This window comes from Triticum aestivum, chromosome 1D, assembly GCF_018294505.1.
Source record: "Triticum aestivum cultivar Chinese Spring chromosome 1D, IWGSC CS RefSeq v2.1, whole genome shotgun sequence".
In the NCBI taxonomy this organism is placed as follows: domain Eukaryota; kingdom Viridiplantae; phylum Streptophyta; class Magnoliopsida; order Poales; family Poaceae; genus Triticum; species Triticum aestivum.
Window position 1 is genome coordinate 51,426,197 of NC_057796.1, and position 72,089 is coordinate 51,498,285.

Here is a 72,089-nt window from a genome sequence, read left to right on the forward strand (position 1 = left end):
CTGTTCCGACCCAGCCATGTACACGAGCCCTGGCCGTACGTATGCGCGAGTAGGCGTTCGAGACCCTGCCCGAATGTACGTACGTGACCGTATTTTCTTTCTTGCACACTGGCAACTGTACGTACGTGTACATGCTACGTGCGCGCCTCTACTACGACACGTGCGCGCCTCTACATCGACCAGTATGTACGTACACGTTCGCGACCAGAATGACAACACTACGTACGCTTCGACCAGGTGGGTCCCGACTGTCAGGCACTTCCTTGCGTGCGAAGATATAGCTGGTGGGTCCCAGCAGTCAGGGGGTGAATCATTTTTTTGCCCGGACGCACTTCCTTGCATGCGAAGATGTAGCTGGTGGGTCCCAGCAGTCAGGGGGAAATGTTTTTTCGCGAAATACGGTTGCCCGTTCGGTGGGTCCCCGCTGTCAGGTGGAGGAATAATTATTTTGCGCGTAATAAGGAGGCACTTCCTTGCTGCGGCCGTGGACCCAGCTGTCAGCCTCTCCGCATACAGTACTCTTTCGATGGAAGTCGTTCCTTGACCACGTTGACCACGCCGCGCCGAGAGCACCAGGGCAGTGGACGACGGCGAGGCCTAGGAAGGGGACGACGCGGAGCCGGGGAAGACGCGACAGTGGAAGCCCACGCGGAGAGGAGTATGAGGGTTCACTGGTTCAGCTGCGGTGTGAGGCTGCCGTCGCCGCAGGGCCTGGCCAGCGGTGGGAATAGTAGGGGGCGGTGAGACCTCCGCGGCAGCACAGCCGGCCATGGGAGGCAGGAGCATGCAGCACGACCGGCGCTGCTTTGGGCGGCTGGAGCAACAAGACCAGAGGTTGAAGAAGCACTACGGCCGTTGGATGGACATCGTACGGTCACTGGAGCTAGAATCGTTCATATTGACTAAGTTGACAAAGCACTCCGTCCCCGTCAACTTAGTAGGCCCACAGGTCAGCTTCTGAAACGGTGCGCCCCAGATGTCAGGGGGAGGAATCATTTTTTGGGCGGGTGAAGCTAGAATATCCGAGATTGAAGAAGAAGCACGGCATCCATTGGATGGACATCCAACGGCCACTGCTGCTAGAACCGTGTGTTGACTATAAGTTGACAAAGCCTTGCATACGCGTCAACTCTTTTCTTTAGGGGACGCGTCAACTTAGTAAGGCCACAAGTGTGTGGCAGATTACTTATAGCCCATTTGTGATTTGTAAGAATGTGCAGCCAATTTTTGAATTCTAATGGAATTTACTACAACCCATTTACAGTTTGTTAAAAGTACAACCCATTTCAACCAACCGTTCAAAACAGAATTCAATAAAACTTCCCACATTTTGATGGGATCCGGAATATTTTTATCCCGAAATTTCTAGTCAGATTAAATACAATTTCAATATAAATTTATATTACGTAAAAATCCAACAAAACATTGCGCACGCAACAATTAATGAAATTAAAAATTTCAATATCCAAAAATAATATTTTATAAAGTAATTACGTGTTTAGTGCATTTTTTATAGTTACTGCCCAGTTTTTATAATTACACCCCGTTTATTATTTCTTAAAGCCCATTTTCTTGTTAAGCCTAATGCATCCCTCCTAGGAAAGATTTGCATCCCAGCGGGGCGGAGAATAACAACTTGACCTTGCCTGGGTATTCCTAAAAAAAGTATAGCTAGGCTAGCCATTTTCAGCTTGAAAAAAATTAATATCTGGGCTGGATATCTGGCCTGGGCTAGACGGGCCATAGCCCGCCCAGTTAATAGCTGCAGCGGTGTTTTCGTTTTTGTTCAGAGGAGACAAATTAATATCTAGGCTAAACATCGCTCAAGAAAAACTCTGCAGTGCTCACACCTCAAAAACACAAATACTGCTCGAGCTGCTTGGTCCCAGCTGTCGGCCGGTTCTTGTGCAATTATCTCGTTTATTGACTACTCCCTCCGTCCGGGTTTATTAGGCCTAAAAACAACTTCTCTTAGACCAAGACACACAGTAATTTGCTCACATTAATTCTTTCATTCCACTCCCAATGCACTCTTTCAAATGCATGCAGCCAATAAAAAAGCACGCATGAAGTGTATTAATTTCTCAGCCATGGCACCAATAACAATGGCTTTCAATGTAACCAATGAAATGGTTGCATGCATGCACCTTTCCAAAGCGAGACCTTATAAAAAGGGACATGCTTGTGATGCTAAGAGGCCTAATAAACCCGGACGGAGGGAGTACATAGGTTCACAATGGTGTGGGACCGTGATGTCAGGAAACCAGGAGGAAGCAAATAAATTTATAGTTTTATATATTAATAAGGAGGCACTTGGTGTCATCCTCTCCAAGTAAAGTCATCTCCTCATCCTCATGTCCGTTGAACATGTTGACAACGCGAGACGGCGGCGCCACGACGAGCGCAACAACTCGAAGGATGACGGAGAGGGCCTCGCGGGCCCTACAGATGGTCTGATACAGCGCCCGCTGCTCATTCGGGAAGTCAGGATCATAGGGACACATGTCAGGATCATAGGGACACATGTCCGCAACGGCATTGTCGTTCGCTTGTTCACCGGTGTTTGTTGAGGAGACGGAGGTTGTAGCACAGGTCCTCCTGCGCTGGTAGCTCTTCCGCCATTAGGGCATCGAAGTGCGGCCGCACCTGCTCTATGGTGAACACGGCATGAACCGGCTTGGATAGTGGCGCCGGCTCCTGGTCGGAAGCTACGTCCATCGTTTGATTGTCGTCGCTCAGCTCGGCGAGGTAGCTGGCGAGCCAGCATGTCCGACTGCTGGACCGACCCACTGCCAAGCATGAGTCTGACTGCCCTGGCCCACCCAGACCGCCTCCCTCGCCCGCGCGCGCTTTTCGCCCGAAACGGTCAGCGCCGCCCGCCCCGCTTCCCGGTGCATGCGATTGCTCCGCCTTCGAACGACACAAGTGCCGTCCGTCCATCCTTCTACTGCCCACATTAATGATACACGGTTGCCAAGGCGGCTACTCCGGCGCCACACGTCCGTCTCTCCGCCGCCCACCATTGCTATATATACTGCTGCGCCGGCCATAGCCGCAGTCATCCGCATCCGTTCCTATTCTCCTGTCCACACCACTACTGCCCACCATGGCTTCCTTGCGCTCCAGCGCTCTTCAGGACGAGCGAACGACGGACCACAAGGAGACGGCAGCCATTGCTGCCGACTGGCTGGCCGGTAGGCAGCCGGAGGACGACGACATCCCAATGGAGAACATGGTAGTCGATGATCCGGCGCCAACCCCCTCCTCCGCGCCATCCTCGCCGGTGCATTGCACCATGACCATCGGCGAGGCCCGTGTCCAATATATGGACACGGTGAGGCAGAAGCATGAGGAGCAGTTCCGGGAGGCGTAGGCCGACGCCGCCTACAACCACCATCTCCTCCAGGAGCACCTGCAGGCGGGGGAGCAGATCGCCACGAAGCGGGCGGAGCAGGAGGCGCTGCTCGACTCGTACCGCTCCACCCGCGTGGGCCGCCTCAAGCGCTGGCGGTATCGCATGCGGGTGGCGGAGGCTACGGCCGCCTACAAAGAGGGTGATGAAGCGGCCGAGGCGCTGTTTGGCGAGACCGAGGATGAGGCAAAGGACAATGCCGGCTCCGACGAGTCCCCGCTCCGCTGGCGTCGACGAGACCCTGCTCCGCCGAGGCCCCGTGGGGCCAACAACGAGGCAGAGGACACCGCCGGCTCCGCCGAGGCCCCACCCTACCGGCGACGAGGGGGAGGATTTTCCCCCGCTCCGCCGAGGCGCCGCCCGCCGGCAACGAGACAGAGGACATCACCGGCTCCACCGAGGCCCCGCCCCGCTGCCAACGAGGCCGCGCCACACAGAAAACGAGGAAGAGTAGAACACGGTAGGTCGCCGCCGCTCGGGTCCAAGTAAGGCCACCGCTGCTACCCTCCGGTTGCTGGCACTGAGCTGTACATCATGGAGCAATTCTATGATTATAGGCTGATTGAAGAGCGCTCCGTGGTTGAGCAAGCTCATGAGATACAGTCATTTGCTAGAGAACTTGAGCACTTCAGTCGTATGCTACCGGACAATGTGCGAAGTAAAAAGGAACAGAAGGAGTACAAAGAGTTTGAGCAGCTTTTTAGCGTTCCTGTACATTGCAATCACAGCGATTCACATGTCATAGAGAACATTCAAAACAATCGATGATTATGCATCTTAGTGATTCACATGTCAGAGCCAATATTTACTTCACAACTAAAGAATAAAGAAAAAATGGATCGACGCTGACAGCAAAGGGCGTCCCATTCGAAAATATGAAACGCATGTCTTCTTGCTAAAATCAATGAGCAAAATTTGACAAGGTTTTCCCATTCCAAAATATCAAATGCCTACGATTGTGGAATGGGCATGGTTTGCCATCAGTTCGGACATTGACATGGCACCTCGTGCTAAATAAACCACCTGTTCTTTTTGTGCAGCTCCACCAAAATCAACCAAATTTGCGCGTAGCTTGTATGATTTCACCCTTATATGTTGCAACGCCTTGAACTTATCGGCACCTCCTTTCTTGTGGTGGAAATGAATGATTCGATGTATTCATGAACATTTTGTGCAGTTCCCATTGAAATCAAGCTGAGCACCCCTGTTTGCACAAATACAAAAAAAGTGATTAGTATAAAGCAAACTGTACTATGAATTGACAGTTTAAACAGGCACCTACATGGTCCATGTAGAGCACACTTTTACAAAAATGGAACTCACCAGAAAGAATCGTAGAACAACAATGTACTCGCGCATCACAGCAAGAAAATGGAGATTTGTCAGTCCTTTTGAGCTGAAGTTAGTTTGGTCTTGTGGGGGGTAATGTAACCATCCTTCAACTGCTCCTTCTCATGAGAAGATAGACAGGGCTTCTTCATCCTGGCATAATAGGAAATAGTCACTTCATGTACTCCATATTCTTCTTCAGAGGAGGATGATCCTGTTGTGCAAAGACAAGAGGATAACTAAATGCTAGCATCCCTATTTGCTCGAAAAAAAGGAAAGGAAATATTTAAAACAGCACAGATGAAGCACTTCTCAAGGACAATACCACTTTTCGATGACAGCATCTAAACAGTAGCACAACACCAATAGAGATGACAAAGCTCAATCATATGGATGAAATCAGTGGGCGAGTACCAACCTTTGTCAGGAGGCTTATTGTGTAGAGCATACAGATGAAGCACTTCTCCGGAACCATCTGTTGCTATCTACTGTGGTGGCCATGCTTACTATATACTCCTCGATTAGATTAATGTTTCCAACATCTTCTTGTGCAGTTCCACTAAAATATATGGTATCTTCAAAGAAGATCCCTGTTTGCACAAGTAGAGATAATTACGTATTACATTAAGAGTGGCATCAAATCAGTGGCAAAACAATTGCTCGTTCTAGCCATAGCAATAAATTAAGATGCAAAACTATATCATTACTTGTGTCATCACAGTTCCAGTGCTTCATTACAGCACCAGGAGTTGATTTTTGTTTTTCGTCCACTTGTTCTTCCCCTTCATCACTTGGTTCAATAACAGACAAGCTTCGCCTTCAATGTAAGATTTGGCATGTCAATTAGGTTGCACAAGTATAGCACTAAACAATGACATTAATTTTCTGATGAAAGTGGCAAAATACAGGCCAACAGTTGTGAAATACCCTTATCTTACCTCAATGGGATATTACGGTGCACATACATATTGCAAGTCTTGTCTCCATTTGTGCAGATCACCAAAATCAAGCAACATTACCGTACAAGTAGCACAACGTATGAAAGCACACTGCAGAATCATGTGAAAGAAGGCTAGTACTGACCTCTCATGACGCGGAATTCAAACAACTCACAAGAAGAAGATCTGAACCAAATTTGCCAACACGGATAGGAAGTAAGATCTCCTCTTATGCAGTTCCACTAAGATCAAGCAATCAAGCAACATTGTCGGTGTGACATTTTGGTTGAACTGCACAAAACACTCTTAAAACAAAAGTGTTTTGTGCAGTGCAACAAAAGGTCACAATGGCAACGAGGTGAAGTAGATAACCCTGTTTACACAGAGGTGCAAAGGAAACAACTAGTGGTCAATAACGGTGGATGACACAGAAGCCAACAAAAAGAAGCATCTACCTTATCTAAATGGGAAAGAAAGCAAGGCAGTAGCATTTCTCAAACGGTGGCATTGATTAATATTAACAATAAAATTCGTTAAACATGTAATTTTCTTTTAACTGTGGCATTGCATCAATTTTCTAGCGGCATTATTAGAGGGTGTTTGTTTACAGGGACATTTTGGTGGAGGCACTAAAAAAATTCCGTGTCAGTCCCATCTAAACCAAACATGAGGGACTTTTAGGGACTAAAAGTGGGCATTTGGGACTAAAGAAAGAAGACCCCGAGGGAGTCTTTGTGGGACTTTTTCCAACAGTTGCCCCTGCCACGCATCGCACCTTGTCTCTATTAGTTCACTACTAGGGGTAACAAGGTCTTTTAGCATGTCATTTAATAACCTCTAGTCCATGTTTAGTCCCTGGAACCAAGCAGGTAGGGACTAGGGAGTTTTTAACCAAACAGGGCCTTAGATTAACAACAGCTAAAGAGTTGCATAGGACAGTGGATGCACCAGCACCATGTGCATCTACCGATGTACTGGGGTGATGCACAGTCTGTTGCAACAAAGAACAAACAACCAAGGAGCATATTTGTGTTGGTCCCAGTTTTGTTATCATTAGACACCTTTCCCTATGTCAGCGTAACAAATATAGTCCTGGTCAAACTCTACAGCCTTGTCCCCCAAAACAAAAGATCAGTTTGTTACAGATGTGCGTACTGCGTTTGTCATTGTTTTCCCCTTTCGACCAATGTAGGTGCTGGATAGCCAGTCTGTACTAGTACTTTCCCAACTTCCTGTCCTCTGTGAACCACGTCCTAGATTTATGCGATACAACTTTCCCCACTACTTTCCCCCATTCCTGTCCTCTTTGAACCACGTCTTAGATTCATGCGATACAACTTTCCCCACTACTTTCCCCCTTCCTTTCCTTTTTGAACTATGTCCTAGATTCATGTTATACAACTTTTCCCACTACTTTCCCCCATTCCTTTCCTCTTTGAACCACGTCCTAGATTCATGGTATACAACTTTCCCCACAACTTTCCTGTTTGATGCAACACCTAGATTCGAGTGAAGAAGCGAAAAAGCCCACATGCAGCTAGAGCAATGCATGTGGAATAAGTAAATTATACCTTAAGGTTCTTGGGGTGTGGTTCGGTGGGCAACCGGAGGCCGTTCGACCCACACTATGTACGGCGGCAAAGAAGAAGGGGTCGGAGGCCCTCCCGCATCGCCGCTGGGTGAAAGTGAACAGCTGCGCCGGTAGTGGATTCCCTCCCTCGCCGACGACGACAGCGTTTAGCCTCCTCCCCTTCTCGGTGGACGGCTCTTTGACCAACAGTGAGGGGAGAGAGAGAGGCCAGCGAAGTCTTGTTTAGATCTGGAGAGGGTGAGAGAGTGTGAAGAGAGCAACTACAAGCAGACCAGCAGTGAGGGGAGAGAGAGAGGCCAACGAAGTCTTGTTTAGATCTGGAGAGGGTGAGAGAGTGTGAAGAGAGCAACTACAAGCTCTGAGGCTCCGGCGTATATATATATACTAGAGAGAGTGTGAAGAGTGCAAACCCTAGAAAACAAGCACCGAGGCTGCAGCTTATACATGATGAGGTGATTATACGGTCACTACGAGATCGTATAGCTCCGTATCCATCCATTTTGACCTGTCAAAGAATCCTCCTGGCACGAATTATGCTCAAGTGTAGTTATCGAACCCGAGACCTCAAGTTTGATGAGCGAACAGGCTAACCAGCTACACAACCCTCCCGTTATGTTCAACGAGAGGAAAATAACCTTTTATACATTCCTGCATTCGTGTGACAAGCATGCCGTGTTTTTTTGTGTGTGTGGGAGTCATTGGGATTTAAATCATAATCGTGTCATGTGGCTTTGGTGGTAAGACTATCCACAGTGGTGCAGAAATAATGCAGCCTTAGTCACCTTACATCTCTCCACGTAGTACGTTCGGTCCCACCAGTCAGAGGGTGAACAAACAAATTAATAAGAAAAATTAAAAGCGCCAGCGGTGTATCTTACCTCACACATCTCGCTACTGCTCGGGAACACTGTCCAATTGATCCCTCTGTTCGCTCACATACTATTTTAAGTGAATCCTTATTATAACATGCACACAATTGTGGGCACTTGTATTCGACCTAAGTCAGTGTGCCATCGTATCCCGTACGACTCCGTCCGTCTAGGTGTAATAAGTCACGTTAGAAGGTGCAGCGGGACCAAGGTGCAAGCAGATTGGAGGAGAAGGAGAAACTTGACCGGTCATTCCTCCAATCAAAGCCCTGATTTCTGTCTCTAAACACAAAAATTAATCCAAACAACTAAGAGATGCCTCTTCTCTTCTTGTACGTACTCCATTTGTATCTCACTTCCTGTGGCTTCGCACTCGCACGATTTTCCTATTCTATGAACCTGTGTGTGCGTGTGTGTGTTTAACAGCATGTGTGTGTTAGAGAGAGCGACAGATCGACCTACTCCTACAGAGAGATGGTGTGTAGTGTACGATTTTAGCCGTGAGAGGCGGTGCATCCTCTCGTTTCTGGGCGTCCGGTAGGGATAGGCGGACAGCTGCCACACCCGCTCCTGACCAGCCTGGCCCACCCAAAGCCCCTCCATCGCCTGCGCGCGCTTCCCGCCCGAAACGGTCAGTGCCGCTCCAAAGAATCGGTGCCGCATTCATGCCCGGGCAGAGTGGATGCGACCTCTCACTGGCGCCTGCGTTGAAGGGAGAAGCGGATTCAAGAGTGATGGTTGCTTCGTCCGTCCAACTTACTGCTGGATCTATGTGATTTGACGGCTCATTGGTCATTATTACTGAGGTGGTAGGACTGCTGGTTGTCCCACGCTTTCGGCGAAAGGAGGTACTACTAGATTACAATTTTCTCCATTCTTACGGTGGAGGAGTGCAAGAGCAGTGAAAACACGCAGGCTCAGTGATCGCATGGCCCACCTCACACTATCACCATATATTCTGGACACCGTGCGACACCTAACTCTTTACATGTATCTTGCGTCCAAGGTTGCCCATTGCAACATTTCATCAAATACAAAGGAGGCTAACATGCATGCTATTGCATCTCACTGATTGACAGATCATAGCAAATATGTACTCCCTCCGTTCCAAAATAAGTGTTTCAACTTTATGCTACATACGGAGCAAAATGAGTGAATCTACACTCTAAAATACGTCTATATACATCAATGTTTGGAGTATGTACTAGTAGTTCATATTGAAATCTACTAAAGGACATATATATTCCAAACAATATGATAATCTCTCTAACCAAGGTAGTAGGGACGAGGAGTAAACAGAGTGAGTAGTAAAATTTTCTCCTCGTCCTGCGAGCCACCGCGCGCGTGGACGAGGGAGCGGGCGTAAGGCGTACAGTACTACTACTACTCATGCAGTCCCTAGCCATTGAAACAGAGACAGCTAAAGAAAAAAAGATCCATGCAGTCCCTAGCCCTTGAACCGTAAACCCTAACCAGGCTTTAATTTGCTGGCAACGTCAGCGCTTCCTAAGAAATGAAGTTTGCAACCCTTTGACCATCGGATCATTCTGTGCAGCTTCACCAAAATCGAGATGAGCATCCTTGTGGCAAAGAAATTGAAGAAGCGTGATTAGAATAAGATTACTGGGACTACTTGATGAGACATAAACTCATCACAAATACAGTACGTAGAAGCCAGTAGAGGTATGTGCGGGGCAAAGAAGTAGAGAAATATCCACATGGAGTGATGTGGGCAGCTGGAGCAGTGGTGCAAGCCGACTGTAAAGGGAGTTGTACCTGAGGGATGTCGGGACGTAGCTCAACCTAGAGGAGGGCGGTGGGAGGAGGCAACTACCCACGTCGCGGCAGTGAGCAATGGACGAAGGCAACCTCACCGGCTTTGTGAGAGAGAATGGCGGGGACCCCTGATCGGGACGTGCCGACAGTGGGTTTTCGCCGTCGGCTACGGCGACCGCATCTACACTAAGCATCCACCCCTTCCCCCGGCGGACGTGATCCGCCGGGATGTTAGAGATGTGGCCACAGTGGTTTTGTGCGAGAGAGTGTGAAAACTGAAGAGAGCAACCCCAGCAAGCAACCGTGTAGGCTCGTCCTGCCTATGTATATAGTGGAGCGGTTCCCTTTTCTCTCCATATGAACCTATTTATATTGCGTACGTGCCACTGAAGAAAAAAAACTTTATTTATAAATGAAGCGGCACCTACTACTCGTTCTCCTATAAACCTTGCGCTTGGCATCTCCAAACTATTAACCTTGCGATTGGCTCTTCGCCTCTTCGAGAAGTCGAGCAATAATGGTACTGCAGTATATATCGTTCTGGCTATATGAGACCGAATGAATTGCTGCACGTCCACCACGTGCCGAGGGTCGAGGGGCGACGGAGAGTGCATACTATTACGTCTGTTTCAATATGGACTACATACGGAGCAAAATGAGTGAATCTACACTCTAAAATACATCTATATACATCAGTGTTTGGAGTATGTACTAGTAGTTCATACTGAAATCTACTAAAGGACATATATTCGAAACAATATGATAATCTCTCTAACCAAGGTATTAGGGACGAGGAGTAAACGGAGGGAGTACTAGTAAAATTTTCTCCTCGTCCCGCGAGCCACCGCACGCGTGGGCGAGGGAGCGGGCGTAAGGCATAGTAAGCAAGCTTCACCTCATCCTGCGAGCCACCGCGCCAGTGGGCGGGGTTGACGACATACTAAGCAAGCTTCTCCTCATTCTTGACGGGACACATAAAAAGTACTCCAGTGTATAGAGCCTTGCCTCGAAGGTAGGCCCCACATGGTTTGCCTCTTTTTTAACATAACGCGTCAAGTCGCAATTTGTTTGTTCACCCATGGTAGATGATCCTCCCTCCATCTAGTGGACAACTAGTACACGTGTCAAGTTACCACGTGGGCTGCCTTTTCGTACAGAAATGAGCTCCACCGTGTACCCGCGTGGGTGTGGTTGGGAAAGAGACGGGAGTACGTGCGCCGTGCGTGCACCTCTTCTCTTCGTGCACGTCCCCCACCTACGTGGGTGTGTGTGAGAGATACAAACCTAGACAAATGGCTTGTGCGTTCGTGAGTGTTTTTTGTTTTTTTTGGGGGGGGGAGGTTGATTCCGTGAATGTATTTGTGGGAATATGTGTCGATGACATCTCAAACAAAATTTTGCATGCAATGTGTGTGAAATGGAGGCCTATCCATATCATATATAGAGGGTCAGGCGATCCACGAGAAGAGAGGGAGGGGTCATAGATATCGATAGAGTCGAAGAGAGGATCAAGTGGGTGGGTGCGAGATCGATGAAGAGAGCCATCGAAATTGTGTGTGTGCAAGTCAAAGATATAGGGCAACTGACCTAGCTACCGGAATGTCAGAGGGCACAGGTCAAGTTTGTGTGTGGCAGGGAGACATGACTAGAGTGCTCGATGTATCGGTGTGTGTGTGTGCGAGGGGGTGGGGGGAGGGGTAGGCAGAGGCCTAACTATAGAGGTAGAACGACTCGTATATGTGTTGAGAAGGAGAGACCCAGCTATGTCTTGAGGGAGATCGGTCGACATCCATACATAACTGAAGGACGGGAAATAGGATGGGACAGAGAGAGAGTAGAGAGAGAGGGAGGGAGAGGGGTAGAGTGCTGGATGGGTGATGGAGTTGCTTCTCGAAGATGGTGGGAGAGGCCTACTAGACAAACTGAGGGTGGAACTGCAATATTATCAATAAGAGTGGGGATGTGTTTTTGTGTGTGCCTATGCGTGATAGATCTGTCGAGACACATCCATGGATGATGAAGGGGAACCATGTGTTTGGTAAGCAAACCTAACTAGATCGGTAGATCAATTGTTGTTTGTCGGAGGAAGGGAGAGACATAACCAATGAGGTAGATCGATCGACGCGTGGGGAAAAATGAGTTATAAGGACCTAGCTAGCTATATGTATAGCGGGAGATCGGTCGGTGTACGTCCATTTGTTAGAGGCAAATAAGGCCCGACGAGACGGATAGACAGAGAGAATGGAGCTAGGAGGTGCTGCGAGAGGCCCAGCTACTAGCTAGATAGGGGGAGGAGTGTGCGGTTGTGAGATCGATGAAAAGAGGGGCGAGAGTTTACGCGTGAGTGGGACCGTATGAGAGACACGAGGCAATGACACATAAAGGAGGAGATTGAAGGTGCGTGTGTATGTTGTAGGCAGACATCGCTGGAGAGGTTTATCGATCGGAGTGTGTCGGAAAGGAGTTGTGGAGACTGTGGGAGAACGAGCTAAAGAAGAAAAAATGAATGTGCGCGATGGATAGAATGCTGAGGGAGGGGGCGAGGAGGGCGTGTGCATGCACGAGAGAAAGTTAGTGGTAGCTACAAAGGTTAGAGGATTGTGTGGGTGTAAGAGACTAACAAAGATCATAATTTGATATGAAAGTGGATTCATATAGTTGAATAGGAGATCATAGTGTTTTAAACATATGCATGCATGAATATAGTAGTGATACGCATGTTGTGGTTTTGCACATGTTATACCATAATGTGATAATGCATGGCGTTTGCAACTCACAGCTAAATGTCGAACAATCTAAACCATACTATACATCGAACAATCTCACATTTTATTTGAATTTGTGATAATGTGTGGCGTTTGCAGCTTACAACTAAATATCGAACAATCTAAACAATACTATATATCGAACATTCTCACATTTTATTTGAATTTGTGGTAATGTGTGGTGTTTGCAACTCACATCTAAATACTTGTAGGCGTAGGGGGCGGGGCACCATACATAATGTGATAAACACATTATACATATGAGACATGGTTTAGTTTGTGAAGATCTAGCTAGAGCTTGAAATGTACTATGATTTGAAATCAACATAAAGTGGATTCAAAAAATCGAGTTCGAGTTCATATAGTACACATAGTTCATATGTAACTCGAGACTAATCATGTGGTGTGCTGTGAAGATAATACACAAACGATGGTTTAACTTGACAATAATGACGATTGTAGATCTTATTAAAACAGAGAAACGAATTCAAACGCTTTGACTTCACAACAATCATTATTGTAGATCTTATTCAAATAGAGAAACGAATTCAAATTTAGTTCATATTGACGCGGTAGTATATACGTTTGGAATGCACTAAAACGTTCATTTGAGTACTAGGTTGCATGCATTATACACGTAGCGAAATATTTTAATTGAACATAACATGAATTCAAAGTTTTGAATGACATTTGTAGTGCGAATTGATTTGGTACAGTACACGTTAGGCTTGTCCGGAAATTTCAACCCGCGCCTTGTTAGCCCGAAATATTTAAGATATATCTTTGTCTCGTTGTGCTCCGACAACTCCCTCCATCTCAACCCGGCCTTGCTATTCCAAAATTACAACGCGCGCGAAAACTCCCACCTCCTGTGAAATCCCGACACGCGAAATGCCCGTGATACCCCTGAACCGAAAGAACCGCCTCAAATCGGTGGGGGTACTTTCGTAACTTACCCCACATTTCGGACAAGCGTGTCCCTAAGCCATGGTTCCCCACTCCCATCCCATCCGCCCACCCATTCGTACACCGAGGCTGGGAACACCCGCGAAGCCCCACACCCTCCTCCGTCCGCCACCCAGCCGGAGCCTCTTCCCCGACGACGTCGTCCACAGCAACACATCGATGTCCCTCATCCACCTTACCGGATGAGATCCGTCGTCGATCTGGTCGTCCCGCCGGTTCAGCCACCCCGTCCTCCACCTCCAAGGAGCTGCCCCGACGTTCCCCTCGTCTTTCGTGGCACCTCCATTCCCACACCACCGTCTTAACCTACACCACCGGAAGAGCATCAGCATCACCGTTTCCTCGGATGAAGCTGCGGCCTAATCGGCGCCACCAAAGAGGTTGTACACTAATCACCGCATTTTCTTCTTGATTCGATCTCACGGTGCTGCCGGCGCTCGGTCCCGAGCCGACACGGCGCGGCTCCATCCACCGCGGCGTCGCCGGCCACTTCCTCCATGGCGTCGCTCCCTCGGCGGCGACGTCCACATCAGTAGGAGCTGCTGCTGCTTTAGCTCTCGCGCTGCTGCTCTGCTCTTGCTCTCGGTCCCCTGCCTGGTCTGCTCTTGCTCTTCCTCTTGCTCGTGCTGCTGCTCTCGCTCTTGCTCTTGCTTGCGATGCTGCTCCGATTTAGATACACTTCAGTCGACTGAATCGACTTTTGGGTCAGTCGATTTTCAGGGGGTGGGGGGGCTCGCCGGAGTTAAGGAAGAACCAACCGCAGCAGGGAGGGGGCTCGCCGGAGAAGTACCCCACTATCTATCTTAGGGTTCAGGGTGGGGGCGGTGGTCGCCGGCGGTGGCTGGGGCGGTGGCGTGGCGATCGCCGGAGAAAAAGCTCGGCATGGGGGGGCCTAGAGGGATGGCCGGGGCGGCGGCGGACCGGCGGTGGGGAGTGTTTTCAGGGCGGGCGGGGCGGCTGTTTGGCCGGTGGTGGCTGGCAGCTCAGGGGGGTGGAGGTTGAAGATGAACTGCAGGCCCTTGATTTCGTATCCAACGGCTGCAAAATCGACTGACCAGAGATGAAAAAGTCAGTCGACTGACGTGTAGCCTCACCTCTAGTGCGTTCAGTTTCGATAGTAAAATTCAGTTTCGACAGCAAAATTCAGTTTCGACAGTTAAGTTCAGTTTCGACAGTTAAATTCAGTTTCGACAGTTAAGTTCAGAGATGAGCGGCTGATGTATACATCTAGCACTTTGTGGTTATGTATTTTACGTCATCTATTGGAGATGCTATTAGAATTCCACTCAAGTTAACGTTGTCTCTCTTGTCCTGCTTCAGCCTCGGCGTCGTACAACTCACCGGAGCTGCTCCAACGACGAAACCCTCCATCACAGCGGAGCAGTACCTCGGGCTCCATCTCCAGACGCCTAAGATCTTCTTCCCCTCCTCCGACAGCCAAGTCAGCCGGAGCATCCTCACCGGCCAACCCAATCACGCTGAGATCGACATGGCTTCGCCAAAGAGGTTGTACACTTCTTGTGGTTTGACTTAATCTCACCATACTTCTTTGCATCCTGTGATCTTCCAATTCTTGTGAACCAAACACCCAGATTGGCAGAAATCCTGTGTTTTTAAATTCTCTGTTTTGCACGTGCATTCCTATCCTATTCCTGTCTATTTCCTATCCCTGCATTGTTAGAATCCTCAATTCAAACAAGCCCTTACACAATTACTTCTGTTACAGATATGTGTCAAAGAAAACCTTGTGTGGTTTGTCCTGCTCCTGCGGTGCTGTGTTCCACCCCAGCTCAGCTGCTCCAACGATGGAAGGGTTCACCACAGCAGGGATCCGCTCTCCAGACTGTCTTTCGCCGCCTCAGATCTTCTTCCCCGCCGCCGGCAGCCACGACAACTGCATTACCATCATCAACTGAGCAGATGACCTTGAGGACTACACGGGTCCGCAAGAGAGGTCGCACTCTTCCGTGTCTGCTTACGTTATGCATCGCTTAATATGATGACATGCTACTTTATCGTCGTGTTCACCTATTAGACTCCGACTCAGGTCCAAACTTATGCTGAAACTTGAGTTTTTAAATGGTTGTGGGGTACATATTGGGGAAGCAATCAGTACTATCTGTCTACTATCTGGTTAATCTCGGGTGTCTACTATGAGTTTCATGTTGGGTGCAAACAAACATTAAAGGAGCCATTATCTGTATTTTTTAACTAAAGCTATTATTTGCCTGCTATCATTGGTTTTGGGTCTATCCACAGTTTGCTACCATCACTCTGGATTTGTGCATGCACTCCTTACATAATCTCACTATGTTTTATTCCTATGCATGTCAGTTATTGTACACAATGGAACTGAACATGTAGAGCAAAAGAGACAAGCCTTGCGTGGCAATAAAATTTCATGCAGACGTCGCTCCATGGTGGGCGCAAAGGCAGCCCCCCTCCACCCATTTCGGATCGTAATCAAGAGGAAGATAACTGTTCTGAGGGGGATTCAGAAGCAGAAGACCACTCCTATTTACCCCATGAGGTCTTCGCTCTAACTTGGCATGCTGATGTTGGTTATATCATGCATATGGTGCCTTGCATTGCTTACTTTATACATCAAATATGTCAACTGCTTAGTTTTGACATGCTTTGTGTGAATGCCATCTGTTTAGTTTATTCATCGTTTATGTGAATTATGCAATGCCATCTTGTTTAGCCAGGCATCATATATGTGAATTTTGCAATGCCATCCTGCTTAGCCAGTCATCTTATATGTGAATTATATCAGGCCATCCTTTTTGTCGTTACGTATTACATTTTTCAACAATGTTAGTACATTCAACAACTCTTCGTGTGCATCAGCCATTTGACACGGTGATGGAAAACTCTGGAGTGAAAACAAGGTCTTCAGAGCAGACTATGCTATCTGACAAAGCGCATATCTCGCTGGTTACGGATAGCTCCTTAGAGGAGGATTCAGAGACAGATGACCAGTCCTATTCCCCCCCCCACCCGAGGTGCATGCTCTAACTTGGCAGGGTTATGTTGCTCATATCGTGCGTATGGTATCTTGCATTGCTATGTCATTTGCTTAGTTTAGACATGATTTGTGTGAATGCCACCTGTTTAGTGTCTAATTACCATATATGTGAATTATGCAATGCTATCTTTTTGCAAGACATTACATATGTGAATTATGCAATGCCATGCTGTTTAGCCAAGCATCATATATGTGAATTATATCATGCCGTCCTTTTTTTGTATTTCTCATTGCTTTTGTCGACAATGTTTGTATATTCAACTGCTCTTCCTGTGCATCAGCAATTTGGATTGGTGATGGAGAAATCTGGAGTGAAAACAAGGTCTTCATAGCAGACAATGCTACCTGGTGAAGCAGATATGTTGCTGGTTACAGATAGCTCTTCAGAGGAGGATTCAGAGGCAGATGACCAGCCCTATTATCCCCCTGAGGTGTATTCTCAAACTAGGCAGGGTTATATTACTCATATCATGCATATGTTGTATTGCAATGCTTAGTTTTTACATCATATACACGATGTTGAATGCCATCTCCTTAGTTGACACATCATATATGTGATTGCCTCTGCTCACTTCCTTAGTATATAAATCATATATTTGAATTATATAATGCCATGATGTTTACATAGACAGCATGTATCCGAATTATGGCATGCCAACCCATTTTCTAAAGACATAATATAGTTATATCATCTCATCCTGTTCACATAGTCATCATATTTTGAATTATGTCATTCTATCCGTGAATTATATCATGCCATCATGTTTCCACCGATGTCATGTTTGTCATTTATGGCATGCCAACCACTTTAATAGACACATCGTATAGTTATATCATGTCATCCTGTTTACATAGTCATCATATTTTGAAGTATGTCATTCTATCATGTTTAGTTAGCCATCATACATGTGAAATTGTGTCATGCTATCCTGTTTAATTAGCCATCATATATTTGAAATTATGCCCTGCTATTTTGTTTGGTTAGACAACATAAATGTGAATTATTTCATGCCATGTTTTCTTCCCTACTATCCATTGCACCTGTCTATCTTACAATGTATGTACATTCAATTACTTTTCTTGTTTATCAGCCATTTCAATTGGAGGGGGTGATGGCAGTATCTGTGGGAGTACAAACACGGTCTTCAGAAAAGATCGTGCTACCTGTCGATGGAGATAGAACCACGGTTGTACTTGCCCAAGAACCAGCCCCACCACAGATAACCCAGACTGACGCAGATTGTACCCCTACCCAGTTGGACAGAAAACCAGCTACACCCCTTCTAACCCCAACCCCAGCAGATAGTAACCCAGTTCCCGTTGACACAGCACCGTCTCCACCACACAACACCCAAACACGAGCAGTTAGTAAGGCAACTGCAGTGCCCAAAGCACGAGGACCACCACTCCGAACCCCAAGTCAACGCATAAAGCATAAGAAGAATTGTTCTCAGGTCAGGTTCCGTAGCTATGGTTCATACTACTTTGCTCTTGCATCACTGTATTTACTCATACCAGCTAATTTCAAATTTGAAGGATACAATTGAAACTCCAATGGTGCAACAGGTATGTTTTAAACCTGTTTCTTTAACGTGTTTGCTGTTGTAACTTGCTCTATGTTGATTTCAGTTTCAATTGAATAAACAGTTATGTTCTCATGCCATGCACATTACAAGTGTTGTTATTGCTGTGTAGTTTCCCACACTTATATTCTGTCTATGCTGCTTTGTCTTAAATAGATATGATTCGAACTGTATCTATCTTGATTTTGCAACATAAACTAGAATGATATAGACCACACAGTGACCATACTACATAGATATATGTTTGTTTCATGCGGTTATCCTGTCCACCTTACTACTAAACTGGTTTACCAAAATGAGTTCCATATACTACATTGTAAACCTGTGATGTGTTTGTTTGTTTCTCCTTTAGAACGCGGATAAAATATTGGAGAAGAGTACCCCGTTATGCAATGGTAAAGGAAGTAATGCAGATCAGGCTCAAGATAGTGAGACATCCCTATTGTTCTCCAAGAAAGCTGATAAAAACTATATTGAAGACACTGAGACAACCCCAAAGTCCTGTCTTGATGTAGTGTTCGAGTTACTGGCTACTACTGCTGGCACCAGCTCTTCGTACTCACTGCCTAAATCAATTCGGCTTCTTGAGTCTCAACTTCAAGTTGAAAGACATCGATCAAATGTTATGCGACAGGAAGCCGAAGGACTGAGGAAGTCCCTGCAAAATTCAGATGCATACTTTCTGGTGCAACAGCAAGTGCTGGAGGATTTAAGCGCCAAACAAGAGAAGGTTAATAAGCTTGCTAAGCATCTTGCCAGCATTATGGGTACCCAAGATATTGTTTCTTGAGCTCTTCTGAAGTGGTTTCAATTCTGGACTTGTTTTGCTACGACGTTTATATGCTGCTTTTTTCCCTATATTTGCACTGGTGGCGAACTTTGATGCCCAGTGGATGTAATATGTGTAATAGTCGTGATAGCCTAGCCTAAGTTACTTCCTTATTTATTTCCATTGTCTTGTTTATTTGTTTTCTTGTAGTCAGTGCAGTTCTCTTTCCGCGGTTTGCTAGTGGCCGGAATAACCTATTTTTTAAACTAGTCCACATTAACAATGGGCTACATATTTACTGTAGGCCTCCTACAGGCCGTAGAAATAATGGGCCTTCCAAGGGCCATAGACACAATGGACCTTCTACGGGGCGTAGACACAATGGGCCTTCTACCGGGCGTAGACACAATGGGCCTTCTACGGGCCGTATCATCAATGGGCCTTCTACGGGTCGTATGATCGGTTGGCCAAACATGGGCCAATAACAGACCACATTATGGCCGTAAATGGGCTAGAGTTGAAATCGTCCGTTCATGGGCCGACCATAACGGGCCGTCGTTAATAGGCCATATTTGATGACGCTATGAAAACGGCCCAACGTATTAACGGGCCACAGATGGGCCGACTGTAACCACGGGCTGTATTTGGCCCACAAGCTGAAAATGACAGTAACGGGCCGAAAGTAAATGAATGCTGGAAATGAGCCCAAGAATAAATGGGCCCTAAGAAGGCCGAAAGATTACATGGGCTGGAAATGGCCCAACGGAATAATGGGCTGTTAATGGGTATAAAGTGATACACTGTTCATTACGGGCCAGTTTTACCACGGGGCGTTAATGGGCCGAGGGTTACTAAGGGCCTCATATGGGCCAAAAGACGTCATGGGCCATACATGGGCCGGAAGTTAAAACGGGCTGGAATTATATTGGACGGCCCAGATGACGCTACTCGGCCTAATTCGGACAGGCCGTAAACAGGCCCTGGGTTAGCGGGCTGTAAATGGGCTATATGCGAACATGCCATTAACAGGCTTGCCGTGGGCTGGCCCGCTACCTTTTGACCAAGTCAAATGGGCCGGCCTTTTCACAGGAATGGGCCTCTATTGGGCCATGCCACGTGTTGACGTATCATAGGCACTTTGGGTCCAATGAGTGGATGATGTTTGTCCCAACGGTGAGCTGACACGTGTTTCCTCCAGCCAATGATGATTTTACACGTTAAAAATCCCCATTGGTCGGGGCTGTTAACGGGTTATTGGATCCAAAACTGGACCCGATAGCTTAACGATGTTCCATTTCCACGTGTCGGTCACCCTTGATGAAAGCACTTCTATGACGCGTGATTTATCGTCATGGAAGTGGACACTTCCGTGATGATAATTTTGGTAATGTCATGGAACACTTCTACGACAGCACAGGTATGACTATCTTGATTCTGTCATAAATTTGTCAGGGATGTACATGACCTACTGTGACAAACACGTATCATCACGGAAGTGTATTTTTTTGTAGTGCATCCCGTCCACCTTGCATACACCCTACCTAACACTGATTCGTGCTTCATATGGTTCATGTTTCGTGGAGTACTGTAGCACCGTACTCTCCGTGCGCTGTAGACCTAGTTCTGTTAACATTGATCTCACCATTCATTCTCGACCGGACAGTCGAAAAAGCAGTACTATGTTACTACATTATTGTTCATATAGTTGACATGCACACAACATCATTTGTTATTGTCATATCTTACTACACTAGCAACAAGATTATGTAGTACTGACGTATGAACCATTGCACATGCCTAGTAGTAGGAGCACTGTGTATGTTCAAGTGGCTGCCGTTTTTCGCACTCCTCCGTCGTAAGAGGGGAAACGCTTGCTGTAATCATTTTTTTTCTTCAGACAAACAGTGGACACACTCTACCGTGCGGATCCTCCTCCACGGTCATCGGGAACCTTGCTACTCACTTTCGCCAACGTGTGCGACAGCCAGCATCGGGGTCCACTAGCCATGCACTAAATTATTCCGTAGTAGAGTGCCCAACTGCACGGTAGACTACCCTGATGAAAGCGCCGCAGTAATGTCCAATGAGCCGTCAAATCACAAAACCCCCTCCTTTCCAGCAGTAAGTCAGACGGACGAAGCAACCATCATTTCACTCTTGTCTCTCAGCTTCCTCTCTTGAAGAAAACCCCACTTGCTTCTCCCTCATCTTGTTCCTCATTTCTTCAAGAAAACCCCGACCTGCTTCTGCCATTGTTCTTCTCTCCCAAAGAAGGAAAGGTGAGCGCATCAATGGTGTTGATTCTAGCCAAGGCCAGGTCTTGCAACCCCGAGACTGATCCTATACCTCCCTCTCTGTTCTTCTTTTGGGTTTGTGATTATGGTTTCTTTTCTTTTATTTCTATTTGACAGTTTCTTGATGGACGCTGGAGCACCGGCCAAAGTGATGTCTATGGCTCTAGCCAAAACCGTCGAGGCTCATGGTACGAAGAGCGCCAGCACCCCGCCGAGACTACTGCAGACAAGCTCAAAGCCATCGCCCTGTCCAAGCCCCCCTCTCCGAGATTCCTCATTAAGGAAGTCCAGGTAATATCTCTTCTTAACGATCTTTTTCTCGATCTTGATCGTGTTTTTTCATCTAACACGCAGTACTAGTACTAGTAGTACAACTTTCTGGGTGATCTTGCATGTGATTTTTGTGTACCAAGTGACGGTTCTAAATTCCTCTTTTGACCAAAACATGCGAGAGGTTGACACTGATTTCTTATAGATTACTTTCAACTACTTTATGAACATCAATGCTACCTTTGAAGAGGGTATATTTGCCTCAGTAACTTGTGTTATGGATATTGCAAGTAATCCCTCTGCTCTCATGCCTTTGAAGACATGTTCTAGTGTCTTTGTTCACTCATTTCTGTGCGTATATGTAGTAATATATGGAGTATAATATCGAAAATCATCTTATATTTCTGAACGGAGGTAGTAATAAAATATTTGGTTTCTGTTTGAACTAGAACCAGGTCCGCGGTAGAGATGAAGTTCTCAAAGTCATGCCGTGTGAACTGGAAGACCTCAGGATGAGTTGTACTACTAAACTATCCAGCTGTTGTGTCCTTGTCGCCACGTGTCCTGAACTAGTGTTTTCCTGTAGCATTGTTGTCAGGCGTGTTCTCAAGGTTGTACTTGACCACAACAATTTCCTGGTTGTGCCTTCGATTAAAAGGGTGTGGTTCTTGTAAAGCTTCTCGACAAATCTGATGCGGCATGTCTTCATCGTCATGTTTATGAGTGGAAAGACCACTCTGTTAGGTTCTCCAAGGTTGACGAGATTGTGATGGTGCTGGTAGAGTTCTCTCGCGAAGTCCATATCCTAGTCAGTTATGCAGGGTTCATCCCGTTGGTCGGTGGCAAGAAATAGTCTGTAGAGTTTAATTAGTGCAACTTTGCTTGTCTATAGTAAGTACTATTGTTCAGTACTTGATTTGTGTTTGTGAACCCTGTATTTTTTAGTACTGCCGCTTTTGGTGTGTGGTGAGTCCTGAGAACAGAATATGTTAATGTCTGTCCACTCAATTTAGTCTGTATATTTTGAAGTATCCAGATCATCTTTTTTGTGAGGACGGTTTATCAATTATGGTTACACACCAATATCTGTATGCATTGCAGGGTTTATCGCACCCACCAGGATTTCTAGTCCCTTGGATGTTTGGTATATACGATTTGTCAGGACCTTTGGACTGTCCTGCTTGTGGGAGTAGGCGGGGGCCCTGCATGCCACGTGTAGTTCGACTATCAATCTTCTCTTTAGTACTTCAACATAGTGATTTCCTGGTAAGGATTCACTCATGTCACATCAAGTAAATCTTATTGATTTACTGTCTAAATCTTATTGATTTACTGTCTAAATCTTATTGATTTAATGTCAAGTTTTCTTTCTTTTGCTGCAATTTTACGATGCAAGTTTTGCCATGTGACCTTCATCACAGAATAAACCGTTTGGTTTGCTCTACGATGGCTATTTTTGCAGGTTTCACTTCTTATGTCGTGTCAGTAACGAAGGCACTGTCCATCACTTATATTACTGGAAAAAATTGGATCAGTCTATTGTCTGAGTACAAGCTGAATCCCTATGATGAACAGAAGTTTGGTTTAACAAACACGCCACAATTAGTCCTTCTCGCGTTTAAAAGAAATGAAGAAAAAAACTGGATCACGGTCACGGAGCCTAGTCAAGTTAGAAAGTTGATCATGGAAGACCAAACACGATCGCCGCTGTCTCGCACATCGGTACCACCTTCAGCAACGGATCGAGCACCGGCAGTTGCTCTAGCACTGACAGCGGCAGCAGCTTAGTTTGATCCAGCCGAGTATTGGGCACCGACCGCGTCAGCGGATCAGGCTTATCTACCGGAGGATCGGGCATCGACACCGGCACCTGCTCTGACACCGGCACCAGCTCTACAAGGAGCACCCTCTCCGGTAGCAGCGGCGGCACTACCAGTCGCACCGGCACGGGCACCAGCAATGGCTTTGGCACCTGCACCAGAATGGCTTTGGCACCTGCACCAACACTTGCACTTGCATCTACTCTGGCCCGTGCAGCGGCAACCAAACGAGCAGTTGCACTGGCAACAGACTGGGCTGTAGTTCGTACTTCATATACCAAAGTCCTTACAAAAACGGACATGTCCACCTTCTTGGTAAGCATTGGCCGCCCAAGTGCTTCGTTCTTTTTTCTTTCCATGTTGTTTCACACGATTCACTGTGTTGATCTAACTGTTTGTGTATGTCTTCTTGTTTGCACACAGAGAATTCCTAGAGCAACGAGGGAGTCGTTCAACAATCCGGGCGACCGTGGCCAAGTTTCTCTTACCATGCGCAGCCTTGGTGTGAATGAACCTGCTCAATATACCGTAAGTACAAAGGATGGTCGCATGATGATTGATGCTAAAGGATGGTCAAGGTTCAAATCTAAATCATATCTTGCGGTAGGGGATGATGTCAAAATTGAACTTTCTCGGCAAGGAGAGCTGGTCCAAATCAACTTTGAAATTCTTCAGTAGCAGCACGCAACTGCCGAACTGATCTATCCTCCGAGTGATTTTGATGTAATAATATGTCATGGTGAAACAAGTGTCTTGTGTGTATAAGTAGTACGACAGTATTATTTATCACATGGTATATCGTTGATAGAATTGCAACTCTGATTGCTGGTTAGGAACTGTCGTTCGATTTCATTCCGATAGCTGTCGTGCTTTATTCAATTTTGTGTATTTGCCTTGCGACAGCATCTAAAACCAGTGCCATGCTGATCACTTGCAATATGAAAAGCACTGAGGTAGAACACATGGGCCCCCAAACATGCAGGCACACCGGACTGTGGCCCAAAGTCCAGAACTGTGAGCCTGTCTAAGTATTATATTCTCAGCTGAACCCCCATAATGCCCGTGCATTGCACGTCATCAAGATGCATATGTATGAGTATTTTATCTTGTGAGAGAAAAGGATGAACGAGGGAAGGCCTTATTTGCAAATGTGGAGAGGTGTGTGGGTACCTTTTTGCAAAATTGCCATAGTTTCCTTCCTATACGTCAGATATAAATCGGACGGCCTATATTGCAAGATGGCAGGCACACCATCATCACCAACTCGTCTATATTGTGTTAAAAATACTCTATTTTTTATAATTATATATGTTATATGTATTCCCCTTGATTTTTCCTATGTATAAAGTTGTGATATAAAAGATTTTTATATTTCTTTACAGAGGGAGTATCTCTCTGTCAAAAATATATTTATGTGTAACTAGTTACTCCTGTCTTTCTACTTCCTTTCGCTGATACGTGGGGCATCCGGCAACGGGGTCCACGTGCCATATGCACCAAATTAGAGTGCACAACTGCACGGTAGACACACCCCGATCGTAGCGCCGCAGTAATGCCCAATGAGCCGTCAAATCACAAAAAACCCCACCTTTCTAGCTTTAGCAGTAAGCTGGACGGACGAAGCAACAATATTTCACTGGGCCTGAATCCCCTTCTCCCTCATCTGCTTTTTTAGAGAAAACCCCCTCTCGGCGATTGCATAGGGTTGTCTCATGGAGAACCAGGTATGAATTCTTCATCCATCCCTGATAAATCCAAGTCCCTTGGTCGCGGGTAATCCTAGGATGGCAGCCGCCGCCGTTGATGCATTTTTCTTCCTACTGAATCTAGTGTGTTTGATTTGCAGTGCCCAAAGTGTGAGGACCCTACAGGTTTTTGCGCCCTAGGCGAGACACCACACTTGTTCCTTCTCATCCTAACACAGGATTTTAAAATGCGCATAGTATGTTCCTAGAATCCTCTTTTCTATCCGGGAGGGTGGGGTTTTTTGAACATGCTGTCGACTAATTTGGAAATTTGGATTGCTATATTTGGATAAAAGGTACTAGTACGATGATCAACCCTGACGTGAAGGAGGAAATTATTTCTAGATTTGGATAGGGAATACATTGTGTTCTCATATTATTTTTCCTACAATGCATTACTTGCTCTGCCAGAACACATGTACTCAAGATGCTCGGCCTTGCTATAACTGAATACACCGGTTTAATGGTCACAGTGAAGACAAGCCATGGATATAAGTTCCGAGTTGGGTTGATGAACCAAGAAGATCGCTGATTTTTTTATGGCCGAACTTGGATAAACTTTCTCAAGTGTTACGAACTGAAAGTTGGTGCACGAATGTTGATGGAAATAGCAGAACCTGGTCTCATCTTCACTGCAATCTTCCACCCCGATGTCGTTCCAATTGTTCATCCATATTAGTTTTGTATCTGGTTCTTGCTTGTTGCCTCGATTACTTCTTAATCCACCTATTCTGTCTAACTAATTGATATGTCCATTTTGCATCATGCTTTTATATCGATATTTACTACATTATGGGCTGTTATTACGCATTATGTCAAAATACTTATGCCTATTCTCTCTTATATTACAAGGTTTACATAAGGAGGGAGAATGCCGGCAGCTGGAATTCTGGGCTGGAAAAGGAGCAAATATTAGAGACCTATTCTGCACAACTCCAAAAGTCCTCCACGAAAGTTGTTTCCGGAAATAAATAAAAAGTACTGAGCAGAAGAAATACCAGAGGGGGCCCACACCCTGGCCATGAGGGTGGGGGCGCGCCCCCTGCCTCGTGGGCCCCCTGTTGGCCCCCCAGTGCCCATCTTCTGCTATATGAAGTCTTTCGTCTAAATAAAAATAATAAGCAAGCTTTCGGGACGAGACTCCGCTGCCACGAGGCGGAACCTTGGCGGAACCAATCTAGGGCTCCGGTAGAGCTGTTCTGCCGGGGACACTTCCCTCCGGGAGGGGGAAATCATCGCCATCGTCATCACCAATGCTCCTCTCATTGGGAGAGGGCAATCTCCATCAATATCTTCACCAGCACCATCTCCTCTCAAACCCTAGTTCATCTCCTGTATCCAATTCTTGTCTCTAAGTCTGGGATTGGTACATGTAGGTTGCTAGTAGTGTTGATTATTCCTTGTAGTTGATGCTAGTTGGTTTATTTGGTGGAAGATCATATGTTCAGATCCTATATGCATATTAATACCCCTCTGATTATGAACATGAATATGCTTTGTGAGTAGTTACGTTTGTTCCTGAGGACATGGGAGAAGTCTTGCTATTAGTAGTCATGTGAATTTGGTATTCGTTCGATATTTTGATGAGATGTATGTTGTCTCTCCTCTAGTGGTGTTATGTGGACGTCGACTACATGAAACTTCACCATTATTTGGGCCTGGAGGAAGGCATTGGGAAGTAATAAGTAGATGATGGGTTGCTAGAGTGACAGAAGCTTAAACCCTAGTTTATGCGTTGCTTCGTAAGTGGCTAATTTGGATCCACATGTTTCATGCTATGGTTAGGTTTACCTTAATACTTCTTTTGTAGTTGCGGATGCTTGCAGTAGGGGTTAATCATAAGTGGGATGCTTGTTCAAGTAAGAACAGCACCCAAGCACCGGTCCACCCACATATCAAATTATCAAAGTACCGAACGCGAATCATATGAACGTGATGAAAACTAGCTTGACGATAATTCCCATGTGTCCTCGGGAGCGCTTTTCTCTATATAAGAAATTGTCTAGGCTTGTCCTTTGCTAAAAAAGGATTGGGCCACCTTGCTGCACTTTATTTACTTTTGTTACTTGTTGCTCGTTACAGTTTATCTTATCACAAAACTATCTGTTACCTATAATTTCAGTGCTTGCAAAGAATACCTTGCTGAAAACCGCTTATCATTTCCTTCTGCTCCTCGTTGGGTTTGACACTCTTACTTATCGAAAGGACTACGATAGATCCCCCATACTTGTGGGTCATCACTAATCACAATTTAACTTTAGAAGTAGCAATGAATCTCTCACGAAGATGCTACTTCTAACTAATATTTTCTTATAATTGGTGGCACGTGTAGGTTTTTTTAGAGTTAAGCAGGCTGCTCGTTTGTTATTCTATAAGAACTCGGCTATTACTGATGGCACTGAAGTTGACTGGGACGACATCCACAAGTTCCTACACTTTATTGATCGTCTTGAGGTCCTTGTGGGGCGTTTCAATGGTGGAAGGCCACGTGGGATATGTGTGCCACTGCTGCACTCGTTGAACAGGTCCAACTATGTCGAGAAACTTATGGTACGAGCTATTTTCTGTTATATATGTTATTCATAAACTATTGCTTATACACAGTTTTACAACTGTGATCTTCTTGAAACAGTAACTGCCCAGTTCTATTGTTCCTATACAGATGCCTGACCATGGTCGGGTCAGACTTGCGCTTGGTCACAACATGATGTTTATGTCGACCTACTCCATTCCCCTTGGAGGTGAAAAGATACTTATTCATGGGTGGTCTCAAATAATGAAGGCCCGTCCATCTTGGAGAATAGGACAAAAGATTATGTTCCTACTTTTCCATGGCTCTAAAGCGAATATCCTGTTTATTGACCACATTGCGAGATGAAGCCGCTTTCAGAAGGTTGTGGATGCGCGGGGTGGCGCCTGGGCCTTGTCCTGGGGCTTGGCGGCCTCACCCTTGGTTAACTATAGGCAAAGTAGCACTGTTTGAGGCGTGCTTTGTACGGTTGATCCTGTATAAGTACTCATACTGCTTTCAGCTATGGTTGTTAAGTGCCCCTGCTGGTTTCAGTTAAGGTTGTTAAGTACTCCTGCTGCTTTTACAGTCTGTCGTGTTTCTTCAGTCCTGTCTTCCTCCAGCCGCCAAAACCAAACCAGCGCCGGCGGGGCTGCCGGCTCCATCCTCCCACGGCTGGCTACGCCTCGATGCACGCATCGCCGCCCCACCGTCTCCCAAATCATTAACGTCGACGTCTGAGGCCTCGCCGTCGTCCTCCGCGCGCTTTGGTGCGCTCGCCGCGGTGCCGCCCTCTCGCGTTGTCAACATGGTCAACAAACAACAGGAATCGACAGAAGTACGTGGAGAGGATGACAGTAGGGGCCCACCATGTCAGTGTATGGAAAAAGAAAATGCTTCCTCCTAGTGGTTTCCTGACATCTGGGACCCACGACATTGTGAGCGTGTATAGTCAATAGACAAGAGAAGCACAAGACCGGTTAACACCTGGGACGTAGCTGCTCGAGCAGTATTTTTTCTTTTTGTTATTGTTGAGACGAAGCAGGGTTTCAACTGGGCTGTGGCCTGTCTAGCCCAGGCTTATACTTTATGTTCACCATATGACCAGCCCAGCTATTTTTTCTTTGTGAAAATGAGCCCAGTTTATTTTTTCTGAAGAATACCCAATCCAGTTTATTTCACTGGGCTTTAACCTAATTTAAATATATCTTCAAAGTACTTTAAATATGGCTCGACATTTCGGTATTAAAAATAGTTTGGAACCCACATAAATATGCGAAATTTCGTTTAAATTTTTAACCCTGGCCCTGGCCAACAAAAAAACGGACTGCAATAAATTGCATAAGAAGTTGCAATGAGCTATATATAAATTATTAAAAAAATAGGGAATGGTCTGACTTGTGGGCCTATTAAGTTGATCCGTATGCAAGATTTTTTTACTTATTATATACGTCAACAAACGATTCTAGCTGCAGTGACCGTACGATGTTCATCCAATGGTCGTAGTGCTTCTTCAACCTCTGGTCCTCTTGCTCCAGCCACCCAAAGCAGCGTCGGTCATGCCGCGTGCTCCTGCCTCCCGTGGCCGGCTGTCATGCCGCGGAAGCCTCACCGCCCCCTACTACTCCCACCGCTGGCCAGGCCATCCGCCTCTACTCACCCACACCCCCTGTTATTCTACGGCGACGACAGCCTCACACCGCAGCCGAACCAGTGAACCCTCGTACTCCTCTTCGCGTGGGCTTCCACTGCCATGTCTTCCCCGGCTCCGCGTCGTCCCCTTCCTAGGCCTCGCCGTCTTCCACCGCCGTGGTGCTCTCGGCGCGGCGTGGTCAACGTAGTCAAGGAACGACTTCCATCGGAAGAGTACTGTACATGGAGAGGTTGGCAGCTGGGTCCACGGCCACAGCAAGGAAGTGCCTCCTTATTACGCGGAAAATAATGATTCCTCCACCTAATAGCAGGGACCCACCGGACGGGCCACCGTATTTTGCAAAAAAAATGTTTCCCCCTGACTGCTGGGACCCACCAGCTACTTCTTCGCACGCAAGGAAGTGCCTGACAGTCGGGACCCACTTGGTCGAAGCGTACGTAGCGTTGTCATTCTGGTCGCGAACGTGTACGTACATACTGGTCGATGTAGAGGCGCACACGTGTTGTAGTAGAGGCGCGCACGTGTCGTAGTAGAGGCGCGCACATGTCGTAGTAGAGGCGCGCATGTAGCATGTACACGTACGTACAGTGGCCAGGGTGCAAGAAAGTAAATACGGTGACGTACGTACATACGGGCGGGGTCTCGAATGCCTACTCGCGCATACGTATGGCCAGGGCTCGTGTACATGGCTGGGTCGGAACGGAGAAGCTGCTTCATCGTCATGTTCATGGGGAGCCAACCTGCTGGGTCGGAACGGAATGCGCCATCATGTTCATCGGGAGCCAACTGGCTTGCACGGAACACCCGATGGAAACGAGGCCTGGCGTACCGCAAAACGGAGGAAACGACCTTGTGTTCGACCGGCGACGGTGGAAACGGGATCCTGTTCATCGGGAGGGGTCTGGCATACCGCAAAACGGAGGAAACGGGCCTCCTATGGTCGAAACGGGGTCCTGTTGATCGGGAGGGGTGTGGCATACCGCAAAACGGAGGAAACGGACTTGTGTTGGAGCGCTATGGTCGAAACGGGGGTCCTGTTCATCGGGAGGGGTGTGGCGTACTGCAAAACGGGACTCCAAGGGATACTGTTCATCTCCACCGTCGACTGCCTCCATGGGCTACTGTTCATCCACCGTCGACTGCCTCCACGGGCTCCTGTTCATCCGCTGTCGACCTCCTCCAGCCTCCACCTACGACTGTTCATCCACGGGCTCCTGTTCATCCAGCCTCCACCGCTCCACCACCGGCTACTGTTCAACCAGCCCTCTCCACGGGGTCCTGTTCAACCACCCCTCCACGAGCTACTGTTCATCCAGCCCTCCACCGGCTACTGTTGAACCAGCCCTCCACGGAGTCCTGTTCATCCAGCCCTCCACGGGGTCCTGTTCATCCACCCCCCAACCGGCTCGATCGATCGGGGTCCTATTCATCTAGCGGCAACACCACGGGGTCCTGTTCATCCAACCCCCCACCGGGAACTGTTCATCCAAACCCCCCAACGACGCTCGCTGTTCATCAAGGGAAGGAGGCAGCAGGTTCGATCGGCTTCAGTTAGCAGCAGTAGCGAATGAAGGAATCGCTCGATCGGGTTCAGTTAACAGCCATCGATCGATCGCTCGGGTTCAGTAACGCGTAGCCTGCAGTGCAATCGCTCGGGTTCAGTTAGAGCCCAACGCCTCGCACCCACGCGCGTACGTGTATGAGAGAAACGTGCATCGCTCGGCCCCCGACCACCCACCGTACCGGGAACTCCCCGATATTTTCCGCGCCCTCGCTTCTACCACGGTTTTTCCGTCATGGACGGCCCAAAGAATTTCATGCAGCTACGTCTCCGGCCTGCCCAGGACAAAAAGCCCATTTTCTGTCATGATTTTTTTGTCATAGAAGTAGGAGCCCACCACATCTATGATGATACAGGGTTTTGTCACAATTATCGTCATAGAAGTGTCATAAGTATGACAGAAAAAAATTCATTCGGCCCAAAATGTCACGGATGTGTCTTTTTTTGTAGTGGTGGCGCGCAGTATCAATTGCCTCAGGCCAGAAGCGAGGAGGCGTCTTGTATTCATCAAGCATAGTGCGAGCCATCTCAACAAGAGTCCCGTTCTTGCGCTCCACGACGCCATTCTGCTGAGGAGTATAACGAGTAGATAACTCGTGAGTAATACCAAGTTCATCAAGAGAGTCATCAAGACCAGTATTCTTGAACTCAGTCCCATTGTCACTCCTAATGTGCTTGATCTTCACACCGAAGATGGTTGAAGCCCCCGAGGAAAATCGTTTGAAGACTTCCTGCACTTCAGTTTTGTAAGTGATGATATGCACCCATCTGTAACGAGAATAGTCATCAACAATAACAAAGCCATATAAAGATGCAACATTAGTGAATGTGGCATAATGAGTAGGGCTGAAGAGATCCATGTGAAGCAATTCAAATGGACAAGTGGTAGTAATGATAGTCTTTGAGGGATGCTTGGCCTTGGTCATCTTTCCAGCTTCACAAGCTCCACACAGGTGATCCTTGAGGAATTTGACACCCTCGATGCCAATGGCATGCTTCTTATTCACGAGCGTGTGCAAGTTCCTCATGCCAGCATGACCAAGTCGTCGATGCCATAGCCAGCCTTCTGAAGCTTTATCAAGTAGACATGTTGTAGCGACCAGACCTCAAATGGCCTGTGCTGCTGTGCACCAGTGTCATCCCTGGATCAGTAATGCTGACACGCACAGTACAAATGGAGGATTTATAACAGATTAGCAATCACACACTTATTACATCGAATATCTCCGAAGAGATTAAGTATGATAAACATGGCTTAAGGCCATCTAAAACGATAACAGCGGAAGACTTGGAAGATAAGTGAGTCCATCAACTCCAGCGGCATCACTGAGTATAAGACCACGACCTAAGGCACCTTACTCGTCGTCTGAAAAGTCTGCAACATGAAACGTTGCAGCCCGAAAACGGGTCAGCACATAGAATATGCTGGCAATGTAACACATAGAGAGCAATGAACAACAATAATGCTATACTACATGCATATTTGGCTGGTGGAAAGCTCTATGGTTACATTTTTGCGAAAAGCCAATTTTATCCTACTGCAAAGGAATAAATTTTATTTAACTATCATGGTGGTTGTGAAACATTGAGATGGTTGACAGCATCTCAATCCCAATTAAAAATCATCAATAACCCAACAAAATTAATTAGAAGTAACATAGTGTTGAGATTCACATGATAATCCAAGTACTAGATACTCAAGTTGTCCATAACCGGGGACACGGCTAATCATGATCAGTTTGTACACTCTGCAGAGGTTTGTGCACTTTTCCCACAAGACTTGATCTCCTCCGTTGGATTACTCGCACTACATGGTGTTTGAGTAACGGATGACCAAGACACAGTCTTTCAGAAGTGTTTGCACCTTACGTATGGGTAGACAGTTACACCTACTTTCCCCTACATCTGCTAGTCTACCACTGTAAGAGTTCACACAACTTAGTCAACTATGCTAGAGCCCATAATAGCTTGCGGCTGCACACGGAAGTTTCTAGCATGAAAAATCTCATGATCCCTTTGAACCTGGGTGGCGGTCCAAAGAAAAACAGGCAATCCTGGAATACCCAGGTACCTCAATCCACCCAGATGTGAGTTTAAGTTGCCACCTTAAGTAAACCATTAATTAACAATCTGACATCTGTCATGAATTTCACTCAAACCCAATCCACGTCTACGAGCATAGCATGGCAACAATAAAGCAACGTAGAAGTAACTCCCAAGGGTTTGAATAGAAAACAGATAATAGGTACTACCTCAACTACTTCCCAATACCCACAATTTATTAGATCCTAATCATGCAATGTGTGAGGAAAACAGATCTAATGCAATAAAACTGGGTATGAACGGGGTATGATCAAAGTGTTACTTGCCTTGCTGATGATCCGCAAAACCTAGCGATTCGAAGTAACAAGCGGCACACTCCGGGTACTCTATCGCAAACAAACAAGCATACAATAAGTACTCATCTAATGCACAGGTAAAACTCGAATGAAAGATCCAACCAGAAAGTTCAACTTAAGAACTCCGGTTTGCAAAAAGAATCAACTCGAAAGAAGCAACGAAAGTCAAACGGCGGAAGAAAGAAACTTCGTTTGCTAATCTGGATCTAGGTCAATTTTTACTGCAGCAAAAACTTGTTTGAGTAGGTTAAACGGAAAGAGAATTTTGAGATGAAACTCTAGGCGCTTGAATCGCCTGATTCCGATAAACGAGCGAGAAGTTAAACAGAAACGAAGATTCGATCAGAAATCGAATCTGGGAAAAATAGCGGAAAAATCCGACGAAAAAGAAAAACGGACGAACAGTTAAAGAACGGACGTTCGTTAACAGAGAAAAACCGACGAACGCGTTCGTTAAAACGAACGGTTCGGTGAACGCTCGTAAAATAAGAAAACCGAAAAAAACCGATCTAGGTTTTTTTTTAAAACGAAGGTTTTTTTTTTAAAAAAACCGGCAAACGAGGCGAGGTCTACCTCGTCGGGGTAGAGCTGCGGCGGGGCTCCCGTGCTCCGGCGAGGGGTGGTGAGGGCGGCGGGGCTTGGGCTCGATGGGGGGGTGCGAGGGGGCGGCGGGGCGGCGACTCCGGCGGCGGCGGCGCGGGCAAACGGCGGCGGCGGCGACGGCGCGTGCGGGCGGCGGCGAGTGCGGGGGCGGGCGGCGGCGGCGAGATGAGAGGTGAGGGGGGGGTGGCGGCCTATTTATGGAAGGGGGGGCGGCGGCTTGGGGAAGGGGTCGGGCGAGGGGAGGCGTGCGGCGGCCGGACTCGGCAAGGGCGGCGGCGGCGCTCCCGTGCGGAAGAAGGAGAGGGCGCGGGCGGGCCGGAGGCTGGGCTCGGCCCAGTCGGCGCGGCGCGTTTGTTTTTTTCTTAAATACGTTTCGCAGAAAATAATACGTAGAAAAATAAATAAAAATCAGAAAAATATGAAATAAATTTTCCCCGTCTAGTTAGAAAATCTAGAATAGGGTGAACATTTTTAAAATCAAAAATAAATATTTTGAAAATATGCAATATTTTTAATGCAATAAAAATTGCAAATAAAATCCAAATAAATTCCAAATAATGTTTTTAACATTATTCCTCCAGTATTTCAATTGTTTTGGATAAGTCATATTTTCTCCTCTCGTTTATTTAAAAATGAAATATTTTTCCGGAGAGAAAATAATTAAACCAACAATCCTCGTTTTTTCATTGATGAAAATCAAATATGAAAATTCGGGAAAATCTCCAACTCTCTCCGAGGGTCCTTGAGTTGCTTAGGATTTATCGAGGATTTGTCAAAATGCAATAAAACATGATATGCAATGATGATCTATGTATAACATTCCAAATTGAAAATTTGGGATGTTACAAACCTACCCCCCTTAAGATGAATCTCGCCCTCGAGATTCGGGTTGGCTAGAAAACAGGTGGGAGTGGTTTTTCCGTAGATCTTCCTCTCGCTCCCAGGTGGCTTCATCTTCTGTGTGGTGACTCCACTGAACCTTGCAAAACTTGATAACCTTGCTGCGGGTAACTCGGCTGGCATACTCGAGAATCTTAACTGGTTTCTCCTCATAGGTCAAATCACTTTCCAACTGAATCGCTTCGAGTGGCACAGTATCTCTCAGTGGTATCTCAGCCATCTCTGCGTGGCACTTCTTCAACTGTCAAACATGAAATACATCATGTACTTCAGACAATCCTTCGGGCAATTCCAGCTTGTAAGCAACTTCTCCCATACGTTCCATTACTCTGTATGGTCCGATAAAACGGGGCGCTAACTTTCCTTTAACTACAAAGCGCTTCACTCCTCGAAGTGGTGATACTCGAAGATACACTCTGTCTCCGACTTCGTGAACGGTCTCCTTTCGTTTAGAATCAGCATAACTCTTCTGCCTGGACTGGGCTACCTTGAGCCTATCGCGAATCAACCTTACTTTCTGTTCAGACTCCTTAATCAAATCTGGTCCAAACAACTGACGGTCTCCAACTTCGTCCCATAACAACGGTGTTCTACACCTCCTTACGTACAAAGCTTCGAAAGGGGCCATCTTCAAACTGGTTTGATAACTGTTGTTATATGAAAACTCCGCATATGGCAAATTGTCGTCCCAACTAGATCCATAATCTAGTGCGCATGCTCTCAACATGTCCTCCAAAATCTGGTTGACTCTCTCGGTCTGTCCATCTGTCTGTGGGTGAAATGTTGTACTGAATTCCAGCCTGGTTCCCAATGTTTCATGTAGCTGCTTCCAAAACTTTGAGGTAAATTGGGTTCCTCTGTCTGATACAATGTTCCTCGGAACTCCATGCAAACATACTATCCTGGTCATGTATATCTTGGCCAACTTAGCACTGGTGTAAGTGGTCTTCACTGGAATAAAATGAGCTACTTTCGTCAATCGATCAACTACAACCCATATCGAGTCATAGCCTGAACGAGTCCTGGGTAATCCTGTGATAAAATCCATGCCTATTTTATCCCACTTCCATTCGGGTATCGGCAATGGTTGCAGCAATCCTGCTGGCTTCTGATGCTCTGCCTTCACTCTCTGACATACATCACAAACTGCTACATACTCCGCAATATCCTTCTTCATTCCGGTCCACCAGAAAGTATTCTTCAAATCCAAATACATCTTGGTATTCCCTGGGTGAATCGAGTACGGTGAATCATGGGCTTCTTGCAAAATCAACTTTCTGATCTCTGGATCATTTGGCACATATACGCAGTCCTCAAACCACAAGGTATCGTGCTCATCCTCCCGAAATCCCTTGGCTTTTTCTTTGCTCATCTTCTCCTTTATCACTTTAATCTCCTTGTCTGACTTCTGGGCTTCTCTGATCCTTTCCATCAAGGTAGACTGAATCTCCAATGTCGCTAAATAGCCTCTTGGGACTATCTCCAAACATAGCTCGCGAAGGTCCTCGGCTAACTCCTGAGGTAACTCTCCTGTCATGAGGGCGTTGACATGACTCTTGCGGCTTAATGCGTCCGCTACTACGTTAGCCTTTCCAGGGTGATAATGCAATCTCATATCATAATCCTTGATGAGCTCCAACCATCTCCTCTGTCTGAGATTTAACTCCTTCTGCGTGAAAATATACTTCAAACTCTTGTGATCCGTGTACACCTCACAATGGTTTCCGATGAGAAAATGTCTCCATGTCTTCAATGCATGCACCACGGCTGCTAATTCCAAATCATGCATAGCATAATTCTTCTCATGGGGTTTAAGTTGTCGTGAAGCATACGAAACAACTCTTCCTTCCTGCATAAGCACTGCTCCCAGTCCTCGACGAGAAGCGTCGCAATAAACTTCATAATCCTTGCGTTGATCTGGCAGAATCAACACTGGTGATGTAACCAATCGTTTCTTCAACTCTTGGAAACTAGCTTCACATTCCTCAGTCCACTTGAATTTGGTGTCCTTCTTCAATAGCTCAGTCATGGGTTTAGCAATCTTCGAGAAATTCTCGATAAATCTCCGGTAGTATCCTGCAAGTCCAAGAAAACTCCGGATTTCTCCAACTGTCGTGGGTGATTCCCAACTTGTCACTGTGTCAACCTTGGCAGGGTCTACTGCTATTCCTTCTCCAGAAATAACATGTCCAAGGAATCCAACTTCCTTCAACCAAAACTCACATTTGCTGAACTTGGCATATAACTGATGTTCTCTGAGCTTCTCAAGTACCAATCGTAAATGCTCCTCATGCTCTTCTTCATCCTTGGAAAAGATTAAAATATCATCAATGAACACCACGACGAACTTATCCAGAAACTCCATAAATACTTTGTTCATCAGGTTCATGAAATAGGCAGGCGCGTTAGTCAGTCCAAATGACATAACGGTATACTCATACAATCCATATCTGGTGGTAAATGCCGTCTTGGGTATATCCTGCTCTCGAATCTTTAACTGATGGTATCCTAATCGTAGATCGATCTTGGAAAAATACTTTAGCTCCTTGTAATCGGTCAAACAAATCATTGATCATTGGCAGTGGGTACTTGTTTTTGATGGTCACTTCATTCAATCCTCGGTAATCAACAACCATCCTTAGTGATCCATCTTTCTTCTCTACTAGAAGTACTGGTGATCCCCAAGGTGACGAACTTGGGCGAATATAGCCTTTATCCAGTAACTCCTTGATCTGCTTCTTAATTTCCTCCAAATCCTTAGCGGGCATCCTGTACGGTCTCTTAGATATTGGCCCGGTGCCTGGCAAAAGTTCAATCAAGAACTCAATGTCTCTATCCGGTGGCATGCCTGGCAACTCTTCTGGAAATACATCCGGATAGTCTTTCACCACTGGTACTTCCTCCTGTACAACTCCTGATAAGGAATTCACTTGAGTCCTCTTCGGCATATGCCTGGATACATACTTGATCCTTTTTCCTTCTGGGGTGGTAAGCAGAATCGTCTTGCTGGCACAATCGATGTTTCCTCCATACAACGATAGCCAATCCATTCCCAGAATCACATCCAAACCTTGCGATTCCAAAACAATGAGGTCTGAGGGGAAAACATGCCTACCAATGGCCAATGGTATCTGAAAACATCCTTTGGTGGCCATATACTCTGCTCCTGGCGAGGTTACTAACATAGGGTTTCTCAGAACTTTGGTGGACATCTTAAACTTATTCACGAATCCCCTTGATATGTATGAATGCGATGCACCAGTATCGAAAAGAACAGTTGTAGTAAATGACTTAACCAAAAACTTACCTATTACTGCATCAGGCCGAGCTTCAACCTCCTCCACACTCACGTGGTTCACATGTCCTTTGTTGAACGGGTTCGGCTTCTTCCCAGAGCTTCCATTGCCACTTCCATTTTGGGCTTCAGGACATTCGTTGGCATAATGTCCATTCTTCTGGCATTTAAAACAAGTGACTTGGCTCAGGTCCCTCTTGGCTGGGGTAGATGGGTTGGTGCGGTTCTGTCCGTTGCTTCCTCCATTCCCATTTCCATTTTTAGAGCCATTATGGTTGTGCGAACTACCTCCTCCATGGGTATGCTGAAACTGTCCTCCCGGCTTCGGGGTAAATCGTGGCTTCTGCTGAGCTCCTGAGTTATACTTCCCTTGTCCATACTTCCTCTTACGGTTTTCAATCTGCTGTTGCTTCCCTTCAATCATGAGAGCTCTATCTACCAGTTCCTGGTAGTTGTTGAAAGTTGCTACCATCAACTGCATACTCAGCTCATCATTCAATCCTTCCAGAAATTTCTCCTGCTTGGCTGCATCCGTAGCAACGTCATCTGGTGCATAACGTGCTAACTTACTGAAATCCTCCACATACTGGCCTACGGTGCGTCCTCCTTGGCGTAGGTTGCGAAACTCACGCTTCTTCATAGCCATAGCTCCTGCTGAAACATGAGTTGTACGGAAAGCTTGCTGAAACTGGTCCCATGTGACAGTGTCAATAGGGTGCGTGGCTGTATAATTCTCCCACCATGATGCTGCGGGTCCATCAAGCTGATGTGCGGCAAAACGCACTCTTTCCGCATCTGTGCATCCTGCAGTGGTCAACTCCCTTCCAACTTTGCGGAGCCAATCATCTGCAACAATCGGCTCGGTGCTACTGGAAAACACCGGCGGGTTTAACCTTAAGAAACGGGCTAAGTGATCAACAGGTGGTGGTGGCGGTGGGTTGTTGTTGTTGTTGCCTTGGTTCTGCACTAACACTTGCATCAGGGCATTCTGTTGCTGAATCAGCTGGGTGATCTCTGGCGGGAAAACAAATCCGGTGTCGCGTCTCGGAGGCATCTGATGGGTTTAGAAAAGATGAGAATTAAGAATAGAATGAGGTCTAGAGAGAAAACACTACCCATATGCTCATGAGACAAAATTCAATCAATAACACTCGATCAATCCAAACAAGGCAAAACAATAGATCTAACTAGCGTTACAAAGTGCTTGAACTATACTACTGAATGGAGGTAAAACTACTACTAGTATGGTGGTCTACTAAAAATTCTGATCCGTTGAAGACTCCATGATGTCTGCTCCAGCTTCATCAATCCATTCGTCTTCACTTGGTTCCGAGTCGGTGTCGTCGATGATGATGTAGTTATCCGGACAAGTGCATTCATCGACTTCTGCTTTTGGCACTGGATTTCCCACGGATGCTCCAATCTTCTTCTCCAGGTCGTCAATCTTCCCGACAAGTGCGTTGATTTCCTCCAAGAAATCTTCGCGTGTAGTCTTGAGTTCTTCTTGGAGTTCCTTGATCTTTGTGAATGCCTTCTTCAGTTCCTCCTGGTCCGTGCACATCTGGTTCTCTTGGCGACGAATATGTTGGTTCTGTTCCTGGATGAAAGCTGCAATTGATCCATCCTTCTTGATCTTGATCATCTCCCATTGCGCGTCTCGACGTCCACAAATTTGGTAAATTGTATCCTTAAGCTCCTGGTGGTAGACTTCTCCAATGCGTCCCATGGCGATATGTGCGGCCATGCTATTCCCTAAACTCCAAGTTGGTGCTTCGAAAACCAATCTCATGGGTTCCGTAATTGGCGCGAACGTTCTTCCTGGAATGATAACTTGAATCTTCCAGCTCTCCTCTTCGGGTAATGTGGCGTTGTAGGTTCCGGTGACGCTTGGTATTCCTATGTTCAAGTACTTGGTGACTTCCTTCAAATGTCGTCCAAACGGCGCTTCATCTGGTTGCATGAACTTGCTCCTTGCATTCGCCATTCCTAAAAGAGTAGAAAGTGGAGAGGAGTCAGAAATGAGAAGAGAGAAGCTTTCTAGGGCTTAAGCTTAGTGGTCGTGTCCTATAGTCAGCGTGTGCTCTGATACCAACTTTGTAGCGACCAGACGTCAAATGGCCTGTGCTGCTGTGCACCAGTGTCATCCCTGGATCAGTAATGCTGACCCGCACAGTACAAATGGAGGATTTATAACAAAGTAGCAATCACACACTTATTACATCGAATATCTCCGAAGAGATTAAGTATGATAAACATGGCTTAAGGCCATCTAAAACGATAACAGCGGAAGACTTGGAAGATAAGTGAGTCCATCAACTCCAGCGGCATCACTGAGTATAAGACCACGACCTAAGGCACCTTACTCGTCGTCTGAAAAGTCTGCAACATGAAACGTTGCAGCCCGAAAACGGGTCAGCACATAGAATATGCTGGCAATGTAACACATAGAGAGCAATGAACAATAATAATGCTATACTACATGCATATTTGGCTGGTGGAAAGCTCTATGGTTACATTTTTGCGAAAAGCCAATTTTATCCTACTTCAAAGGAATAAATTTTATTTAACTATCATGGTGGTTGTGAAACATTGAGATGGTTGACAGCATCTCAATCCCAATTAAAAATCATCAATAACCCAACAAAATTAATTAGAAGTAACATAGTGTTGAGATTCACATGATAATCCAAGTACTAGATACTCAAGTTGTCCATAACCGGGGACACGGCTAATCATGATCAGTTTGTACACTCTGCAGAGGTTTGTGCACTTTTCCCACAAGACTTGATCTCCTCCGTTGGATTACTCGCACTACATGGTGTTTGAGTAACGGATGACCAAGACACAGTCTTTCAGAAGTGTTTGCACCTTACGTATGGGTAGACAGTTACACCTACTTTCCCCTACATCTGCTAGTCTACCACTGTAAGAGTTCACACAACTTAGTCAACTATGCTAGAGCCCATAATAGCTTGCGGCTGCACACGGAAGTTTCTAGCATGAAAAATCTCATGATCCCTTTGAACCTGGGTGGCGGTCCAAAGAAAAACAGGCAATCCTGGAATACCCAGGTACCTCAATCCACCCAGATGTGAGTTTAAGTTGCCACCTTAAGTAAACCATTAATTAACAATCTGACATCTGTCATGAATTTCACTCAAACCCAATCCACGTCTACGAGCATAGCATGGCAACAATAAAGCAACGTAGAAGTAACTCCCAAGGGTTTGAATAGAAAACAGATAATAGGTACTACCTCAACTACTTCCCAATACCCACAATTTATTAGATCCTAATCATGCAATGTGTGAGGAAAACAGATCTAATGCAATAAAACTGGGTATGAACGGGGTATGATCAAAGTGTTACTTTCCTTGCTGATGATCCGCAAAACCTAGCGATTCGAAGTAACAAGCGGCACACTCCGGGTACTCTATCGCAAACAAACAAGCATACAATAAGTACTCATCTAATGCACATGTAAAACTCGAATGAAAGATCCAACCAGAAAGTTCAACTTAAGAACTCCGGTTTACAAAAAGAATCAACTCGAAAGAAGCAACGAAAGTCAAACGGCGGAAGAAAGAAACTTCGTTTGCTAATCTGGATCTAGGTCAATTTTTACTGTAGCAAAAACTTGTTTGAGTAGGTTAAATGGAAAGAGAATTTCGAGACGAAACTCTAGGCGCTTGAATCGCCTGATTCCGATAAACGAGCGAGAAGTTAAACATAAACGAAGATTCGATCAGAAATCGAATCTGGGAAAAATAGCGGAAAAATCCGACGAAAAACGAAAAACGGCCACGAAACAGTTAAAGAACGGACGTTCAGTTCAACAGAAGAAAAACCGACGAACGCGTTTCGATTAAAACGAACGGTTCGGTGAACGCTCGTAAATAAGAAAACGAAAAAAAACCGACTCTAGGGTTTTTTTTAAACGAAGGTTTTTTTTTAAAAAAAACCGGGCAAACGCAGGCGAGAGTTCTACCTCGTCGGGGTAGAGCTCCGGCGGGGCTCCGTGCTCCGGCGAGGGGTGGCGAGGGCGCGGGGCTAGGGCTTCGAGGGGGGGTGCGAGGGGGCGGCGGGGCGGCGACTCCGGCGGCGGCGGCGCGGGCAAACGGCGGCGGGCGGCGACGGCGGCTGCCGGGCGGGCGGCGGAGTGCGGGGGCGGGCGGCAGGCGGCAGGCGAGAATGAGAGTGAGGGGGGGTGGCGCCTATTTTATGGAAGGGGGCGGCGGCTTGGGGAAGGGGGTCGGGCGAGGGGAGGCGTGCGGCGGCCGAGACCGGCAAGGGCGGCGGGCGGCAGCTTCCGTGCGGAAAAGAAGGAGAGGGCGCGGGCGGCCGTCGGCTGGGGCTCGGCCCAGTCGGCGCGGCGCGTTTGTTTTTTTTTAAATACGTTTCGCGGAAAATAATAGGTAGAAAAATAAATGAAAATCAGAAAAATATGAAATAAATTTTCCCCGTCTAGTTAGAAAATCTAGAATAGGGTGAACATTTTTAAAATCAAAAATAAATAATTTGAAAATATGCAATATTTTTAATGCAATAAAAATTGCAAATAAAATCCAAATAAATTCCAAATAATGTTTTTAACATTATTCCTCCAGTATTTCAATTGTTTTGGAGAAGTCATATTTTCTCCTCTCGTTTCTTAAAAATGAAATATTTTTCCGGAGAGAAAAATAATTAAACCAACAATCCTCGTTTTTTTCATTTGATGAAAATCAAATATGAAAATTCGAGAAAATCCCCAACTCTCTCCGAGGGTCCTTGAGTTGCTTAGGATTTATCGAGGATTTGTCAAAATGCAATAAAACATGATATGCAATGATGATCTATGTATAACATTCCAAATTGAAAATTTGGGATGTTACACAGGTAGCAGGTTGTGGTCCTGTAGACAAATCAACAATATACAAGTCTCCTCTCTTAAAGACTTCGAAGACTTTGGAATGGTCAGCTTCCATGATCACAACACAACGATACTTGCCAAAGACAACAACCATATCAAGATCACAAAGCATTGAGACAGACATGAGGTTGAATCCTAAGGACTCGACAAGCATGACTTTGTCCATGTGTCGATCCTTTGAGATAGCAACCCAACCTAGACCCAAGACCTTGCTTTTGCCTTTGTCAGCGTAGGTGATATGCTTCAGATGCGATGGAGATAGAGCAGTGTCCATCAATAAGTTCCTATCACAAGTCATGTGATTTGTACATCCACTGTCAAGGACCCACTCAGTAGCTTTGGGTTGATCATCCTGCAGATGAATTAGTGCATCTTACGAACTCATATACTTCATCAGTGAAGAATATGACATCAAATTCATCAGATCAATTCCATCAAGCAATAGAACAGATATAACAGTATGAGGACGTGAGAAATGAAAATTTATTTCTTCATGATTTGCTTGCGTCCTTTCAAGCATATTCAGGTCTCCAGCAAATTCTTCAGACGTTTAAGTTCGTCTGGAGACCTGACCCTGCATAAGATATTAGTTCTTTTTCTTCACCACCCATATCTGGAGGGGTGGCAAAGAGTTCATCATTCTGTGAGCTCCATATGAGAAAGGTGGCATGGAATCCAGTCCACTTCGTTTCACATAAGAGGGGTTAGGGTAAGCGTAAGTGTAAGTAGAGAAATTCTTCGATGACTTATGAACATAATGATTTGAATAATAATGCACATATTCATAGCCCTTAGTCTTTTCCTGTGAAACAGAAGTGTTAGCACAATGATGTTCATATGAGGACTTTGATCCATAAGAGGAATTTGATCCACGTGAGGAATGTGGTCCATATGAGGACTTGGATCCATATGAAGACTTTGGTCCATATGAAGAATTTGATCTGGGGTTCCTATTCTTCACAGGTGGTGTCATGATGACATTCACCTGAAGACCTTCAAGGCACCTTTTGGGAACCCACATTTTCTTCATAGGGGGACTGTTCCTGCAGTTAGTGCCAACATATCTAGCAAATACTTCACCATTCTGATTTTTGAACAGTTTATAGTCGGAGTCAAATGACTCATCAGAAGAATATGAAGATTCACAAGTAAAGCCAAATAAAGTGGATGGATCTACGGGAGGTCCCTTTGCAGCAACCCATGAGGTTCTGGGATACTGCTCAGGTTTCCAGTAGGTCCTATCAGCATTGAGTTTCCTCTCAAAGGAAATACCCTCTTTCCTAGGGTTCCTGTTGAGGATCTGCTTTTTAAGCACATCACAAAGAGCATGATGCCCATTGAGGCTTTTGTACATGCCTATCACATACAATTCGTTCAGCCCTGCATTGTCAGTGATACTAGTAGCATCCTCAGATGAGGAATTTGTGATAGCAGAGACAGTTGAAGAATTTGCAGCAATAGAAGCATTTGAACTTTTAGGTGAAGAATTAGCAGATTCACATTCAATGCATTTCAAACATGGTGGAATGAATTCTTCCCGAGCGGCACTGATCTATTGAGCAAGCAATGAATCACGCTCCTTCTGAAGATCTTCATAACTCACCCTTAGCTTTTCAAGATCTTGCTTTCTTTGAAGAAATTCATAAGAAAGCTTCTCATGATCAGAAAAGAGAGTGTTATGATGACTTTGAAGGTTGTCAAACTTAGACTGAAGTCTCTGAAGATTATCAGTCAAGGTTTGAGTTCGATCCATTTCTTCACCCAACATACCATCTCTTTCATCAAGCATGTTTTGAACTTTTTCCAAAGCTCTTTGTTGTTTAGTGGCAAGGGAAGCAAGTGTGGTATAGCTGGGTCCAAATTCATCACCAGATTCATCATCAGTAGACTCAGATAGGTAGCATTCAGTTACCTTGGCACCTTTTGCCATAAGGCATGGTGCAGAGGATGATGATTCCGGATCGAAAGTCATCTCCTTGAGCGATTCCTTGAAACCCTCAAACCAAGGATCATGACGAGTTCAATGACCTTCATAGACCTCAGAGAGTCGATCCCAGATAAGCTTCGCATGGCTGAGATGCATAATGTTCCTGAACTGATTTTGGGACAAACAAGAGCAGATGATGTCCTTCGCCGTGAGGTTAAGAAGTGTACTTGCGAATATCATCAGCCTCCGCTATCTTGCATAGATCGGTAAGACCAATCCTAGTGACGGTCCACAGTTAGCTGTTCATCTCCATGAGGCACTTCTTCATCATGACCTTCCACTTGGGATAATCATGACCGTCAAAGATGGGGCATGTCACTGTCTTCATTCCTGCGGTCGAAATAACTAAAACTCCAGGTGGTTAAACCAAAATCACACAGAACAAGGGAGTACCTTGCTCTGATACCAATTGAAAGTGCGTTATATCGACTAGAGGGGGTGAATATGCGATTTTTACAAATTCGTCACTAAGAAATTTTAGGGTGAGGAAATTCCTAAGCAATGAACTACTTAGCAGTGGAATAAGTACTCAGATGCAAGCAGAAGAGAGCAGTAGCACAGTCATCATGATGAAATGAAAACAAGCACAGAGTACAAGTAGCATAAACACAGGATAAGCACGCTGAAGACAAACTGACTGAATAAATAGGATTGAGGAAATTGAGAAAGTCTTCAGTCAAAGTCTTCAAACAATAACGATCAAGTACTTCAACATTGTAATGAGGAAATAGAAACAGTAGCTCGGTGAAGACAATGGTTTGGTAGACCAGTTCCAACTGCTGTGACAGTCGTACGTCTGGTTGGAGCGGCTAGGTATTTAAACCCGAGGACACACAGTCCTCACTGTATTCTCCTTGAGCTAAGGTCACACAAACCTCGCCCAATCACTCGCGGTAAGTCTTGGGGTGACTTCCAAACCTTCACAGACTCGGTCACTCGGCGATCCACAATTTCCTCTTGGATGCTCTAGACCATGACGCCTAACCGTCTGGAGGATACACAGTCCTCAAAGGTAACAAGCGTCGGTTCCACACAGGAACAATCTCTTCAGTGATGCTCAATCACTTTGGGTTTGTAGGTGTTTGGGTTTGGGTTTTCCTCACTTGATGATTTTCTCTCAAAGTCCTCAGAGGATGGGATGCTCTCAATGACAAGTGTCAGTTTCTCTCGGAGCAGCCAACCAGCTAGTGGTTGTAGGGGGCGGCTATTTATAGCCGGGGAGCAGCCCGACATGATAAGTCATAAATGCCCTTCAATGATATGACCGTTAGGTGGGTAGATATTTTGGGACAGCAGGCGCGTAGCACAGCAACGGTCGGAAATTTGAGTATCAAATTCCTCAAGGCTATCATGTTCCTCACTTGTAGGCAATCCGCACTGGCAAACTCCTAACTCCTTAGTCAGAACAAATTCCTCAGAGAACAGACGATCTTTGTCTCTGTCACTGAAGAAATTGAACTGAGGAAATTGAGAAAGTCTTCCGTCAAAGTCTTCAAACAGTAACGATCAAGTACAACAGTATCTGAATGAGGAAATGAAAGGGTTGAGGAAATAGAACCGGTAGCTCGGTGAAGACGGTGATTTGGTAGACCAGTTCCAACTGTTGTGACAGTCATACGTCTGGTTGGAGCGGCTGGGTATTTAAACCCGAGGACACATAGTCCCGGATACACAGTCCTCACCGTATTCTGCTTGAGCTAAGGTCACACAGACCTCGCCCAATCACTCGTGATAAGTCTTCAGGTGACTTCCAAACCTTCACAGACTTGGTCACTCGGCGATCCACAATTTCCTCTTGGATGCTCAAGACCATGACGCCTAACCGTCTGGAGGATGCATAGTCCTCAAAGGTAACAAGCGTCGGTTCCACACAGGAACAATCTCTTCAATGATGCTCAATCACTTTGGGTTTGTAGGTGTTTGGGTTTGGGTTTTCCTCACTTGATGATTTTCGCTCAAAGTCCTCGGAGGATGGGATGCTCTCAATGACAAGTGTCAGTTTCTCTCGGAGCAGCCAACCAACTAGTGGTTGTAGGGGGCGGCTATTTATAGCCTAGGGAGCATCCCGACATGTTAAGACATAAATGCCCTTCAATGATATCACCGTTAGGTGGGTAGATATTGTGGGACAGCTGGCAAGTAGCACAGCAATAGTCAGAAATTTGAGCTCTCAAATTCGTCAGGGCTATCATGTTCCTCACTTGTAGGCAATCCGCACTGGCGAATTCCTAACTCCTCAGTCAGAACAAATTCCTCAGAGACCAGAAGATCTTCATCTCTGTCACTGAAGAAATTGACTGAACTATATGAGATTTCCAATGGCTTCACTCGAAAGGATTGGTAGGTGTAGGATTTTGAGATGAGCATCACTTGGAAACTTCTCCTTAGTTTTACCTCGGCCCCGTTTAACAGTACGGTGTTTCCTATGACTCAAGAAAGAGAAAAAGAAACTAACAAAACAAAAGTCTTCACGCTTCATATTCCACACATGAATACCAAGTCTTCACGGTCACTCCAATTTCTTCACTTTCAAAGTTTTCAGAAAGCCAAAGTCTTCAGTAGAAGACATTCATTTTTAGGGATCTACTTTCTCTGTAAATATCAAACTCCTCATAGACTTATAGACCTGTGTACACTCACAAACACATTAGTCCCTTAACCTATAAGTCTTCAATACACCAAAATCACTAAGGGGCACTAGATGCACTTACACTTCTCCATATTATCTTTACCACCATACTCTATCCACTCATAGTGCTATATCCATGGCTTGCGCTCATGTATTGCATGGGGCTTGAAAAAGCTAAAGCGCGTTAAAAAGTATGAACCAATTGCTCAGCTTGTCATCGGGGTTGTGCATGATAAATACTTTGTGTTAAGAAGATGGAGCATGACAAGGCTATATGATTTTGTAGGGATAACATTCTTTAGCATTGATATTTTGAAAGACATGATTCTTTGTTGGGATGCCTGAGTATTGATGTCTTTATGTAAAATTATAGACTATTGCTTTGAATCACTCGTGTCTTAATATTCATGCCATGACTAGATTATATGATCAAGATTATGCTAGGTAGCATTCCACATCAAAAATTATCTTTTTTTATCATTTACCTACTCGAGGACGAGCATGAATTAAACTTGGGGATGCTGATACGTCTTCGTAATATCTATAATTTTTATTGTTCTATGCCAATATTATACAACTTTATGTGATTTTTGGAACATTTGATATTATTTTTTGGGACTAACATATTGATCTAGTGCCCAGTGCCAGTTCCTGTTTGTTTGTTTCGCGGAATATCCATACCAAATGAAGTCCGAACGCGATAAAAATTTGCGGGCATTTAATTTGGAATATATGTGATTTTTGGGAAGTGGAATCAATGTGAGACGATTCCCGAGGGGCCACAAGGTCAATGAGCGTGCCCCCCTACCCAGGGCGCACCTGGCAAGCTTGTGGCCACCCCGTAGGTCGGTTGGAGGTGTCCTTCGGCTGCAAGGAAGCTTATATCCGGATAAAAATCGTGTTAAATTTCAGCCCAATAGGAGTTACGGATCTTCGGGAATTTAAGAAACGGTGAAAGGCCAGAAAATAGGAATGCAAAACAGAAGAGAAACGGGGAGATAGATCTAATCTTGGAGGGGCTCCCATTCCTCCGCCGCCATGGAGGCCATGGACCAGAGGGGAAACCCTTCTCCCATCTAGGGGGGAGGTCAAGGAAGAAGAAGGCGGGGGGATCTCTCCCCCTCTCTCCAGGTGGTGCCGGAGTGCCACCAGGGCAATCATCGTGACGGCGATCTACACCAACAACTTTGCCGCCGTCATCACCAACTCTCTCGCCCTCTATGCAGCAGTGCAACACCTCTTCTCCCTGTTGTAATCTCTACTTAAACATGGTGCTCGACGCTATATATTATTATCCAATGATATGTGGCTATCCTATGACGTTTCAGTAGACCCGTTTTGTCCTATGGGTTAATTGATGATCGTGATTGGTTTGAGTTGTATGTTTTATTATTGGTGTTGTCCTATGGTACTCTCTGTGTCGCGCAAGCGTGAGGGATCCCCGCTGTAGGGTGTTGCAATATGTTCATGATTCGCTTATCGTGGGTGGCGTGAGTGACAGAAGCACAGACCCGAGTAAGTGGGTTCTTGCGTATGGGAGTAAAGAAGACTTGATACTTAATGCTATAGCTGGGTTTTACCTTAATCATCTTTGGTAGTTGTGGATGCTTCCTAGAGTTCCAGTCATAAGTGCATATGATCCAAGTAGAGAAACTATGTTAGCTCATGCCTCTCCCTCATATAAAATTGCAATAATGATTACCGGTCTAGTTATCGATTGCCTAGGGACAAATAACTTTCTTGTGAGAAAAAGCTCTCTACTAAACTAACTTAATTGTTTCTTTATCTAAACAGCCCCTAGCTTTTATTTACGTGTTCTTTATTATCTTGCAAACCTATCCCTTTACACCTACAAAGTACTTCTAGTTTCATACTCGTTCTAGGTAAAGCAAACGTAAAGTGTGCGTAGAGTTGTATCGGTGGTCGATAGAACTTGAGGGAATATTTGTTCTACCTTTAGCTCCTCGTTGGGTTCGACATCTTACTTATCGAGAAAGGCTACAATTGATCCCCTATACTTGTGGGTTATCAAGAACTTTTTCTGGCGCCGTTGCCGGGGAGCAATAGCGTGGGGTTGGTATTCTCGTGTGTGCTTGTTTGCTTTATCACTAAGTAGTTTTTATTTTGTGCTATTGTTTTCTGTCTTTAGTTATGGGTAGGAAACATGAAATACCAAAAACATAGTTGTACCTCCTAAACTAATGGTTGAAGAACCACCCAAAATCTATCATACTATCGAAGCTTTCTACTTGGATCATCTTTGATCCCTATGTGCTCGTGCTGAAAACCCAACTAGCTTAGTTGAGGGAGATGAGCATGCTTATTTCGTGGGACACCGCTTATCTCAAAAAGGGAAACTTTTACGACATCAAATTAATTGTTTGCAATGCTATGCTTGGAATTTATGCGAAATATATGGTTTTACTTGTTGTTTTGAAGACCCCAAGAAACACCTTCCCTACCAATGTGAGTTTAATGATAATCAAATCTTATCTTCTTATGCCAAATATGCTTATAATTTCTTTGATATTGAACAAATTGAATAATTTATTGCTTTTAAGGGTGCTTATGAAATTGCTTCTTTGATTAAAAAGTATGATGCTACTCTTTACGAATCTGAGAATTTTGCCATACTTAAATATTGCTATGAAAACTATGTTTCTAATTATTATGTTAAACCATATATTGAGGCACCTCCGTTGTCCAAGAGGAGACTAATATTTTGCAGGAAACTATCGAAGAAGAAATTGATGACACCGTGAGCTCATTGGATGAAAAAGATGAGGAGGAGAGTGAAGAACAAAAGGAGGAAGAGTGGATTAGCTACATGTGCCCACCTTCTAATGAGAGTAACTCTTCAACTCATACATTTTTTAATTTCCCTTCGTGCTTACGGAAGGATGAATGATGTGATGATTGCTACGATCCCTTGGATTAATTTGAAATATCCCTTTCTGATGAAATTGATGCTTGCTATGCTTGTAGCCATGATGCCAATATGAATTATGCTTATGGAGATGAAATTGCTATAGTTCCTTATGTTAAGAATGAAATTGTTGCTATTGCACCCACACATGATAGTCCTATTATCTTTTTGACTTCTCCCAACTACATTGTATCGGAGAAGTTTGCGCTTATTAAGGATTATATTGATGGGTTGCGTTTTACTACTACACATTGTGATTTTGATAGATATAATGCATGTGCTTGCTGCTCCTACTTGCAATTATTATGAGAGAGGAACCACATCTCCGCTTCTCTATGTTTCCAATACAATAAATTGCAAGAAACTATTTATGCTATGCATTGGCCTTTACTTGATGTGCATGAATTGTTCTGTTATGACACGTCGATGCATAGGAAGAGAGTTAGACTTTGTTGTTGCATGATATATATTACTTTGTGCTCAATACTAAAATAAAAATCATTGTTAATTAAAATTGGTTTTGATATACCTTGGGATCCGGGTATGTCATAAAATTAACAATGCCATTAAGCTAGGCATAAAGTGCTCATGTAATTTTAATGGCTTTAAAGAAAGCACTGCCAGGGAGACAACCCGGAAGTCTTAGAGAGTCATTTTATTCTGTTGTGTGCTTTTAAAAAGTTTAAAAACAAAAAATATAGAGGGGAACCTAAAACTTTTTCAGAAAGAAAAGTGAAAGTAAGAAAGACGAGCACCGTTGAAGTGGGGGAGCTCCTTAAACTTTGTTCATGCCCATGGAAACTTTGCAAATCTTGAATTACAGAAACTTTTCAACAAAAATAATTATCCCCTTGTACAAATCTATTGTATTATAAAAATAATGTGCCAAGATTTGCCTTTAGGATGATTAGATTGCTTGTTTGGTATGTGCGGTGCAAAAAAATAGAAACTTTGGCTGTAGTGCATGAGTTTACATTTTTTACTGGAACGTCAAAAGTTTCTGAAATTTTTACACATTACTGCTATGCAAATTGTTTATTTTGTCCTAATTTTTCAGAATTTGTGGAGTTACATATTTTGTTTGTGTTGTTGTTCTAGGAACAATTGGAGATGCATTGGATGCTCGGCTCACTCACAAGGAAGGTGTTGTCACCATGTGCTTATTGGAGTCAAGCTAGGATGATCAATGAACTACTATCTACCTTCAATTGGTATCTACTACATCCTTCTAATGTTAACTCGGTAACAAGTATCTTCATATACTTCATGCACACATTTCTTGCATCAACCTTGTATAGGTTGTATCATGCATGTTATTCATTCTTTCTTGTGGTACTTTTTTCCTTTCTCAAAGCATCCCAACAATGTTCTCTTGTTGCTAGTTGTGATGTCTTTGATGTTCGTGTGGTTGGAATTCATTTATATACAATAAGACAATATCTAGCCATGTGCTATGCTCTCAAGCAAATTTCTTATTGGTATATTTATGATTTCCTTGTGGATATCTTGTTCTTTCCTTTTTGTAACTATTTCGTGTGTATATCCTCCTTTGTGGATTGATGTCATCATGATTTTCATCTACCTAGAATCTTATACACTTGAGAGAAGTTACATTTGTAGTTGATATCCTTATTCTTTCACATCCACCTTTCCTTGGTGGTTATGTGAAAGGATTTATCATGAGTGCGGATCTTATATCGTTGCATCTTGATGCACTCTGTTCTGGTGAAGATATTTTTTCTCTTGCTTGTCTTGATGAGGCTTTTGCCATTTCGATTGGTATCCCTCCTCTTGACAAAGCTATCGTTTTCTTTCTTCACCATGGGTTGTCACAAGTGTTGGTTATTCATTTTGCATATTTAGTGTGCTTGTGAACCCATTTGCTTGGTGTGTGTGGGAAGGACATGTCATGCACCTTGTATCTCCACTATTCAAGACTATGTTGATGCTTAATGCTCACCCTTACATTAGTCTTCTCAAGTGCTTTGCCATGACTCACACACATCATTTTGGTTGAGCCTACTCTTAAGTTGCCTCTTTTATATGTTGTTCAACCATTTGTTTGTTGAAAGTGCTAGGCTTTGTTTCCTACATGATCACTTGCACTTGTTGTGAGTTTCTATTGATTTTCGGGCAGTGATGATCCTATTTTGTGCACTTGGTATCCTAATGCAAATATTCTAAGGAGTGCATAAATCATGGGGAGCTTCTCTAGTTTCTCTAGAACACTCCTTTGCTCATATCATAATATCTTTTATTCATGTGGCACGTAGGATCATTGGTCTGGTTGGTTCAATTGGTATCTTTTGATTGCTTGTTTCAATTGGTATCTTTTGATTGCTTGATTGTTTGTGTCTCTCTTTGTTATGTCTTTGTGGCATATCATCCTTTTGCAATCTTTGGATCCTCAATATAGTTTGTCTTTCTCCAAGTATTTATATTTGGGTATGTGTATGACATTCCTCTCTTCTTGAAATATACACAATTTATGGAGGGACACTTTTTATATTGGCCTTCTAAGCTTTTCGCCCATTTTGGAAATCGATGCCAATGGGGGAGAAGTTTCAGAGAGTTTTGTGGAGAAGTTTACAAAGTTATTTCTTCTTGCTTTGGTTTTGTTCCTTAACATTTGCATCCCATGTGCATGCATCATTGGTTGTTGCATTGCATGGTTGGTGGTGCATAATTCCTTGTATAAACTCTCTCGAAAGTGGTTGTCATCAATTACCAAAATGGGGGAGATTGAAAGAACATGCGGTGCCCCCATGGTTGGTTTTAATAATTGATGACAATCTCTATGGACTAATGGTTGTCTGAGTTATATTTGAAGGATTTGTCCATAAGAATTTCTTGAAGTCCATTTGTTGGTTTCAAGGAATTTATATGTTGACCAATGTGCTATTCAAGGAATTATCCAAAGATTGGTCATGTAGAAGACACGATACAAGTTGATCAAGACTAAGTCAAGAGTGAATCAAGTTGATCAACACACAAAGCGTACAAGATGTACCGAGAGGGATCAAGTGATCCCATGGTGTGGTAAGCATTGTCCATTACGCTATGTGTACTAACCCATGATCTACGTGTGAGTTCTTTGTGGGGTTAGGTTTGTTTCCTTGGGCTTGCATCAAGAGGAAGATCTCATACAACCCATGGAGGATGACATCAAGTGGTGATCGTGATCAAGATTGTGGTGTGCAAGTTCAAGTGGAGCATCACGAAGAGATCATCCTTGAAGCTTGCCGTCCATCGTGGTGCCAATGGACTTGTGAAGATGTGCCAAAGAGTGGCTCACCCATAGTGGAGTATGGGGGAGCAATCAACTAGTCTTCATCGAGCCAACGCAATCAAGAAAGGTGGTCCAACTTGAGGGAGTCAAGATCGTCATCATCTAGCTCAAGTGGACTATGTGCAAGGCAAAGGTTTGCCCTTGATAGGTTTTCTATTTTACCGGTCTCATGGTGGTAATTGGGAGACCGGGTTATAGGATCGATTGCCAAACTATCAAGGGGGGCTCTCAATGAGTAGCTTGATCGTATCGTTTGTAGAGAGCTCAAACCATTGCATCCTTGCATCATCTTTATTGGTTCTTGTTTGGTTCTTCTCCTTGTGAGATTTGGAGCTTATGGTCATTTTCATGACAAGCTCGAGTTCATCGAAAACAGAGTTCACATGCATCTTCTAGGATGTTTTCAATGTTGGGGTTTTTGCCGGTTCTCTTTGTGAGTCTTAGAGCTTATGGTCATCTTGATGACAAGCTCGAGTTCATTGAAAACGGAGTTCACATGCATCTTCTATGATGTTTTCGATGTTGGAGGTTATGTCGGTTCTTCTCTTTAGGAGGTTTCACTCCTCTATATCTTTGGCATACCTCCCCTGCCTCTTCTTACTATAAATAGTTACTGTTTGGATGCTTCTCGATGTCATCTATCCAACAAACTTGAGTTTGCTCAATTTGGAGTTCATTTGCAAAAGTTGTGGCAGTTTAGGCTTTATTGCATCATCTGTTTTCTCTGTTGTGTTCCTGAAAGCCTCAAGCGGTAGTACTGCTCTCTCGAGTGGTAGTACCGCTGCTTCTAGGGATGCGTTTTTTGTGTGTCGGGTTTCGCGGTAGTAGAGCGGTAGTACCTCTTATAAGCCGTAAGCGGTACTACCTCTCCACCCGAGCGGTACTACCTCTCTGGCAGAACTACATCTCATGTTTTTCTCTCTCGTTGGGTTGTTTTGACCGTGCTAAGCGGTAGTATCGCTCCCCCGAGCGGTAGTACTGCTTGTGCATGACCTGAGTGCATCACGGTTGGATTCGGGGGTCCCTATAAAAGGGGGTCTTCTTCCCCAATCTATACCTACTAATAAAGTAAGGTGCGTTTCTCCAATATTTTCATCCGTTCACCGTCAAAAATAATTTTTTGCTATCCAAGGTGGTACTAAATTTTTATGTGTCTCTCCACTACAAAAGACAAAACGTTTGTCCAGAATACTGCAACTGGGCCTGGCTCACTCCAGCCCAACAAAGCCAACCAAGTAATTATCCTGCCCATGCGTTGAGAGGACTTTATTTGTCGCACAAGGAGACAAATAGTTTAAGTACGCACAGGTCGCCCAAGACTGGGCCAGCCCGTTTTTTTTGAGTGTTCTATTTCTGTTTCGTCTTCATTTTCCCCTTTTCATTTTTATTTTTTTGTGAATTAAAAATATACAAAATAAATTCAGAATTTCATTTTTTGTTCAAATATTCAAAAAAATAGAATTACAAAATTTTATTTCTGTTTTGTAAAATATAAGAAACTTAAAAAAATAGGTTTCAGAATTTCCTCAACATTTAAAAAAATGGTGTAGTTTAAAAACAAATCTATTTCAGAATTGTTCGAGATTTTTAATAAAATTAATATTTTACAAAATGTTCCATATTCAAAAAATATACCTATTTTAGTGAAAAGTTCACAAAAACAAAATCATGTTTGCGTGTAAGAAATATTTTTTTAAATGTTCCGAATGCTCCCCTTTTCAAAACAATTAATAATGTTGTGCTTTATAAATGGTTCATGTTTTCAAAATATTTATTTTCATCTTCAGTTACTATTCCCGTTACTAATTTTGTTTGTGTTTTCCCTAAATGATATGGAATTTTCAAAAAAAAATGTTCACATTTTTTAGAACTGTCCAAGCTTTCAAAAAAAATTAATGTTTCCAAGAATATTTGGCTGTTCATATTTCTTTGAATGTTCAAAAAAATCAAATCTGAAGCTATCATATCTCCTTAAATATTCATGCTGGCTATTGGTTAGAGCGCGCGTTTGTTCTATCCTGGTTGGATATAAATTAAAAAACTTGTGGGCATGTACCAATAAATTGGAATATGTTGTTTGGCTCTAATTAGAAAAAACAATTATGGATACGTGAGCCCTAAAATAATCAAAGAGAATAAACCTTCATAATGAAGAGACATCCATGCCTGATTATGCTTATGAAATACGATTTATGTGTTGCAATTAATAATCCATCCGGTTAGGCCGTCGTAGGAGAGTGGTCGAAGCAACCGTATTCCAAAGGTCATCACACACCCACCAAATGAGGAGGCATGCACAACCCCGAGATGGAGGCGGACGCGAAAGAAAAAGGCACGAGTTGGGTGCTCGCCACCACGCCTACCAACCCCACTACTATCAAGATTTCACGGGCCAAACATGTCCAGTGAGAAGACCGCAACTCCTTGCTGTGTCACCTACCGTTGTGGAGATCGTTTTTTTTGACACATCGATTATCTTTCCTGTTGCTTGTCGTAAATAAAATATCTCTCCCGTTGCATCACACGGGCATTTGTGCTAGTGAACCTTATCCTTTGATCTCGTGTTCTTCCCCCATTATTGACCTTCTTCGAGCTTGCTATCTCTCAATCCCTCCATGGATTCTTGCTAGTTTTTGGGGGAAAGGAGAGAGGAGATCAAGATCCACATTTCCACCAATCACTTTCTCCTCTATGTGAGGGGAACCCCTTGGATCTAGATCTTGGAGTTCTTGGTGTTCTCTTTCTTGTTCTTCCTCTCATTTTCCTCCCTAGCATTAGTTGCTTTGGTGGGATTTGGGAGAGAAGGACTTGGGCACTCCGTGTGCCCTTGCCATTGCATTTGGTGCATCGATTTGAGTTCTCCACGGTGATACGTGGAAGTTACAAGTTGAGAAGCTTATTACTCTTGGGTGCTTGGTACCCTTGAGCTTGTTCCTCTTGGGTGCTTGGGCGCCCTAGACGGTTGGTGGTGTTCGGAGCTCAATCATTGTGGTGTTAAGCTCCGGGCAAGCGTCGGGGTCTCCAATTAGGTCGTGAAAACAGGACAGTCTGTAAAGATTTGAACATCCACCATACTTCTGTAACCCAAAAAATTCTGGGAAAATTAGGAAAAATAAACAATTTGTAAATCAAGAAAGTGAAAAATGTTTCAGAACAATTTGACGTTCCAGTAAAAAATGTAAAATCAAGCACTACAGCCAAAGTTTCTGTTTCTGCACCGCACAAACCAAGAACAATCTAATCATCCTAAAGGCAAATCTTGGCACATTATTTTTATAATACAATGGAATTGTACAAGGGGATAATTATTTTTGTTGAAAAGTTTCTGTAATCAAGATTCACAAAGTTTCCGTGAGCATGAACAAAGTTCAAGGCTAGCTCCCACTTTAACAATGCTCGTCTTTCTCACTTTCGCTTTTCTTTTTGAAAAAGTTTTAGGTTCCCCTCTTTATTTTTTTTGTTTTTAAACTTTATAAAAGCACACAACAGAAATAAATGACTCTCTAAAACTTTCGGGTTGTCTCCCTGGCAGCGCTTTCTTTAAAGCCATTAAGCTAGGCATATAGTGCTCAAGTAATGGATCCACCCGGATCCCAAGGTATATCAAAGCCAATTTTAATTAACAATGATTTGTAATTCAGTAGTGAGCACAAAGTAACATATATCAAGCAATGATGAAGCCTAACTCTCATCCTATGCATCGGCATGTCATGCAGGAACAATTCATGAACATCAAGTAAAGGCCAATACATAGCATAAGCAGTTTCTTGCAATTTTATCATGTTGGAAACATAAAGAGGCGGAGATGTAGTTCCTCTCTCATAATAATTGCAAGTAGGAGCAGCAAGCACATGCATATTATATCTATCAAAATCGTCATGTGCAACGGTAAAATGCAACCCATCAATATAATCCTTAAAAAGGGCAAACTTCTCCGATATAGTGTAGTCGGGAGAATTCAAAAAGATAATAGGACTATCATGCGTGGGTGCAATAGCAACAATTTCATGTTTAACATAAGGAACTATAGCAAGTTCATCTCCAGAAGCATAATTCATATTGGCATCTTGGCCACAAGCATAGCAAGCATCATCAAAAAGGGATATTTCAAAAGAATCAAAGGGATCATAGCAATTATCATAGCAATCATCCTTTGGTAAGCATGAAGGGAATTAAACAATGTATGAGTTGAAGAGTTACTCTCATTAGAAGGTGGGCACGGGTAGCTAATCTGCTCTTCCTCCTTTTGTTCTTCGCTCTCGTCATCACACTACTGGAATCTGGCATTTTGTCGTCCGCCACGTCTTTGTCGTCTGCCAGCTGACGGCAAAGAGGCTCTTTGCCGTCCGCTTCCACAACGCGGACGACAAAGAAAGTGCAGATGGCAAAAATGCTATTTGCCATCAGCTGCTTCTTTGTCGTCGGCTAGCTGACGACAAATAGCTAGAAGGCAGACGGCAAAGAGCTAGGTGGGCCCCACAGGGCACGGCGTGGCTAGGTCAGATTCTTTGTCGTCCGCTAGCGGACAGCAAAAGAGGTGATTACTTTGCCGTCTGCTGGCGGACGGCAATGTTAGTCCTTTGCCGTCTGCTTGCGGACGGCAAAGAGGAGACGTGGGCCATCCCTAACTGTGGCCCTCGTTGCCGTCTGCTAACAGACGGCAAAGAAAGCCCACTTAACGGGCTGAGCCGTCTCCCCTCTCTCTCTCTTTCTCTCTCTCCCTCCCATGCGCCCGCCTCTCTCCTCTGTCGCCGCCACCGGCCATCCCCGCCCCGTCGCCTCGTCGCCCCACCGCCCCGTCGTCCCGTCGCGCCTCACCGCCCCGCCGCGCCCCGTTGCCCCGCCGTGCCCCGTCGCCAGAGTGGCCTGCGCCGGGCCGCCCCGGTGCCGGACCCCTCCCCGAGGTCCATGCGCCGCCCCGCCCCGCTGCCGTCGTCCTCCCCGCGGCCCCTGCGCCGCCCCGCCCAACCGGCCGACCTCGCCGGAGCAAGAGGTAATTTTTTCTATTTTTTTCCTGTTTTTTTGTTCTCTATTTTCTTGATTTGTTTTAGGTTAGTGCTAGGTTTAATTAGGTGTAGTTTTGAGTTTTTAGGTTTAGGTTAGTGCTAGGTTTAGGTGTTGTTTTGAGTTTTTAGGTTTAGGTGTAGTTTTTTCCTGTTTTGTTTTAGGTTAGTGCTAGGTTTAAGGAGAGGAAAAAGGAGAAGAAGAAGAAGAAGAAGAAGAAGAAAAGGAAAAAAGAGAAAGAAGAAGAAGAAGAAGAAAAAGAGGGTTCCTTGGTGTCGATGGTACCCTAAATAGCAAGTATCGTCAGTGCGAGGTACATGTGGCCGTCGGTGTCGAATACTACATCCACGTCCCACAAGTGACACAGGGGTCCTGCGTCCAGCAGCAACAGTTCTCGGCATCGATGGCAGTCGAACACCATTGCAAATTTGTCTGGCAGCCTCGGAGATGACGATTGAAAGCTAAGTGTTGAAACTTGAAACACCCAAACTAACTCAAGTCGGTTTGGTTGTTTGAAATTTCGAAACTTGGCTTTAATCCTCATCGCAGAGGCTGCCAGACAAATTCGCCAAGGTGTTCGACCGTCATCGGGCACCAGAACTATTGTTGCGGGACGCCGGGCGCATGCTTCACTTGTGCGATGTGGATCTAGTGTTCAACGCCGACTGCCTCATGTACCTTGCACCGATGGTAGTTGCTATTTAGTTTACCCGGGGACGAGCGGGTTAGAGGGTTCCTCGGTGTCGATGGTACCGTAAATAGCAAGTATCGTCAGTGCGAGGTACATGTGGCCGTCGGTGTCGAACACTTACTATGTTACTCATCTTTCGATTTAAATATGCAGTTATTTCGTCGCTTCGGGGGTCTAGTGTTCGACGAGCTCCGCCTCTGAGTTCGTTGGCGAGCACAAATGACATCTCCTCCTCCCCCCTTCATTTGCTCTGTTCTGGTCTTCGTGCCGATGAAACTTTCTAGCTATAGGTGTCAATCATCAGTATGCGTAACCACTATGCGTCTCCTGTTCGAAAGGGTTACATCTATAAATATGCATGCATTTGCATATTTATAATTGTGATTCTTTTGAATTGTCCAACGTTATCCATGGACAGCCCGAGTATGTGTAGATTGGGTTCGTTTTCCCATATGCTCAGCTCCGGATCCGATGCAGAATTTCGTCAGTGCCTCCCTGTTGTTCTCCGGGTACACATTAGGAGAACAGCGGGGAGGTGCTGCCAAAATTTTGCGTCGGATCCGGAGCAGAGCAAGGGAAAACGAACCCAATCTACACATACTCGGGTGGGATTAGGACCTATCTTTACCTATTAGCGTGTAGGTTGCATGGACGTAATAAAACTAACAAACTCCATTAACTGATGGATATGATTTGCTTAATTATGTATATATATTTCTTGTGTGTCCGGTAGGAAGTCAATATGAGTGATCGTGCATGGATGTACACCGGTTACACTAGTCAGAAAGTTTGGACCGAGGAATGGTTAACAAAAACCAAGGGGTTTGTTAGAGCCGCATTTGCAAATGGCCAGGAATTTAGCTGGTGCCCCTGTGCCCATTGCGACATATAAAAAGAGGGACGAGCTTGAAATGAGTAAAGACCTGCAGAAGTTTGGTTTTACGCCTAGTTACACAGTCTGGACATTACATGGTGAGTCTGCCCAACGTGCCAGAGCCGAGGTTCGTCGTCGCACCGACGAGCATGGTACCGGGGCCGCAGACATGGTGCAAGACTTTGACGATTCTCGGGACTCGGACGAGGAGATGGAGAAATCTGCAAAGGCCTTCACTGAAATGTTGGAGTCCTCAAAACGTCCTCTCCACGAGCACACTGAGCTTTGTCAGCTGGATGCCATCTCACAAATAATGGCTTTGAAGGCTCAATTCAACTTGGGCAGAGAATGCTACGACGCGATGATGACAGTATTCGGACGATTTCTACCCAAAGGCCATGTGCTACCTCCAAACCTGTACTAGTCAGACAAAATCCTCCGTGCTCTTAAGATGCCCTATGAGAAGATACATGCCTGTGAGAAAGGATGTGTCTTATATAGGCTTCAGTATGAGGACTCGAACTATTGTCCCATTTGCAATTCTTCCAGGTATGTTGTGGTAGACAACGGTATGGGTGAGAAGACGCAGACCAATATACCCATTAATTTTCTTCGCTATATGCCAATCGTACCAAGACTTGAACGTCTTTTCATGGTCGAAGAGACGGCCAGACAGATGACATGGCACAAAATGGGCAAAAGAACCGAACTAGATGCAGATGGGAATGTGATGATGGTGCACACATCGGATGGTGAAGCATGGAAGCGCTTCGATGCATTACATAAGGAAAAAAAGGCAGATCCAAGGCATCCTCGAGTCGCCGTCAGCACAGATGGGTTCGGTGTGTTTGGTCAGATGGCAACCACATACAGCTGTTGGCCCGTGTTTGTCATTCCACTCAATCTCCCCCCTGGGCAGATTATGCAAAGAAATAATATATTCCTAATGTTGATAATTCCAGGGCCCAACTATCCGGGGAAGAATATGAATGTGTACATGCAGCCGCTTAAGGACGAATTGCAAGAAGCTTGGGATAATGGGTTCAAGACATACGACGCCTTTAGCAAACAGAACTTCATAATGTGTGCCTGGTACATGTACTCGACGCATGACTTGCCAGCGTATGCGCTATTCGTTGGCTGGTGTGTGCATGGAAGGTTCCCGTGCCCCACTTGCAAGGGAGGTCTTGAGTTTCGTTGGTTAACAACAGGGCACAAGTATAGTTGCTTCGACTTGCATAGACCGTTTCTACATCCTGGCCATAAGTTCAGGAAAGACAAGAAGAACTTCATCAAAGGTAGAGTTGTCAAACACTCTGCACCACCTGCGTTGACAGGCCAATAGACCATAGATCAGTTAAACGCTCTCAAGCCAGATCCAGAGCGTCCAGGATATTTCAAGGGCTATAATAAGGAACACGGCTGGACTCACAAGACATGCTTCTGGGATCTGCCTTACTTCAAAGACCTCCTTTGCCCACACAACATCGACGTGATGCACACTGAAAAGAATATCGCCGAAGCCATTTTTGGTACATTGTTCGGGCTAGAGGGGAAATCAAAGGATAATACTAAGGCTAGAGTCGATCAAGAGGAGCTATGTGATAGACCATTACAAAACATGAAAGAACCGAAAGGAAAGGGGATCAACTGGACGAAGCGAAAGGCATGGTTCAATCTTGGAAGGCCAGCTATGAAGGAAATTATTTTGTCGGTGAAAATGCAGTTGATGTTCCCCGACGATTATGGCTAGAATCAAAAGCAGAAGGATAAGATAGACTATGAAACCACTCCGGTTAGAATAAGATAGAAAAGGAATACGAGCGAAAGAATTGTGCAGGGATCCCAGTTGAACATAGAACGGAATAGAACTTGAACTTAACAAGATGGCATGACACTTGACGAGAGGAACAACACAATACCTCCGGAAGAATTGAAATAGTGGAATGAAAAGAACAGAGAAGAAAAATGACAACTTCTTCGACGAATGAATTTGAAAAGCATCCTTGCGAAGAAAAGATTGAGCGAAGTTGTTGAGAAAATCAACAACAAAAGAATAAGCTTCTTGTAGTGGACTTATGGAAAACATCTCAAAATTTATGAGCTGATAGCCAACCACAAGCGGAAAAGATTGAATAGCTAAGAGAACGAAGAAATGCAAAACTCCACTTCAAAAGAATGCGAAGAAATAATTGCACTTCGAGATGCAAGAAGAAAAGATACTTGAGCTCCTTGAACAAGAATCTTGATGAACACTTGAAGAATGAATTAAATCATGACGAGCCACCGTGATGAACTACTTCGGTAACAAAAGAATGACGAGATAAAATTGAAGGATGAAAGGGATAAGATTAAATCCTTGCGATGATTTATATGGAGCTTCGTGATGATATGAGCAAGAAAAACTTGGAACTCCGGAAAGAAAAGATGAAAACACTTGGGATTAGAATATATTCATCATGAACAAACTGTGAAGGAAGGGATAAATCAACTTGATGAAAGAGGAATAAGAATTATGTTATGCTAATCCTTCATCAATTAAATTGATGGGAAGCAATGGATTTGCATACTACTTATTCGTGTTGGAAAAGATAAAGGGAGGATATAGCGTCACATATGGGAAGGTCTTCAACGACCCACCGGTAGGATTCAGAAAGAACGAATTAATTGATATGCCGACAAGGAATAGGAATGTTGAACGAACCACCGTAAGAATTGAAAATGAACAAAGAGAAGATAACGAATCACCGGAAAGAATTAGAAACGAACGAAGATACTTGAGTGAAACAAGATGCAAAAGAACGAAGAGATCACAAGCTGATTAAATAATGTTTGAACGAGGCACCGACACAAATATGGGAACGAATGAAGCTGACAACTTGGAACGAGGGAATCTTCTGAAATGATGGCCTCCGAATGATCAAAACGGAAGACAACTCCTGAGATACTCCGGATGGGTAAGAAAAGAGTCACATGATTGGAAACAATTTGAGAGGGTAACAAGAAGTTAGAACCACGAATCTGAATAGCGAAAAAAATCTTCTACGGTCTTCAAATGTTGAGAATGACAACGGGAACACCACCAAAATTGTTGATATACTCCGGGAGAATGAAAAAAGGGAAGGTTGAACCGAACATGAAAGAATTTGAAAGCAAACTTGGAGAAGGCATATGACTGATGAAATCCATACTTACGTCATACTTCGAAAAGAGTTTGAGAATAACTCCGGGAAAATTAAAAGAGTCAGGTAAGATCATGGGAAAAGACCTGTGGGTTAGGGCCCACTGAAAAGAAAACACCGTCGGGACAGGTTGCTTGAAAGAGAGATTGCACCATTTGAAGTTGAATGGCTTGAATGAGATGACAATCACGAAATAGCTTGAAAGGATTAACTAGAAAACATGAATTGACTCCACCGGAAAGAAAACGAGAAAAACGATGATTAACTAGACGAGAATTCACCGGTTGAGAAAATTGAGGAAAGACTGAAGAGGCTCCGCATGAATGAAATTGATGCTCGAAATAGAGTCAAGCTCCGGGAAGAAAAAGGGGTGGGAGGCTGGGAAAAACAAAGGCAACTTGGAAGGGAGAACCGACGAATAACTTGAAGAGAAGACACCGGTTGAAATGAGAAAGCAAAGGCTTCGCACGGGTAGGATGGATACTCAATTTCGGACTCCGGTTCCGAGAAGAAGAAGGGTGGGCGGGTGGGAAAAACAAGGACAACTTCGGACAGGGAAACAACGTCGATTGAAAAGAGCTGAGGATTGATCTTGCAAAAGATGACGAGGATCGAAACCACTCGAAGAGAGGTGCGCCGGATGGAAAAGAGGATGGACAACGAACGAAAACTAACCGCGAGATCCTAAAAAAAATTGAAGGGGAAGAGGAGTAGTTCAAAACACCTACGTCAAGATACCTTACCAGAGCGACAAAGGGGGCTGAGGAGTAAAAAGAATTCCTACTCTCCGATATAACTAGACTCCGAAAAAGTTTTCTTCTAGACTCAACAACGACCAAACTATACGATCAATCAAGGGGGCTCCTATGGTCGGTCGAGGCTCTGATACCAACTTGTCACGCCCAAGATGCGACCCTATCCTAAAGGAACTCAAAGGTCCCACCAAGGATAGAAGCGCATCTTGAAGACGCTTTTGCAAGGTGGATATCATTACATCGTACCATTACATAATAGTGGGGATACATCCAAGACATACAATGTCACATGAATACAACAATAGATCATACAAGAGAACAACATCCGGCTACGGATGCAACACCAACAGAAACTCAAACAATATCCACCCTGCTATCCCAGGCTGCCGACCAGGAACCTATCCCTCAATCGAAGAAGCAGAAGAAGAACTCCAAACAAGTAAACATCGCTCTTACGTCATGAAAATCGCAACCTACACCTGCAACTGATGTTGTAGTAATCTGTGAGCCACGAAGGACTCAGCAATCCCATTACCATGGGTATCAAGACTAGCAAAGCTTAATGGGTAAGGAAGGGTAAAGTGGTGAGGTTGCAACAGTGACTAAGCAAAGTATGGTGGCTAACTTACGAAACAAGAGCGAGAAGAGGAGCTAAGCAAACAGTCGCGAACTAGAAATGATCAAGAAGTGATCATGAACTACTTACGTTCAAACATAACCCCAAAACCGTGTTCACTTTTCGGACTCCGCCGAAAAGAGACAATCACGGTTACGCACGCGGTTGGTGTATTTTAAAAGAGTTTACTTCAAGTCTTCTACAACCGGATATTAACAAATTCCCATCTGCCACATAACCGCGGGCATGGCTATCGAAAGTTTATACCCTGCAGGGGTGTCCAAACTTAGCCCATCACATTCTCTCACGGTCAACGAAGGATATTCCTTCTCCCGGGAAGACCCGATCAGTCTCGGAATCCCGGTTACAAGACATTTCGACAATGGTAAAACAAGACAAGCAAAGCCGCCCGATGTGCCGACAATCCTGATAGGAGCTGCACATATCTCGTTCTCAGGGCAACACCGGATGAGACATCCTACGAGTAAAACCAGCCCTCAAACTTCCCCGAGGTGGCCCCGCAGTCTGCTCGTTTCGGACCAACACTTAGAGAAGCATTGGCCCGGGGGGGTTAAAATAAAGACGACCCTCAGGTTGGCCGACCCAAGGGAAGGGTAATAGGTTGTTAGGCAAATGTAAAACCAAGGTTGGGCCTTGCTGGAGGAGTTTTATTCAAAGCGAACTGTCAAGGGGTTCCCATAACACCCAACCGCGTAAGGAACGCAAAATCAAGGAAGATAACACCGGTATGACGGAAACTAGGGCGGCAAGAGTGGAACAAAACACCAGGCATAAGGCCGAGCCTTCCACCCTTTACCAAGTATATAGATGCATTAATTAAATATAAGAGATATTGTGATATCCCAACAAAGTTCCAACATGGAGCAATCTTCAACTTCACCTGCAACTAGCAACGCTATAAGAGGGGCTGAGCAAAGCGGTAACATAGCCAAACAATGTTTTGCTAGGAAGGGTGAAAAAGGTTAGAGGTTCATGGCAATTTGGGATGCTTGATAAGCAAGTGGTAGGTAACGCGGCATAGCGATAGCATCGAGGCAACTAGCATAGCAATGATAGTAATGAGTTCCAAGGTGACGGTCATCTTGCCTGAAATCCCGCTAGGAAGAAGAACGAGCCCATGAAGAAGATCAAGCCACGAAGGCGAACCAAGCGTAGTCAAACGAGTCCTCACGATCGCAACGAAACGGGAACTATCGAGAAGAAGCACAACCGGAAAGAAGCAAACAACATGGTAAACACACCACACATGAACAAGACATGATGCTCAACCAATTATGATGCATGAAAAGGCTACATGAAGCTACTCATGGCAAGAGATGATGCATACAAGAGCAACACATCAAAGCAAGTTTAAATGAGGCCGGAAACAACATATAACAATTTCGGTAAGTCCTCATATGCAAATTTCAAAATTGGTCCAGATCTGAATAAACCTTATGTTCAAGTTGTTAAACAGCAAGTTAATATGCATCAAAATGATCTACACGGCTTTCTAGTCAAGAAACATATAAAGTTCGTTTAATTCGGAGCTACGACCTAGAAGATATGAACAAAACAAGTTAAACATGGCATTGATGCAAAATGCATTCAAACATCAAGCAAACACATCCAAAACATGGATGCAACAAGGTAACATGAAACTATATGCAAAACTAAGCAAGTTTCATATAGAGCACACTCAAAACGGAGCAACGGTTCAACACATACACATGAAACAAGTTTAAAGGACAAGCTGTCCAAAACACCAACTAGGCATCTTATAAGCATCAAAACAACATGCTACAGCACCCCAACATGAAAAAAAAGGCATGGACATGATATACAGGTAAAGCATGACAAAATATGGACACTGAGATATCTCCAGAAATCACTAGAATATGCTCAAAAGGACATGGCAAGATTGCAAATAATAACAGTTCACAGACTTGGAAGAAATCACTGGACATGACAGAAATAACATCAGGTTGCAATGTATAGAGCTATCAAACAACATGCTACAGGAACTTATCATGGAAAACAAAGGCATGTCATGCTAATACTAAAGACAAAGAACAAAACTCCCTTACTGAACATAATCCAAAGATCAACAGAAATCATGGTAGCATCCATGCAAACATGGCAAATGATGACAGATTCAGACGGTGAAAATAACAGTGCATGGCAGAAACAACGATAAGTAGGCATGTTGGTGAGCTTGTACCACTCACCAAAGAGCATCTCATGGCATGTTAAGATAACCAACAGTAATATGACATATTTATGAAGCTAATCATGGCAAGAGAAAGTTCATAGGGTGCATTGATCACTAGTAAAACACATCGCAAAACTGAACTTAATGTTAACAGGCTGACGGCAACATTATTTAGCAAGTTTGGAGCATGATAACAACAAGTTACAGCAGGCTATAAATGTAACCAAGAACATGGATGGATAGAGCATAATATTTCTAATAAAACATCATTAGTAAACATCTCCAGGTTATGCACATAATTGGTGTTAGCATCAATCAAACATAGCAATATGATATAGCAGTTTCAGCCTAACAAAACAGTAACAACAACTACCCTACTTCACAAGCTTGATGCACTCACTACAAGACTCACAATAATACATTGATTGCACCACTGTAAATATGGAATGAATATGCTCCTAAAACATATAGACCTCATGCTCAAAGGATGCACACACAAAATACAATGAAAATGACAAAACAGCAAGTTTTGTTAACAGACAGCAGTTAACATCACATATCACTCTTGCAACGATGATTTGGGAATCAAGATGGACTCAAACAAGCATGACACAATGGAGCAAAATGAATAGAATCCCACGATGAAGATTTTAATATATTACACGCACAAAACGGAGCAGTATGCATGAAGTTATGGCATGTCAAAGGGGGCACCAGAAAGTGATATTTCGGGGACAGCAGAAAATATACCGCGAGATCTAGGGTTCGTCCGGCACGCGAACCGGGGCGGCTCGCGGTCGCCGGAGACGAGCGGTGCGGAGGTCGGGGAAGAGGTCGAGGAGGAGGCCGGAGGGAGGGACGCGGTCGCCGGGGCGCGGCGCCGGCGAAGGGCAGCGCAGGGCTGCGAAGCATGGCCGGCGGAGGCGCGCGGCCCTGGAGGGACCCAGGCGGCGGCGCGCGGGCAGGAGCTCCGCGGGGAGCGGGGCGGCGGCGGGCCCGGCGCGCTCGATCGCGGAGGAGACGTGGCCGGGCGGCGCGGCTCAGGGCCCGGTCGCGGCGCGGGCGGCGCACAGCGGGCGGAGGCGGCACGCGCGGAGCAGCAGTGGGCGGCGCGCGCGGTGGCAGAGGTAGGCGGCAGCGAGCGGAGGCGAGGCGGCGGCGGCGGCTGGCAGCGCCGGCGAACGGGCGGAGCGGGCCGGGCGGCGAGGACCTACGGGCGGCGGCGGCGCAGATCTGGGCCCGGGTAGGCCCGCGATGGGCTTCCCCGGGCCGCGCGGTGGGAGGCGGCGGTGGAGAGGCGCGGGGTGACGTGGCAGCGGCGGATTGGTTGCGGGGCCCAGCTGGACGTGTCCGGCCGCCGGGCGGACATGTCCGGCGGCGCGGGTAGGTGGAAGCTAGGGTTTGGAATGCGAAAATTTCGGGGGGATGCCCATATTTATAGGTAGAGGGAGCTAGGAGAGTCCAAAAGAGGCACGGTTTTCGCCCACATGATCATGATCCAACGACCGAGAGCATGGAGGGCGTTTGGATGGGCTCAAGGGCTGTGGTGGAGGGGTGTTGGACTGCAAAGAGAGAGGGGTTTCGGGCTACACGGTTAACCGTTTGGGCGTCAAACGAACTCCAAATGGAACGAAAATTGGCAGGCGGTCTACCTACTCTATAACAACACCGCACGTCGAGTTTCATCCCATTCCGAGAACATTTAAATGCCATTCACTAAACGAGGTCTGAGAGGGGCAACGGGTGCGTGTGAGAGTGTTGGATCGCGAAACGGACAACGGGGAAAAGGACCGGATGCAAGTTTTGAAAAAACATGATGATGCAAAGCATATGATGACATGGCAAAATGCAACACGCAAGCGAATGACATGGCAACGCTGACGAATAAACGGAAGACACCTGGCGCATCGGATTCGGGGCGTTACAATAATACTAAGGCTAGAGTCGATCAAGAGGAGCTATGTGATAGACCATTACAAAACATGCAAGAACCGAAAGGAAAGGGGATCAACTGGACGAAGCGAAAGGCATGGTTCAATCTTGGAAGGCCAGCTATGAAGGAAATTATTTTGTGGGTGAAAATGCAGTTGATGTTCCCCGATGGGTATGCAGCAAATCTAAAGAGGGGAGCGAGTCTTCAAAAATTGAAAATATTTGGTCTAAAAAGTCATGATTGGCAGATATGGATTGAGCGGATAATACCGGTGATGTTGTGTGGCTTCTCCCTGAGGATGAATGGCTAGTACTGGCAGAGCTGAGCTATTTCTTCCGTGTTCTTTGTGCGAAAGGACTATCGCCTAGCCTCCTAGAAGAAATGGAACAGTTGGCGCCAGAGTTGATCTGCAAGTTAGAGAAGATCTTTCCGCCAAGCTTCTTTAATCCAATGCAACACTTGATTTTGCATCTCCAGACCAAGGCACGATTGGGGGGGGGGCGTGCAAAATCGTTGGTGCTACTCAACTGAGAGGATGCAGAAGACGCTTCGAGCAAAATGTAAAAATAAACGTAGAATAGAAGCATCGATGGCGGAGGCATTCATCACTGAGGAGGCGGCAAACTTCGTGACAGCATACTACGAAGCCAAAAATCGTCATTTGCATAATCCGAAGCCTCGGTACAATGCTGACGAACCTCAAAAGGGTCAATCCAACCTCAGCCTATTCCAAAGGAATCTCGCACCAGCCGGTGGTTGGAAACCAGTAAGGTTGGATGTTGAAGAATGGCGGACCATTTCGCTGTATCTCTTCAACAACCTAACAGAAGTGCGGCCGTACATCGAGTAAGATCTCGGTACATTGTTTCACAACTTCTAATTCCTTTGAACTTCTCTTATTCCTAGATATTTGATGCAGTCGATACGTCACCATATTCTCGTATGGAGCGGTGATCCAAAAGGATTCCGTCGAAGAGTATGAGCTTCTGGCAAAACAAGGAGCAGAATATCCCGGTTTCATCTCTTGGTTCAAAAAAACGGTAATTTCCATTAGACCCTTTCTTTTCTTTGGCTAATTTGCGACTAATGCAACAATCCTTTCGTATTAAACTTGTAGGCTAATTCAGAGATTATGGATGCCGAATTGAGACAAGTAGCTAATGGTTTTGACTATAAGGTCCGTTCATTTGACAAATACGACATCAACGAGTATCGCTTTCGTATCTATGGCAAAGAGCTATCTATGGCCGACCGAAAGTCTACAAATTGTTGTGTCTCTGCTATCGGCGAAGGAGGTATCGAGTATTATGGAAGAGTTGAAGCAATTTATGAACTTGAATTCTATGGTGAAAACCCACCAAACGTTGTAGTCTTCAGATGTTATTGGTTCCAGCCGACGGAGACAAGAAGGACTCATGAACATATAGGGCTAGTCGAAATCAAACAAAGCACCCATTTGGATGTTCCCGATGTCTATATTACGGCTCAACAGGCAACCCAATTTTCCTATCTACCGTGGGCCTGTCAAAGTGATCCAAATCTTAGTGGTTGGGATGTCATTTATGAAGTGTCGCCACATGTTAGACCACCTCCCCCCAATGAAAAGGATTATGAACCTCATATTAACCGAGACACATATGACGAAGGAGAATTCTTCCAAGAAACACCTCTTTCCAAAAAATGTTTCAAGAACCGCTCTACTCCACCCCAGAACATTGAAGTAGACAACGATAGTGAATCCGACTTCACCCCTGAGCCGGGACAAGAAGTGCCGGAAGAAGAAGAAGTTACTGCTGCAGATGACCTGTCAATGCTTGAACGATTACGTAAAGATGGCCTTCCACATGATGATGCATTTATTAATGATGATGATGATGATGAGCACATCATTACGATAGTGATGATGATGATGCTTTTATTAATGATGATGATGAGCACATCATTACCGATAATGATTATTAAGTATTCAAATTTTTATGTTGTACTTGATTTCTATAGTTATTTGTATGATTGTATGATTTATATAGTTGGTATTTATAATTTTCTTGCTTTGTTTGATCGTTTCTTATACATAGTGCCATGGTCTTGATTTCCGTCCCAGTCGGCCCTCGCCCGCTTTATGATTCGGATGTGGTAAATTCTCTTTCATAACTATTTGTTGCATTTCGCATTTATGACAATTAAGGCCATCAAGTTGACATAGAGATATTTTAATCTAGGAGGTATGTGAACCGGAATTTGAAACGGACCCTCTTGTCGAGAAGTTAAATTTAGTTGAAAAAGAAAATGAGTATTTGAATGAAAAAATTAAAAGAATTGAAGAAGAGAAGATGACATTGGAGTTGTATGTTGCCGATGCCATCGATAATCACAAAATGAAGATTAATGCAATGCGCTTGAAGATGGATGCAATGCGCCTGAAGCTTAAGAAGATTAGAAAATATGCCATTGATAATGAGGCTTGGTATCATTATGCCGTTGGATCAATTGTTACCTTAGTCGCGATCTTCATCACATTTGTTGTGATGAGGGTAAGTTTTCTCTAGTGTTTTGCTTTACAAATAGATACTTAGCTTAGTTTCCTCCTAAATGGCATAATTACCTAAGTTAGATAAAAAAATAAGCTATACTTAGCTTATTCAGTTCATTTATGACATACTTAGCATACTTAGGTAAAAATGGCATGATAATCTTTGTTAGCTCCAAAATGATATAGACTTAGCTTATTTTCCTCGAAAATGACATAATAACCTTACTAAGCTCCAAAATGACCTATTTACCTACCTTAGCTCTAAAATGACCAACACTTAGCATTTTTACCTAGCTTAGCAATAAAATGACATTTTTACCTACCTTAGTTAGAAGAAGAAGAAGAAGATAAAGAAGAGGAGAGGAGAAAACGAAAGAGAAGAAAAAATCTTCTTCTTCTAACTAGTCTTCTTCTTCTTCTTCTAACTAGTCTTTTTCTTCTTCTTCTTCTTCTTCTAACTTTCATCTTTCCCA